Here is a 72089-nt window from a genome sequence, read left to right as displayed (position 1 = left end):
GTTATCAAGCCTGCTACCTTAACCGAACGAAAAGGAAATCCACCTGCTTTACAATTTCGCCACAAACCAGCGGCGTGTTAGGTTAGGGTTTGTTCAGTGCAGACATGGGCCGGGGCTTTGCCGTTATCACCTTCTCTGTCCGGCGCTCCTGGTTATTGCCCAGTCGGAAACAAGTGTCCAGATTTTATTACACTCCTTTCACGCCCGCTTCCAATAACCCTGAGCCACTCGGTCCGAAACAATGGGACCCCCGAAGCGCCTGTTTCTTGCTAGAAAAGAGGAAGGCTTGCGCCAAATAAAAAAACATTACAAAGAAATGTTCGCGGTTGCAAGAAGGGGGGCGGGGGGGGGGGGGGCAAGTTCGGGGAAAACTGCAAGCGCTGAGCGAAGGCTGCTGACTTTGATTTATGGTCGTCGTCACAGTTGGGAGCGCGGTTATCACGCTCTCATTATTCTCTTTCACTTTCTCTCCCCGTCCCCCTCTTCCTCCTCCGCTTCGCCGCCAGTGCCTCAGGCGGCTCTGCTTTTCGAGCTTTCTTTCCGGAAGGACGAGAAAAGAGATCGAATTATTCTGCTCGCAAAAGAAACGCGCAGACTCCGACAGTGTCGCACTCGAAGTGTCGCTACAGTGGTGTTGGGAACAGGATCCGAAGGCGCTCTGCACGCAAGAAGTTAAGGTTGGTACGTGGTTTTCACAAAGAAACTGTAGGAATGAACGATTGAATTATTTTGTACTATGATTAATAATGTGGAAATAAGTGCACCAGGAAAAACTATAAAACGACAAAATGAAAACAAAATAATGCTGCCAAGACTCTCGGTGAGACGGATGATGAATTCAGCATCTTCCAGCACATCTCCATCTTCAACTAGGCGTCGCTACTCTCTTCCTCTGTCTTCCGTGTTCGTTGTGTGGCGTTATTTGCCCGATCATTTCCTATTTCATTACTGCCAATCCTTATTCCTTTCCTTGTATGCGTTTTACCTTCTATCATCAATTTTTGTTTGTTGTGATGCCGGGAACACCGGACATAACATTATGGCGTTATTCTGCAGAATTGTTTGTTTTCTTCTTGCGCTGAAACTACACTGGCCCTGGTGTCTTTGTATTGTAAAGCCACGCCATCCACCGACATCGAGGAGCTGCCAGAATACTTTGACCTGATTGTCGTGGCTTACCGCAGTCCAACAAGAGGTCGAAGCCGTTTTTCGCCACATATACTCAATGAGGAAGTCGTAGTAGCCGCTTGGCAAGGCATGCTCATGTCTCGAAGTATACACGTTTCCGTTAGAGTTTGTATAGTTCTGTAAGGTTGGAGCGGAACAATTCTAGCACATTTCTGTTACAATTTAATTAAGTTAAACCCCAAGGCGCTCATGAGCTGTACGATATCAGCGCAGGGTGAAGAACCCGAGGTGATTGATTTGAATCTACTCCGAAACCCCTCCGTTACTGATTGTCGATAGCCTGGGTAACTTTGGGGCATCAACCGCTGTATACAATAATTCTGTGATAAAGGAACCGCATACTGGTTACATATTTAGTTGTACGCCACCTACTAAAGAAAGAAAAAAAGCCTGTATGGCGTCCAAAGCATCTAGAAATTTAAAGTTGCCATCATCGGGGACGTTCCACTTTATCATTTCTTGTCAGACGAGCTTCTCTGGAACACCGAGCTATACTCACGGAATACAAAGTAACCAGCAAGCAGTCCCCATTACTCGTTCTCAATATTTAGCGCATGACCCCGCCGGGGTGGCGCAGTGGTTACGGCGCTCGACTACTGTTCCCAAGGACGCGGGATCGAATCCCGGCCTCGGCGGCCGCTTTTCGGTGGAGGCGAAAAGCAAGGCGCCCGTGTGCTGTGCGATGTCAGTGCACGTTAAAGAACCCCAGGTGGTCGAAATTTCCGGAGTCCTCCACTACGGCGTCTCTCATAGCCTGAGTCGCTTTGGGACGTTAAACCCCACAAAACCAACCAAATATTTAGCGCATGATCTTTTAGCCCCTAATAAAAACATCTTCAGGTATGGTCCATACAGCTGTTTCTGTATAAGAGAGAAATCAGATTCATCACACAATCATAATCATGAAATGTGACATGCGCATTTCATCACTATGCTTCCATCAATTATACTTACTTTGCCAACGTGCTAAGTTTCAGGATGGTTGTTCTCAGCGCTTTCCTAATTATTTCACATTTTTGAACATCTTGTTGACATATGGCAATCCTAAAAAGAACTTTCGTTCAATCTTGCACTCACTGCTTTGTAATTTCGGCTTTTTGTCTGCTGCGAGCTGAACATATCGGGGGTAACTAGCAATAGACAAACGCATAGACTGAACAATTAATATATACAATATTATTCGGACATCGTATTCCAAGAGTGAAGAAATCACGGTAGAACGACCATTCTTGTGAGGTTGACTCCGTCTTCATGCTGCAAAAGCGCCCACCTTGAAATAAATACTTATTAGTCATCGACCTATATATGACATGCACTTGACCAAATTATTTAGGTCATGCGCACAGCACTCGAAGGCGGAATGTCTTTTTTTAGGTAAACTGCGCCCAATTTCATTAGCAAAATAGCAGGTGATTTTGTAATCACGAGCTAGTCCTTTCCAAGTTTGTTCTTTCGTCTCTAGCCTCGTACTCTTCGTAATTTGGAGGCTTTCAATTGCCACTTTTCGTTTCATTCCGGCTTCACAGATCAGGCAGAACCTGAACCAGGTTCTCTTACTATAAAAAAGAAAAATGGCCAGGTATGTGACATTCATCCTAGGAGATGGCGGCTTCTTGCGAACGCAATAAGGACAAGGAAAATAAAGATAAGAGTTATATTTAAGTACCTTTTTCAGAGCGTGGCAGGACACCTTTAATGACCCTGTGGACACACTTGGCATGAGCATAAAAAAACGCCGGTCTCAAGATGCAAAGTGTGGGAGAGGTCTGCCGCTTGCCAGGACATGTTTTCCCAAACTTTCTTCGACACAGCTCTAAGGTAGTATCCTTTTCCTGCTCAAGACGGAACACCAAACATTACAAACCGAGCACATTGTGGGCGAGACCTTTACGGCCCTCCGAAACACTCGCCACTTCAGTAGGGGAAGGAATATCGACTAATCCTACCGTGCCAGGGGTAGTCGCCTGCTCCTTAGGAGCTGGCGAATCAAATAAAGAAGCCTTTGCCATAGGAATATTCCCAATTATGACATCGTAAAGGGGAGTGGGTAGGCATCGTGCAAGGGCCTTGCCCCAGGAGTATGGTGGTGAGGTCATCACCTCCGCCGCTGGAACTTCAATGTTAGTTCTATCCTCCAAGAAACAACATTGCGTTTTTCCCTGTAAGCGCCATCCTCAGTTACGAGAGCCTGACGCGCAACAATGCTATTGCTGCCTATGTCCCGCAGCAAGGAAGCTGGCCGTCCGAGCACCTCACTGTGCATCACTGGCCTTTCGGCATCCACAGGAGTTGAAATCTGGACCGCCTTTTCCAGCTGGCTTTCTGGGTACGTCAATCGTATTGGGCAAAAAACACCGAGGAGTCAGACAACAGGCAGATGCCTCACGGTCCTCTGAACTGTTACGCCTGCATGACTGTGCATCATGGCCTGACCTACGGCAAATTGTGTAGTGAGGTTGCTCACTGCCCAAAGTACACGTTAAAGAACCCCAGGTGGTCGAAATTTGCGGAGTCCTCCACTACGGCGTCTATAATAGCCTCAGTCGTTTCGGGACGTTAAACCCAACAAACCAAACCAAACAAAACCATCCTCTAGTGTCTTCGAGACGAATGCACGCCTCGGCGAAAGAGCAATATGACGCTCGAGCGCAGGGAACACAGAACATACTTTTTTAGGACGAATTCACCGCCAGATTGCACCAAGACCCGTTTACGTTTGGGTCGAGATAACATTTGGCAAACAGCGGGTCCGTCCAGCACAAAACTCGAGATGGGCTAGGATGTAGAAAGCACTAAAACTGGACCGATGCCCCGAAAGGTTCGACAAAGCTGGGAACGATTTTAAAATGGGGAAGAGAGCAATAGGTTTAGCCACACGGACAGAAGGAAAAAACAAAAATACCTTTGGCTACTACTACGGGAAAAGAATAACAGATGGTGTAGGAATACGAAAAGGAGAAGAGAAGAGCTGCCACACCATAAACGCAGATATTTTTTTCTCTATGTATGAGTTTATATATTCCCTTTCTTCTATTTTGCAACAGACTGCTTATGGGTTCTTGATGTCAGTATTAGTCACTTTGGGTTTTACTGGTTACTGACAACGGTGACTGCAACTTGTTTATTTGCATTTCACAGCATGACTTGTATTATTTTATCATTATTATCCGTTATTGCATATTGCCTCTGTTCTGTTCCGATCTTTGATGTGGGGATTAGGCCTCGTCAGGAAACATCAAGGTCTGCTTTAGCCTCTCCCCATGGGCACCATGTAATGTTGTCCGAAATGAACATGATGATGATGATGATGAAATTGAGCTCACTAGGCAAGGAAACCGTGAAGTGATAGCTTAGAGTATATTCCCGTTTTGGTGCATATTAGAAGCTGCGTTACAAAGATAGTGTATTGTCGCCTGAAGACAAAAAACATTTTTCAACGTATTCTACGAGTTTCCCTAGTGTTGCTTCATTTCATACTTTGATAGGGTAAACTACAGACGAAGATCCTTAGAAGAATATAATCAGCGAAGTTTAAATTATACGTTGAGTTAGAAATTAAGAAGTGAGAATGACACGCTATTAGGATGTTTCTAGCAGCGTAATATTACGTACGCGAAAAGTTTCGCCTTTTTTAGGCTGTAAAAATAACCAACTCTCCGCGGTGCACTTCGTGGCTGTCACACATGAATATTTTTTTATCCTCCATCTCTTTCCTCCAAGGTGCCGTCGCATGAAGCGGATGCTTTCGAAGAAGGGTCACTTTATGCTTGAAGATTTATTAACCGTGGAGTTTCTCAGCACGTTCTGAAACGCCGCCTTTGAAAAGAGGAAAGATTTATATGTTCCTTTACTATCTAATGATCTGTTTGCTCAAGGTCAGAAACGTACTCGTGCGGACTCACTTCATCTAAACTTCGCTTCTTCATAGTGTTGATGCTGGGAATTACGGTGAGGTACATTTTTTGGTAATGTTTCTCCATCTCCAATTTATCCATTGATATTATTAGGTTATAATAAGACTGAATTTAATGGAGTCAGATTCGAAGATATAGATGAGGGCAGTTAGAATTTAAAGACGCAAGTATTATATGGTGGTTGCTGTTCATATTACATTTGACAAAACATCGTGCAGTGCACAAAGGTAAGAATGCATGGCATAAAATAGTACGGTCTAGAGTTATAATATATATTTTCTGTTCACTCAGAGGCATAACGAATTACAGGGTGTCATAAAGTCAGAAAAATCATAAAGGCAGAAAAATATTTTACTCACACAGTGATAAACCTTTTCTATAGACTAACAAACGCTTTTTTATACTTGGTGCATGCTGCGTGCCACATCCTAATAATGAAGGCTTAGGACCAAGCATAAATTGGAAATTCATCGTATAGTGGACTGTAGTAAGACGCTCTTAAAGGCTAGTTGGTTCATTCGAAGCGAATGAGTAAAAATTCGCGAAAGACACGGGACAGAAGGAACATCCAGGCATGTTCAGCGCCTTGCTTTTGCCTGTACGTTCCTTCAGACCCATGTCTTTCGCGCAGTTATACTCGTTCGCAAGTGCATTATGATAAAATGATTTTTTCTTAAACAGACAGAGCCGTGCGAGCTTACAATACGATGCAGATGATAAGTGGTTTTGACTGTAGTTCTTAGTAGATATGTAGTCGATGCGGTGATAAATAGAGATGAACAAAGCTGCATTGTTTTGAATCATTCCAAACTTGTAATGAATGTTTAAAGTCTGGACTCAAGTTTGTCATGAAGTCTGAAGCTTTTAAAGGATGATTGTAATATCGAAAAAAGGTTGTGCAAGGAAGGGCTGTGTGAAAGGTGTGTTTTAATTGTACTATCACGTGACACGTGGTAAATTTTGTTAACGATAAATTCGACGTGACCTTTGCAGCCGAGGTTAGGTGATATGTATACTCAGGTTCTTCTTGGACGTGACACTTTCTGATGCGATATTGATCAGATGATAAGTATAGTTAGAAAGCTAGTTGCTGGGGATATACCGATAAATTTACGTTGGTACGTTAAAAGTTAGTAGCCATGTTAGCGCCAAAAGAAAATAAAGTTAATATTAGTTTGAACTTCATGTACTTCAGCTTGAATGTCATTTCGCAGAGCAAAAACAATCATTCTGAAATAAAGGAATGGATGAGGTTACTGTATTTGTGCGGTGATTAACGTATAGGAAGAAAAGAAAATGGCTAAGAACGGAGCTTTTTGGATCGCCAGAAAGAACGGAGTGCGAACAAGAGTACATGCTGTTATCTTCCATATATTGCGGACCTCTTGTAGGACGGCACACAGTCCATTTTATGAGTTTATTATCAAGCCCTATCAAGCGAACTACTAGTAACAAAATCAAATGACAGACCTAATAGAGAGCCTTGAAGAAGTCCAGAAAAGTTGAAACTGCGATTAAATATTGTAATTACTTACAATTAATTACAATTAATTAATTAATTGTAATGTATCTACCTTATGAGTGCAAAAAGAAGTGTACGACATAGGTAACTCGCGAAAATTATATCATATTAGACAGTAAGTACAATCTAAAAACATTCAATACGTGTGAAAAACAGAAGATGGTCGATAATTTTGCAAGGGGTTCTGGTGATGGATCATAGTCATCAACAGCCGGGTGGTACCCACTGCAGGGCAAAGACCTCTTTCATATTCCTCCACTTATCCCGGTGCTGTGCTAGCTGAATCGACTTCACCCCTGAAACTTCTTAACCTCATCCGCTCACCTAACTTTCTGCCGCCCCCTGCTCCGCTTTTCTTCCCTTAGAATCCATTTTGTTACCCATAGCGATCATCGGGTATATTTCCTTCGCAATACATGCCCTGCCCATTCCCGTTTCTTTTTCTTGATCTCCACTAGAATGTCGCTGCCTCGAGATATTTCTCTCACCCACTCTGCACGTTTCAGCTCTTAAAAGTACACCAACCATTTTCCGTTCCTTTGCTCTCTGCGTTGCTCTAAACTTAAGTAGAACTCCTTTCGTTATATTCTACGTTTCAGTCCCATAGATGAGTCCAGATAGGAGTCAACTGTTATTTACTTTCTTCTTGGGCGACACCGGTAGACAGCTAGTCATAATCAGCGAGTACTTGCCAAATATGCTCTATTCTAATCTTATTCTCCTAGTTATTTTTCTTTCATGGGAATGATCTGCGGTTGCTACCAGTCCAAATTAGTAATATCGTTGATATCGTTCCAGTGTTTCGCTATATATTGTAAACGGCTGTTCTTTCCCGATTATGTGGAACGTTGCCTTAGTCTTCTTCATGTTAATTTATGGGCTTACATTTATTTTACAAAAGAAGATAGGAAATAGTTATACGGTTATTATCAATGTTTGAATATATGGGCTGTAATCACTTTCGACTTCCTATTGCAGTCTTTTGAAAGCATACGGATATCAAGAGATTGTTCTTATAACTTGGAGAAAATAAAGCAGAAATACATTTTATGACTTTTTCTTAAATTGCGGCTTGATGAAGACAATGCCAGCGGTTCATCAAGGTTTGAAGTTGTGTCTATATTTATCCACTAGAGGATACATTGTACAGTAATTAGAGGCGCAAAACGTGCGTATGTTGGCTGACAAGGGTATTTAAATTGATTGAATATTAAAATATTTAGTACGGTTGCTCATTCATGAAAACCAATTGCTTCAACTTTCGAAGGCGTTAAAATCTCCCAGACGTATCAGATATGCTTATTATTTTCTTAGTTTTCTGGGATTTTTTATTATATATAGGGTAATGCCTTAGTATTAAACATGCCTTTAGCAGTTTTAACAGCTAAAATCTGCACTTCGCTTTAAGAGTAATGCAACCACAAGCGAAAATGACATTTACTGTTTTGGCTAGTCAGGAAAGTTAATTTTTTGGCTTGGAGAAAGTGGTGTAACTCCCAGTTGAATTTGCTGTAATATGAATGTTAATAATTTCGCAATTACTGACTCGGGTCCTTCGGCCAATAGCGGAAATTTAGTCCTATTTGCGGCATCAATCGCACAAACAAAAGGGCACAGCGAGAGAAGCAGGAAAAACATGTGAAACCGTTTCCGAGCCACTTGAGTGTTCTCTAGTCCTTGAAGCGCCTAAGAGAAGCCAGAAGGAGTGTCTATTCGACACGCAGATAAGCAACACGGAAGTGCATTTTGCTGTCCACGGGTATGAACTCCACAGGTTGCTCACTATCGGAGAAAAATAGTGGCACCATCTGTAAAAAAGGGCAGAAAGGAATCTTCATTGATTCAGGGCAACGCTGCCGGCAATGATACATGCGTGGCAAACCAACAAAAAAAGATTTGGACAACCTGGGCTCACGCCATAGCCTCCAAGATCAGAGAGTTGTAGCATCGCGTTATCCGCGATACGTCCTCGCGACCCGCGTCCGTGCGCCCCACTCAGTGCGTGCGCGCTGATTTTTCCCGACGTGACAGGTATATGTGCAGACTTCAAGCATGTGGCGTCATCTAGGGCCAACAAGGCGATCTGATCATGCACAATTTGATCGCGGTAACGGATCGCGCTGCGCTAAAATTGTCTAATGCGCGCAGACAGACGGAGACGGTAAGCGTCTGCTTTGCCACTTCACTTGAAACGCGTCTTCTCCGCTCATCATTATTACCTTCACGTTCTACAGATACTTAGATTGTGCCTTTCGAGAGAACATTTGGCCAGCAAATGCTCGCATATGTTCTGCCTTCTCTGTTAAATTTTCTTCGCCAAAATAAACTTGTTATTGAAAATGTTAATAAGTAAACAATACATTTATTTTTTGTTACAGATGTAAATATGCTGTGCTGTTTTCTTTCGTTCTTTTATATTTTCTTAATTTCTTGTTGTATTCACTTTGATGGTATTTCACTGATGCTTTAGATTTTTCATGTTGTGCAGATAAATTGAGTTTTTCCGCAGACTGAATTATGTAGGTTAAGAAAGACGATATTTGTAACTCTTGTTTGAAATCACGGTCTGAATATTAGATGCACCGAGTTTGTTATCACTAACACCTCGCTGTTGCCATGTTGTGGGGCCCGAGCGCCGTCAAGGGAACTAACGTTCACTTTTTGACTCGGGTCCCTCTTTTCTTCTTGAAATGAAACTAAACTCAAACTTCAAATCTTTCACGAGAAGAAATGGGCGAGGTAGGCGTTAAAGTTTACTAAGCATCCCCGTTTAGAGCGATGAATCGGCCCAGTTTCTACAAACTGTCGCAACGTGTGGCGACTCTTCTACGCCTATCTTTTTTATCTAATTTCCTTGTGTCCATATCTTTCTTAGAAGTTAGCATAATATTGAAATATTATTTTCCTTTCGGCTGATAATCTTTGTCCCGTCATTGGTTTTTTCCGTTCTTGAAAATATTTAACTTGTTTCAAAAGTACCTACCACTAGCTCGCAGGTTGTTATGACTTCCGCTCTTTTTCGGCATTTGCGGCCTCCTTCCAATTTCTGACCTTGATCACTCATTCTTTTTAGTTCAAGGCTCTAAGCAAGCTATCCAGCCAATATAAATGGCTAGCAGCGTCCGTTGCTTTGATAGTAGCGGGTGTTGACTACACACGCTTTTTTTAGAAGGCGTTCGCTTCGCTACCACTTCCTTGCTAGGAGTTATCGGGCTCACGTGGAGAGCTCATGAAGCATCGGTACCCTGAAAAGCCATGGCCTAATCTTTATTGTCGGCGTAAGTTTGCACATCCCTAGTACGTCCTCCCACTTCTCTTTCTGGCTCCGTGGAAGACCTGCTTCAGTCCATTGTGGTGTAATTACGGCTATTTCTATATGCTTAGCTGCTCTGGATCACCATCTACGTCCTTTAAGCATTTCAGTATATTTCATGTTCGTTTTTTTCAATGCCCATTTTCTTCCTGCTCTTCCGAAGCTGTGGCATGGCGACAATTGCAGACTCACACGTATACAAATTTGTACCACAAACATTTGTTCTTCCCCACCCGCTACCCAGATAAATGCCCCACCTGCCAACAACACCGACCTACACTATACCATTCTGTTTGGGCCTGCCCAAAGCCACCCGGCGGCATTCCACCTGTACCTCACCCCACCCTCTCATCTTGGGAAGATGCCTTGTCCCGCACGGAGCTGGCCGAACAACGCCGGCTAATCGAGCGGGCCGAGAGGATTGCCGTGGCCCATGGGCTTATGGACTGACGTGTATTTATTTCTTCTGAGACCGCTTCATCAGCACCAACCCGCAAGACCAGCGACAGCTGTTCTGGCGGGCCTGCAGGATTGAGGCGGCACATGGAGCCCTGGACTGAGGGCTCCACTCAGGAAGAAAAGGAAGTTTACATAATAAATGTTCTTCCTCCTCCTCCTCATGTGATCTGTGTTATTTGGAGCGTTAATGTTTAGCAAAATCACAGTATAAACAATAAGGGGGGAAAGGGTTGAGTGATCACTTTCCACTCTTAGACGAGAGGAAAGAAACACTTTGTGTCATGCCGTTTAGACGTTCCCACCCTAATTTATACTCTTTAAAGGTTAGGTCCCCTTAGTGAATGTTCCACGTATCCCTTTCTTTTTCTTCTTTGCATTATTACGCCTCAGCAGGAGATTTTCATGTGACCGTTCTCTCAGATTTCGCAGCATCTGGGCAGCTTGACTTAATTATACATTTTTCGTCGAATCACCAGCCTTTTTTATTCTGCTGTTAAAGTCTCGGATTACCTTGCGAGCAGGCGCAATATGTTCGTATTCCACGAGTCTCAACAACTTTTTTTATTCATTTTTTCCCTTCTTCCCTTTCTCGCTTTTATGGAGGCGCACTTCTGTTACAAATGTTGCTGTCGGAAAAACAAACCCGTTTAAGCCGTTGATTGCAAAGTGCGCAGCTGTATTCATCTGCCCCCATTTACGGGAGATGAAGACCTATCATTAGAAGCAATTATAATGCATCTCCCTAACGATCTGTAACGCCCCAGCTGGAACCCCAACTCGCGCGCAAGAGGTGATCATAGCTGTTTATCTGCTTCCTGTTTTGGGCAGAGCATGTTGCTTCTTAACGCGTATGCACGCTTTGCGTGAGATGTTCCTCTTTTTGAGAGATAGAAGGAAGGAGTTTTCTTGTGAGCCAAAGCGAAGTGCTTTCTCGCCGAGACTGTTACATCTTTGCCGACGCTAACGTTTTGGAGCCATCACACGGATTATACCGTAAAGTACCCTGTTCATGTGTCATTAGCCGCTATTTGCGAATGGTTGGGTGGACAGGCGAATGGATGAACGCATGAATTTGGAAGAGTGCGTTCAGAACTGATGGATCATGAAACTATTCCAGCGAAAGGACGCGTCGTTGTGTCTCAGCGGTTAGTGCTCGCAAAAATTGAACTCAGATTCGCGGATGGTAAACGTGTGTTCAACCTCGGCCATGGATGCCACGTTTCGATGGCGAAGAAATGCTAAGGTGCCATTGCAGTTTGCAATCTCAGAGAACATTTAACTGACCACAGCTCGTTTGATTTCTATCGAAGTCCTCTACTACGGTGCCCATGTTGTGCTTGATCATTTCACATCCTTTATTCGTCCCTTCCCCTATGGAGCAGTTCTGATCCCAACTGAGAAGTCAGGTCCTGAAAGTTTCACTTATCCTTAAGACAGCGATGTTCGCGTTTATATTGTAACGTAGATACACGGATGTATATCGCAAGGTTTCACTTACTCGAATTGCCAGGTATCACATTAGGCACAGGGAAGTGCGGATTGCTACTTCACCACTCATATCCCTCTCTGCAATATTCCACTTGTCCTGCAAGTGGCCGTACTATTTTGTTAGCTTAAAAAGGAGCATTTCTGGTCTCCAAATACCGATTCGTGCTTTTGCAATGAAATTGTAGTTCTGAATACGACGTAGATTAACCCGCAGTTGTCCTCTACAGCGCTTTAATGTGTGTTGCTCTCGGCAGTCAGATCCGACATACAATGCCGGGCATAGCGCAATGATTCAAATAAGTTGGAGCCGGCATATTGATGCGAGTGGTTTTCACTCCTTGCTTTCTGCTTAGTGGCCTATTCTGGAAAAAGCAGCTTGGGTGCAGCCATTATCACAACGGCACAGTGACTACTTCAAGCCTATCATTTTAAACTATCTCTGTGGAAACACGCAGCTGCCCTTTTAAGCGCAACATGTCTGAGCCGTTCGTTGCTCAAATAAAAAGGTAAAACACTCAATTTCTAGGTGACTGATGCTGCCACTTCTCGGCGAAGCCCAAACACAACAACGATGCAAGTATATAGTATTCGTGCCCCCGACCCTCGTACGTGCTTCTAATGGTTGGGAGCGCCAGAACGGATCACTGAAGAAAGGGTGAGGGTTGTGTGGCGCAGTTTTTCAGAGCTATTTCATGCGGATGGAAGTAAAAGTAAGCAAAAAAATGACTGTCATGAGGGTCAACCGGCGCTTGTTTTCGACATGCTATTTTCTCCTCTGGAGGACATATACTTCTGGAGAACATGCAGCTGAAATGAAAACGATGTAGTCGCTCTACTGTAGGAGTGTAGCTAGAGAGGGTCACTTGCATTATGTGTACAGCACGAATTCCAAAGTAAATGAGTGGGACCGTAACAAACTTGTGAAAGCGGATGAGATTGCAAAGAGGTTGCACTTTTGGTTTAACTTCTTTGAACCATGACGCTACGAATGCTGGTAAGGCCCACAGCCTTCTTAAAAGGGTACTGAAATGGTAAGAGCGGTAATATTCTAAGATACGAAATCCATATAAGCGGTATTGGTGAGTATTCGAGTCAAACTTAAATGCTCTGCGTGGAGCCTATAATATACGAATAATATTTAAAACGTTCTCTCGACGAGCACTCGCAACCGATTAGGGCGACACCTTCCCACGTGCCCCCTTCTCGTTAACGTCAACGGGGCTTTCTGGGTGCGCCCACTCATCAGACATTGCCAAGGGGGGCGAGCGGCGCGGTTCGCCGAAGGACGCCGTCGCAATTTCTTTTGTGCTTTCTTTATTACGCGCAGGCATACACTGTGTTGAAAGTAGTTAAGGGGGAATTGAAGAGTCTCATTTTCTGTCGCCGGTGTGTTCGCTGTTAGTAAAGCCAGTTGAAAATTTTTTTCAGTCGCAAAGATAACTGATGAAATACCAGTGTTGTGCACGTTTTCAAGTTATAGTAAATATTCTTCGGTGGCCCCTTCAACATCACATCTAGTGCTTACGCTTGGAGGTAGCACCCTGTCTGTGTACGCCTTTACTCCCCCGTGTCCCTTACTTTGTTGCGAAGCATTTTATGAATTGTTCACACTGCAGGAAGTTGCATGGAAATCATTACAAGTGCTAATACAAACCGCTCACTTGGGGCCACAGGCCCAGGCACAGCTGAACAAAGCCGAGGGTCATTTGCATTTCCAGCTCCAGCCTCGCTCAAATTGTCGTCTTTCACCAGGAATGAGCTGGATTATTATTTGCATGTGGTATCACGCTTTACGGCGCCATTAAAAACCTTCAAAAGAAAACCAGAAAAGGGAGGAATAATAAAATAAATCATAACAAGCTTACAGGTCGTAAGATGGGGATTTTGTTTCACGCTGAAACCTATTACACACCTGCGGGAAGCCAACACAGCTGCGCACATGATAAGTTATGAAACAACAGCTGGATCACACTTGAAGAGCCAGGAGACCTACTAAAAGGAAGGAACCAAAGCAGAAATTTCATGTAAAGTCTGGTTTTCTACTATCGAAAACACTGATGGTATTTATTCACTAGAAGAACGCTCACGTGCTAGAGCCATATCCAATGCACAAGTAAAGGGAATGACATATCGGGGACAGAAACAGTGATTTAAATGAACTACGACTTCCGCTTTTGAACGGGAATTGGAAGAAAGAACTGGAAACTAAAAAGCCATTCGTCGCGTGAAAAAATTTATCGAGCAGTTTTGAGCAGGGCGAATGAGAAGAGCCACCATCCTAGTATGTGTGTTTCAGGTTCGGTTCACTGCACTAGGTCGGATATATTTCTTCCTGTCGTTATGGTGTTTACTTCTGGAACGGTCACGCTCAAATATGGCACTGTCGTTTTAAACGCTCAGGCGATAAAAAATAATAAATGTCGCTATGAGAAAGCACACCATGCACGAAAAAGTATTCGGCTATCATGAAGAATTATGCATTTCACTTGAAAAGAAAAAGTAGATGGCTAGTGAATTAGGCTACACAGGTAGCGCACGTATCCAGCCTCCTTTGTAATAAAATTCGCCATGAGAAAGCACACCATGCACGAAAAAGTATCCATCAAGAAGAATTATGCATTTCACTTGAAAAGAAAAAGTAAATGGCTGGTGAATTAGGCTACGCAGGTAGCACACGTGTCCAGCCTCCTTTGTAATCACTTACGGAGTGTGACTAGTCGTAATAAATAAATAATAAGTAAATAAATAAATAAATAAATTGATAAATAAATAAAAAGAAGGAAATAAATTATTAATACATAGAACGCAGGAAGAGGGTCTGGAAACAAAGCACTTGTATACTTACTGTCTGTCACCACCATTTGAGCTGGTAACTTGTAAATAAGAATTCAACTAGTCCAATGCTCTATACCTTTCGGTAGCAATGCTATTATTAAAGGTACTAATGACATTTCATGAAGTTAGCTGGTGGTCGTCACTATGAAGACTTTTAAATAACAACGCCTTTGGAATCGCAAAATAACAGCTCCTTTGATAGCAAAAAATCCCGCAGTCTCAGCTAGACATCATCACTGGGTCATGACCCACAAGGAGACCTCCTCTTTGTTAACGCCTCATTTTATTTCTTTGTTGTTCGCGATCTATTTGGTTCATCAAAGTAATTTTAATATCTACAGGCATCCTGCGGGCTGAAAGAGCGCATCGTTCACTTTACCACCTATTTTTTTTTTTTGACACTGATTTGAAATGCCAAAGTGACCTCGACTGTAGCGTACGCTTTACATTCCCCTTAAAGAAGAATTGAATACATAGCGTTTGTTGATACAATTATTTTTCTTTTTTTTTTTTTTACTCCAGCAACTTCGCTTTTCCAAAGCCACTGCATTTAAAAGGCTTCGTTCTTTGATCGAAACCTCTGCTGGCGAAGAATGCAAAGCTTTTGGTTTTCTGCTTTTCTCTCAGCTGTACATCAGGAGCACTGCATGAATCCAAGGCATGTGATCTCGATAAAACTCTAAAACGTTTTAATTAACACTGTTTAGCTCGTGAATATGCGAGAGCTATATGCTTTCTAGGCGATCAGCAGTATCTCCTTTCCCGTTGTGTCGCTGCTGCCATTATTTTAAAGCGGACGTTTATGGACGTAAAGGCTAAACAAGTAAACCACGATAAAAAGTGCGCTGGGAAAGAAAGAATGCTCTGAAACTAAGACATTGTGTTTCACTGTCATGAAGGATTCTATCCTGAATGTCTTCGATTCTATTCGCGAAGGGGGAAGTAAAAAAATGAAGTCAGGTGCCCAGAGGCTCCAAAAAGAAATGAACAGTTGGGACACCTGATTCCCAATAACTCTCACAATAGAAGAGGGCAGGATTTTCGTTGTGAACTGGAATGCCTTACTCAACGTACAGCTGGAAATAAAAGTAAATGGACCGCTTACGACCCGGTATCTAAAATAATATGGCACAGCCTGACTCTGGAAATCTCTGGCGGCGCGCAGTGCTGACAAGGTTGCTCACCATATATATTATAACCCAAAAGCATTAAAGTTCCCCATCCGAGGAAAAAGGTGGCTCCCTTGTGTCACGAAATTTCGGGCTAGTCCCAAGACGTCGTACAGAATGCAGACCATTTCAAGTTCGGCCAGTTCACTTGAGTTTGTGACCTCCTCTACCTCTCATCCAATCAGGTAATTTCGCAGCCAAATTGTCAGATGCTTATGATGATGACACATGGCATCCACCGTTGTGGATAATGAATTCATGTCTTTCCAGTTTGCGGGAAGTCGCGCAAAGCTAAAGAATTGCAGTCTAATAAATTAAGTGTTGCGCGTTGTCGAAGGCTCGTTTTAAGACAGACCGTAGATTAATTTACTGGCTTATTGAATTTTGTTTGTTGCAAATATAACTACTTAACAATCATACCTCCTGCATATTTTCATAACACATTTGGCTTTTAACACTGACTTGAAATACACCAACAACTCATATATAGTTTTCTTAAACTTTTATCGCTGCCGCGTTACTGGCAATATATTGAATCTCACTGCCATGTACTGTCTTTGACAAATGGTTCCTTCAATCATTAAATATTTTTAAAGAATATAGGGTATCTGAAAATGGACAATAAATGCAGTGCAGCTAATCAACTAGCCTAAATGTTGCACATTTGCCTTCAATGCTTCAAGTCTGCAAATTATTTGGAGCATTCCGTACGTTGAGCGAGCGCTCTTTCACACTTTGAGTAATGGGCGTAGATCTACGTAAGGCTAAAACTTAGATTGTGTTTCACAACTGCTTCCTTAATGAAGTTCGAACTTTCAGGGGGTTGCCGGCGGGGATATCCAGGCCGAGGTAAGAATACGGTTCATTCAATTCATCTAAGATCGTATTTCGGCTGTGCACACACATTAATCTTTCAAGACGTACACAACTGCCCTCCCTTTGGGCTGGATTTAAAGTTTCTCTTGACTTCTGCAGCTACGGGTTTCTCCCGGCAAAATAAATTATGTGTGAAAGAAGAGAGAAGGAGGAAAAGGTGACAGAAGGAAAGGAAGATAACATGCGCAGGAAGAAAGAAATGAAAAATATACATAATATTCTTTAAGCTGTCGCTTAGCACGAATAATTCAGCATGCAGCAGCCTCTGGAAAACGGTGAAGAGCAGAGGCGAGGGCACAGCTACAGGAAGAAAGGCAGAATGTTGATATGTGCGTGTGTATAGGTGTAGGAGTCCGAATGGGGCAGATGCTGCGCCAACAAATGGCGACGCTGTAGTTGGGAGTAGCCGGCGAGCTGGTGACCTGGCGTCGAAGAGGCAGTCAGCAGCACAGAAGGAAAAAAAGCTTCTGAAGAGAGCGCCGTTACAATAATAGATGACACTTGAACTGGCACCGGCCTGTCGGAAGAAGCAATGGCCAATTGCACAATGACCGAGGCTTCTAAGACTCAGCCGAGACTCGCTGACTTCTTCGCGCAGAAGCAGGGATTCGAAAAGGAGTTTTGAATTTTGTGTGTTAGGTTGGAATAACGATCTAGAAAACAAGTATCTATTATATCGACAGAAATCGACTGCAACAATAAAGTCTGCCCAGTCGGAAAAAACTACAGAAAATATTCTGATGTTACGACAGAATTTCTGTGCGGTTTCTAACGGGAAAGCTGTTGTGACAACAGAACATTCTGTCTAAATTTATTCTGATAAATGTTTGAAGCTAGTCTTTGTTAAAACTAAAATGGTCATACACATCAACCTATTTACTTATTGACATAATACTTCATTTGTATTCAGCATTTTAGAATCGTTTCTACAGGTATTTGTAAAGCACAATCTATGCTGCGCACAAGAATTACAGGGTCGCACTGTCTGGTTTTGTTGCCTGTGAAGCACGCTACTTACATTTTTATTGAGCCTATCTGAACTGACTGCATCGGCATTACAAGTTCTTGATCTACGACGTTATTTCTACGCATTCTCAACTCTAGTATTAGTACAGTATTTTGCATGGACAGCTTCATGTTTTATAATTTTTGGCTGTAAAGTATACAGTGATCTCGGCTGCTTTCAGATCAGTAAATATCTTTATTACGTTGTGAGTTCCCGCGTGAATGTGCGCGCTTTTGGAGTAGACAGCTTAGAAGTGGCTGTTACTTATCGAGATGCAAATGACTTTTTCGGGACCATTGTTTTTGCTGATATTTTTCTTCTCAAGGTACTAGTTGACGCATCAAACTGGTTTACTCAAGAGTTTGAGACAATTACTGAGGACCCGTCGCAGCTCCCTATGGGAATATACGCTAAGTAGGGACACCGATTTCTAAACTCGTCTGCTTCTCTCACCTTGTCACCTCTGCTCCCTTCCAGACACTCGATATGTCTAGGTTTCTCAACAACCCCTGACAAATATCCTGCTGGAAAGTTGAGTAACCCTCGCTTTTTCTTCTTAATGTCTCGAGCTCTAGGACGTGAATGCTGTTACCATGAATGATTAACAACGTAGCCCTCGATCATAGTAGCCCAAAATAGACAGCCTTCTTCTTCACCAGCATTGTTGCATTCGCATCAGTTTTTTATCCCTGGCGTGACTCCAGTGAGCATATAAGGACTAGCGAAGGCGAGTCATCAGCGGCAAGGCAGGTCTCTGAATCCCCACACCCTACACAGGATAGAACGTGACTTGTCCGAGACGAGCGAGCCTTGCCGCGGGTAGTGACAGAACGAGCAAATGGGTGGCCTCATCAGTGACCCGAAGCGAACCTCAGGGCGTTTCGTTCCCTCAGTGCGGGCCGAGAACCCCTTCTTTGGTTTCTTCCTTGCACCTCTCTATTGCATGCCTTTCTGCTCAGGTAACACGAGAACGGCAGTCTCGCTATCCCAGACTCCTTCATCAGGCTCTTGCCCGACAACCTCGTTTGAGACGCCGGACGTGACATTCGGACGGTGTTTCTCCCCGGGCGCTTTTCCACTCTCGTTCCCAACAAAGAACACGGCTTCCTGAGCACTTGCTCTTGCTGAGTGTCTCTTTCTGAAGGTCCTGCAAATTTTTTGTCTCTGCTTTGGGGCTTGGTTTCGCACACTGTTCGCGAAACGTACATCTTGTTGGCATCTTTCGATTTTTTGTACTGTCAGAAGTTTAGCGGTGCTCATTTTCACGTCGTTTTCCAAACGTATGTTCATGATAATATTCACCCTGTTGTTTACCTTTTTCTTGAAATAAAGACGATGGCTGCATAGAATCTGCATCAAACTGATGCATTGGAATTCAGTTGCCCTTAGCTATCACTGTCGTATAGTAACAGCTGTAAGGAATAGTGGAGTCTATCACTTGGAGTGGGGAGTTGCAGTCAATCGTCCATCAGCGTTGCTTAAACATATGCTTCATTCGTAAAACGGGTATTTTGGGGAAAATCAGCGGCATTAAATATTGAAACAATCTCATTGACTTTTTGAACATTGAGGCGTTTTATTACACAAGATTTTGATAGCTTGAAATACATTTACTAGACCACACTGTCTTTGGCTCCGTACGATTTTAAAACCTACTTTTGAAAATGTAGATTGTGGCAAATCATTGGGGCGAAAAGAGGAAGCATCAGTCATATGTTGTTTAGGAGCGTGTTCGTGGTGTGTGGTGCTATGGCTGCCACTAGGGGCTGGTCCGCCTTGAGGCATCTTCTGGAACTGACCTCCTGACCGGCATCAAAGCGCTCCTCGAAGTCTGTACGAATAGTCACCTCAAGATTATATAATAATGCAATAGTGCTGAGCACCGCCAAAACGCACGCACCGCATGACCTCCGCACACAAAATAAAACATAGAGAGAGATACTGGCCTGGAGTACAAACATTCCAAGGGGAGAACGTTTCACAAATTTGTTCTCTACATACAGTGTTCTGCAACTTTATCGAACCCCCGTTTGAAAAATTTTCCCGCCTCGAGCGGAGGCTCATTTGCACTGAAACTGCGCAGAAAGCTTGCGCGTTGTTGTCCCCTTTTTACGAGGTAAGTTTGACCATAGTGCTTACTTGAATTGGCCGCGCATGATGAGAAACCAGAACAGCCTGCGACGATACTGAGGAGCAAATGAAACAAACAAATTTTCCGCCGAAGGGCAGCAGTGGCGCCATCTCGCACCATAACAAGAATGTGACATGCTTGCCTCGGCGCTTTTAAACCGCAGCGTTTTCTTCCAGCCATGCCAGATGACGCCACAGCTGCCTTTTGCTAAATAAAAATAAACTGCGCTACACACACACATACATCATGTGCGCGCGCGCGTGTGTGGTGTGTGTGTCTGTGTGTTTTCCTTAATAATGATTAACGCTTTGGGGCCTTTCTGCATAATCTTCCGTCTTGTCTTTCGTGCCGTTTGTTTTTTTAAATTAATTTTTTATACTTTCTCCTAGCCGGAAGTTTGCACATTGTCTTTTATTTTTAATTGTTTTTTCCTGCGATAATCCATGCATTTCAATACTTCTCCAAATAATGTCGAATACTGGTGGTGATTTTCATTTTTCGCTCCTAGCCTCCGTCTGCTAGTCGCCGCAGTAAACGTGCCGTCTTAGAAACATGGTTTCCCGAAAGATATAATAAAATGAACTGCTAGAAAAAAAAGGCACTCATCCCATCTCAAGAGCAATATATATTCATTACACTTACATTTCGAAACCTCATTTGCCAAATCAAAAATAAATATTTTATCTAACCTAACCTTCTATTAACGGTTCAGATCTACCCACTGCCTTCGCAATAAGATTGTTGCCTATTGTGATTATTTGTTGAACTAGCAACGCCAGTTTCCAGAAATGTCCGTGCTCGGTGCGGCAAGGCTGCAGCCCCGAAAACAGCGAGAGCAAGCTCCAGCTTCTCGACTGAGGCACTATTTCAGCTAGACCTTGTGCAGCATCTATTCTTAATAGTCTATTGTCTGTCGCATGCTTTTGCCGCGCCAAGGAAAGTGCAGCAGCTTCGGGAAGACGGCGCATCAAATTATTTCCGTGAACCACCTCCATTTTTCTGCATTAAGAACGCAGCGGTACACATCGTTTCTCCCGGTCCTTTCCACATGCGAGGGGAGAGGAGGCACAGAGATGGAGCAAGTAATAGTATTTTGCTCAGGTCAGGCATTCCGCACTTTGTTTTCATATGCTGCAGCTATGTGACTTGCCTGTTCTAACAAGTTTTTAAATTTACCTGAATATCTATTATATGTTCATGAGCAAACAAGACACAACAATATAGAAACCGCAGACGCTCAGTTATGGCTGCTGTCCGAGCAACTATGTAAGTTTTACTATATAATCTATACAGTGACTAACTGCTTGTTCAGGCCGTGGTCGGTAAACACCCGTGACGTTCATGTCTCACCATCTTAGCTTTAACAAACGTTGTACGGTACAGAATAAGAAAACATGTGTACAATTTACAAAAACGTAATCAAGGTGTCCGAAAAGAATGTTCGAATTGAATAATGTTGGTATGAAGCTGCACCACACCGTGTTTTCGCCAAGAATAAGTGGTAGTTTGAGAGCAACTTCTTGTGGGAAGATAATCATCGAAGGGGTGTAGTACTCAGGCAAACGAGTAGAGTTTTGTGTTCTTGAAGCAGGTGGTGATAAATGATGTACTTTTGAATCAGAGGTTTTAGCAGGTGGAGGAGGGGCTGAAAAGGCGAAATGTTGTTAAAAGGCGAAAAAAAAAGGCGAGTAGCTCACGGTTTATAGCAACATTTGAAATAAAAGTCATGCGCGTTAATTTCATTATTTCTCGTTGCACAGAACACCATGCTTAACATGCTATAAAGCGTAATTTTATCGAGGCAACTTCACCTTCAGTCGGAGTAGTTGTATTAGTGTTCGTTGGCACAGCCTGGCTTGCTTCCTACTCATTCCATTTCTAAATGTGTCGCTTCCAAAGAACTACGACGTATGAGGTTCAAAGGAAGGTAGTAATGTATTACTTGTTTATTTAAGCAATGGTAGCGCATTAACTCGAACGACAAATATTACTAACGGAACGATTAAAATATGGCAATGGTTTTGCCACAGCTCAGCGCATGTTTTATGTGCGAAAGCCAGAAATGCAGTCCCACTAATTAGGCTAAGTTAGGCCTGTTACGCTTTTGTAAGCCTAATCAAGTCTATTTAAGCTTAGTGAAGGTTAATTCCTGCCAGTGTGCGCTTCAACAGCAGCGCACTGCTGTAATGTGACCTTTACACTAGGCTAAGTCGTATAATGTGCCTGTGTGGCCTAGCGGTAACGTGAGTGCAAGGACCCTGTCGTGCTGATTTTGATATCACCTCCCCAAATTAAAGAAGGGGACCGAGTTGGCAGCTCTTGCCAAACGTAACGTCAGATAACCCTACGACCAATCAGTGCGCGACCATGTCAGACCGTTGGGGCCTTTAACGCTATTACATTAAAATTCATTACGATCGTGGGCGAGCGTCTGTTCACAGACTGGCGTTTCGACATGAGGAGCAGTCTTTGTGGGAAGTTTGTAGACTGCGGTTTACCTTTACTTCAATAGGTCCGTGCAGTACGCAACTCATGTTTTGAGGGGGCCTACTGTAGTGTATCGTATTTTGTTTTTCTAAAAGTGGGACGGCCGTGAACGGAACAGTTAACTACACCTCGCTAGGACCCTCAACAATGAGTGTAAAATACTATATGTGCGCACGTAATCCTCTTATTTTCCTGACTCCCCCGTCATCACGTATATACCTAGGGCTTGAACGCTAAGGCTGAATTCATGCGATACCTATTTATGACCAAAGGCTGTTAACTTTACGATCCCCGGCTGGAGAATCCTCGAGCCAATCTTCCACTCCAGGCACCTTCCCGTCGTCGGTCCCTGTCCGCACTCATAAAAACCGCTAACAGCTGAGACGCAGGATAACACAATCTCAGTGTTCCGAGAGCCTCACTTCGTCATCCTCGGCACTTTATTCTATCCATTCCTTCGTTCTTCCTGTTTCTTTCATTTCTTTGTTTCTTTGCGCCGAACGTCTCAATACTGGGCTCCAGGGAGCTCTCATGGGACGTTCTTTATAGGCTTGCCGCCCTTCGCATTCACCATGTTTGTCCCGATCGTATCTTGATGTACTTGGATTGGATAAACTGGGCTCCTCGTTGTCTGCGCCACTTTCACGCGTAGGCTCTCAGTTTGCGGCTCATAGACAGGCGACAAACCCCTGAGCAACAACCAGTCGGTATTAAAAAGTATGGTAGTTGTAATCTTTTTGGTAACCGAGTGGCGCTATGGCTGCCATGTCTCTGCAAGACACAAAACCTCCCTCCCTCCCCCTCCGTCTCCAGACTGTTTTCTTCTTCTCGTTAGCTTATTTTCGTGTCAGTAGAATTTTTTTTTTTGCTGCTAGCGCGTATGAGGGTGCTTTTTGTGATCACTTTTTTTCCTTACCATATTTGCAATACAGTTTCTAAAATGCTTGAGCCGACATGCAGCTTACAAAAAACTAGTGTAACGCGACTGAACGCAGTCTTGGAAATGTTTTTGGTTGCTTGTTATTATCAGGTATGTTTGGCGTCGATTGTAAATACGACGCAGAATTTACTATCTTTCACACGAGTTTCACGTTAAGCCTTCGTGCAGCAGCCTACAGTAGGCTTTCTTCCGGACGTTAAGACTTCTTTTTCCATCGCTTGAGGAGCGTTGGGCGTGACGTAATAACCGGTACCATAAAGATGTCAACTAAAAGCTTTTGTTATTCATGGTATATGTGGTATCGACGTATCCGGTAGATAGAGAAAATGGAAACATTAGGAAAAGAACGTCCTCGCAGGGGATTTATCTCTGACTATCTAGGACGCGTTTACTAAAGACATTTTATGGCACAGAATACGATAGAATTGATGCGGGCTCGAAGCGCAGCACTCCTCACCTATGGAGAGTCAGTGTTTTGTAAACATCGTAAAATGTACTGAATGGTGTGCTATTGGACTATGTTTTATCTGCTGTTTCCCGTACCTATCGGCCTATAGCTGCTTTCAACCATAGCCCCACGCATGTTTTAGAGTTACATAACAATAAATAACCAGCAAACAGTGAGGCATCGAGGCTTCATAGCCGAGAAGCACCTGATCTCTTGAGGAACTGCGCAAAACACTGCTGCACCTCGCCTGATGCTGACAGTGCGTCTTTCTTCCCGGTACTGCGGCTGCTTGCGCCATACGAGTTTATTGCCTCAAAAATAAAACACCATAAGCTTAAAGTAGAGGTTTCAAATTCACAGTTTTAGGAAAGGTATATTATGTTTTCGCCAATAGACATAACAATTTCATGGCTCGATCATTCACTCGCATTATATTGAATTCGGGATGGGAGCGACTCCCATAGGCGTGAGGGCAAGGGAGACGCAATTACCGCCACAAAGCCGTCATGCAGGCAGCATAATAAAGAAAGCAATATTAAACGGTCGTGGAGCAGACTCATAAAAAAAGTATTGGTAATATATCAAACATTATCATCGTCACCAACACCATCAACACCATCATCACAGAAACTTTATTTTCTCAATGGAGCTCAGGGCTTGCAGGCACCTGGGCCTCCTAACGGCACCGACGACACATGTCCTTGTGGGCCATGACGTCGGCAGCCCGATTAGTTGCGATGGCTGGTTTGGCCGGGAGCGCGGTCCGCAGCAGTGCCTCTCAAGCCTCCCAATTGGAAACAGTGAAGCACAATTAGCGAGGACGGCTGCGGTTAAAGCCTACTTCTTTTCAGCCTAGCGGCGAATACCAGTAGGCCAACGTTTGAGGCGGAATGAAGAATTGCGAGACAAAGAGAGATGTCGTGCCTGCAGGAATGGCTTAGACGTATTTGCGTGAGTTGCTGCCACGTGAGGAGCAATGTTTCTTGCAACGCCGTTAGCGCCTTGGCCCTGTCGCTCGCCCTATTCGCACCCAGTGTGTTTTTCTTTCCGCAATAAAGGCCTGACCCCCGTTCTGTTTTTTTCTTGGCGGTCCATTTTCGCGCACGTCGACAGCATGTTTCAAGCGCAGTGGCACTGGTTGTGGTTTCGTTTTATTGAATGCTTTTATTTTATTCGAAATAAACCGGTGCTTCTAGGAAAGGCTGGATTTCTCACTTATCGGGTGAGACCATGGCTCGCGGACCCCTTTTTTTGAGGGTGAGGAATTTAAAACTTAATGTCTGTCTACACCGAAAATTATTAAAAAAAAACTCAAGAACGTGTTTATCGCATGGGTGTACATGAGAAACGAACTTGACAAGGTAGTCAGAGCAGTTTGTGAGGCCTGGTACCATGCGATGTGCTTAGGCGGGCTACTTCGGAAATCTTTCAAGTTAATTTCTTCTGTCATGATCATGTTGGTCGTCTCTGGTATGCACAGTTTACGAACATCAATATATCGTGACCATCGTGGTCATAATCATCATAAGCCTAACCGCGTCTACTACAAGACAAATGCCTACACTCTTCACCTCCAACTAAGCCACCTATGCGGCAACTGCAGCCACCCCGCAGCCTTTGGGGTCTCCTGTGCCCGTTTGAGTCCCAGCTTTCTGATGCTGCTGCAGATTGTAATCCGCCCAGACATCCTAAGAGATATATTTTTATCTACTACCCTGATTGCATGAAGTGCCTATGTCGATATTCACTCCGGCTGCATTGTGGACTGATTTATCGATAGCAACGAGTCACACGCCCTGAGAAGCCCGCCCATTATTGTTGGTAGAACTATGCTGTGCGATGTTAGTGTACGTTAAAGAATCCCAGGTGGTCGAAATTTCCGGAGTCCTCCACTACGGCGTCTCCATAGCCTGAGTTGCTTTGGGACGTTAAACCCTACAAACCAAACCAAACCAAACCAGAACTGAACAGGCTTTGCTCATCCTCGGCGAGCGGCTAAAGCCCGGACATTGGCATCCATTAGTGTCATGTCTTATTTATCTGCCTACTATGAATTATATTTTCCTTCATTTGATGATCAAATTACATTTTATATTTAGGAGTTTTCGCGCAGCAAATGCGTAGAAGTCGTTTCGTCCTGTAAAGCGTGCCGAATGGTTAGCAGCCGGGCGCACGGCGAAGCCGACCTTACAACATATATTGTCGCGAGTTGCTGGACTATGTGCCAGGTGAAATTCCACTGATATTGATTCAGCGCTCGTAAAGAAAATGAGAAGCGAAAAGGAAGATGAAGTGAAGTTCTCGGAGCACATATATCTGCGTGGCAAAGGCTTGACTTCTGTTGACTGAGTGTGCGATATTTTGAATTTCCCGTGATTTGTATCATTTTACAGTCTCTGTTTTTTACATTTGTACTGGGTCGAGAGCTACACATTTACATGCAAATGAGAACAAAACGATTTTAAGGTTATCAATGCTCGCGCGATTTTGACCTGGTTGAGTAATGTTTATCCAAAGGAGCTTAGTTGCGAAAAAATTTAAATCAAAGAGGACATTTCTGCATTGGCTCATCCGCAAATACCATCCGACGACTTGTCAACATTCTACGCATAATAGCCGACCTTTTTTTTTATAGATCGCTCAGAGAGCGATGAAAGATCCGCAAAGAACAAACGATAAAAAAATTAACCCAGTATATTGGAAGCTGTGCCGTCGAAAACATTCTCCGTACACAGCAAAACGCAAAGCTGCATTAGTGGCGAGCATATATAATGCAGAGGAGTATATTGTGCCTACAAGAACGATTTAAATGCAGATATCTACCTAAATAGTGTGCCACGAGACAATTAAAGAAACACTACCCAAATTTTTGAATTCGTGGAGTTCTGAGGGGTCGGATTTTTAAGGCTTGTAGGCATGCGAAGTTGTTTTGCGCTAGTATTTGTAAGAGGGGCGCGATCAGCGGCTAAAGCCAAGGCAATTTTTAGATTTCTTCAGACTTCTCAGCGGCGGATTGGGGCGCATGATGACGTCATGGACGGTATCGGTAAATTTACCGCATAGAATCGTTTGAGTAGAAGACGTGAAAACAACGCTTCCAAAAGATAAGCCTTAAAATTTCTTTTTGGCGGTACGCTTTATCGCATCTTAGGAGGTGCGCGAAGCCAACGGAAATTGTTAATATTTCCTCCGTTATGCCGTAATTGAGCTTATCTCCAGTTTTTTTGTTGTTTGAGTAATAACTGTCGATTGCGTAGTCAGTTTTAATGCCAGCGCAAGAACACTTTACGTACGTTACCTGCAGTCCACATAAATTTAGGTCCTTGGATATTGAGGGATTGGGCTGAGGTACGACATCTACTCCAGAAACGACCAACACTGTCCAGGTACAACTTGTAAGAGCCGACGCAGAAAGGCGACTATCACTGCTTGCCCGAAACATGGATGTATAGTCATTATCTACCCTTGCAGGCTGGACATTCCATTCGCACCCTTTTGACCGCTTACTTCAACTGCAAGTAGCCTCCGGCCTCCCCCGCTGTGATGCTATCCTGTTGTGGTACCTGTGGCTAGAAGTGGCGTTTACTAACGCGTGTTTTCATCGCACTGCTTATGACCGACTCTCTAACGTCTGATCAGTGTGAGTGTGAGGAAACGACTAGGAGCATACTTTGTGACTGCCCTCCGTTTGAGCGAAAGCATGCCTTCCTAGCTGCTTTATACACATCGCCGTTTAAACGCTCTTCCTTTTACAGAAAACAAATTTTCGGGGGCCTTAGACAAACACTTCATCACAAAGAAAAACAATGAAGGCACTCCTGAATGTCCTAAAGTACTTTGGGTTCAGGTTCATACTATAAGCTTTAAGTGCAAGCTCTCTGTCCTCTTCCCAAAGTGTTGTCTATGGACACATAAAAACTAATATCTTGCAGCTCATTCTTTTCTTTCGAAGCTTCACTGTGCTAGCCGCGGTGCATTTTGCATACGCCGCGGTTTCACCATGAGCCAACCTTCAGCATCGTGCCTAGCGGCGCGGGACCTACTCGCCGCCCTGCCTTATCTTCTTTGCACGTTTGGTGCAGGCTGCTGCTTCGCTTTTTACATCGCACACCTGCTCATTCTTCTTCACACTCTGGCCAATTTGATTCATAAAGAAACATCAGGGCGGCGTGTGAGGTCAACACTTACCTTTGCGCGTCACTCCACATGCGCGATGCTCTTGAGCTGCTGCGCAGCAGCGGGGAATATAAGCCGAATCTACTCATTCTGTCGACATCACTCGCCGTGACGAAGCGGCACGTAGGAAGAACGAAGCCATGAGAGCTAAACGAGTGATAGAAACTCCCAAAGAGCGAGAAGAGAGACTTGCAAAGCCACGACACGAGGGAGCGGAAATGAAGGTGCGACTAGAGCAACCGAGAAACAATTCGATCTCATGCACGGCTCGTATTGCTTTTTCTTTTTATATCCTAGTTTAGCTGAGTTAAGCAACTGCCATTTTTTCTCCTTTTTACCCCTCCCCATGTGTAGGGTAGACTACCGGCCATTGCCAATTTAACCTCCCGGTCTTTCTGCTCCTCTGCTTCTCTCTCTCTCTTTCTCTCTGAAAAAGTGATGCAGTTGCTCTTTAGAGGCTCCCCTCTGCTCATCCCTTTTCGGATACTCATACGTGCGCATTCACTGCTAGTCGCTTAATCATTAAAACCTGAATTTCTGCCTTTATTATCTCCCCTCATAAATACTTTGGAATCCACTCGTAAACTACCATATTATGCGAACTACCACCCCAAATACGTGCAACACTCTATATTTATGGAGCATGAATGTGCCTTCATTACCTAAAGGTAGCGTTTGTGCCTCAAGACTCAAGTGTCCTGTTGCGGAGGTTCTTCCTATTCCACCCTCACGACTTAAAGCATATGTTCGAGTTTTCAGCTTGTGCCAACTAGCCCATGTCATGAGGTCGTGTGACGTCATATAATCCGACAACTAATCAGCGGCTGGCCTTGGCACTTGCAAACTACCCTCTGCTGGAAACCTGCCTGTGGGAAAATACAATACCGACCTCGATGACAGTAATTTAATTGTGCTCGTACTGAGAACGAAGTAATTATTTTGGAATAATTAATTAAATACAGGGCGTATAATAGAGCATGGCGTATAATAGGTCAAAATAAAAATGTAAATATAACTATTTATTTTCTCTTCGTCATCACCAATGTAAGTTCTTCTACTACGAGTACTATGCCATGGCTTTCGGCTGTGAGGGGCACTTTTTTTTTCAGGACGCTAATTAAATGCAGTTTTTCAGCAAAGGTGCACATCCAGCCGTACTTGGCGCTGCATATGAAGTGCCCACGTTACCTTTTCACATATTTCATGTGTTTGTTGCGTAGGTATTGAAACGTTGGTTTTTCGGTACTTTTGCCTGCTGGGCAACACCTTTGGTGCCTTAACCTTAATTGCGTCGTCATTAGTTCGTCCCGTGGACGTTCTTATTGCATCTATCGCCAAACGGAACTATAGGAATATTAAACCGCCCATCAGCAGACGCTTTGTTTCTGCGAAGTGCGAAAGCCAAATTCGATCACAGGACGCCAGAATGTTCGCGGAGATATCTACAGTGAAATCCAAATGGTTAATTTGTAAATAATGAAATTTAACGCGAATCCTGAACAGTGCTCGGCATAAAATATAGCAACGACGAACGCAAAACTTGCAGCAGAATCATCATGCACCATCCTACAGGGACAAACTTACGCTGTATTTTTTGTTGTTGCTCTTTCTTGCTTTTTTGTTTGCCTGATCAGATGATCTCATTATGCTGAGCATATTTTTGGACTCATAAACACGCAACTACTGTGAGGATATTACTAAGTAATATTATTTATTCTCTATCGAATTATAATTTTTTCCGTCTGTATACTTTTTCGTCCATTTTGCTTCATCGAGACAAAAAAAAAAAAAAACTCAATGTACTGTATTTTGCTTTGTATCCGGTAAGTAAGTGGTTTCATTGAAATGGACACAAACCAAAGTAAACTTATGTTTTTCAGCCGCAGTGTCTGCAAACTAATCATTAGAAGCACCTGAACTGGGGCTGTGGAAGTTAAGGAACAGTAAGAAAGATGGAAAATAAATTAAGAGTCGCACACGATCCAAGCACTACAGCTGGGTTCCCCAGCTGGTGGTTCGTTGGCGGCTGAGAGCGAGGTGAGAGTCGCACAGCATAGCAAACCTGGGTGGTGGTGGAGTGAGCTCGAGCAGGAGATCCAGACCTAGGCGAAAGCCCAGCAGCTCCTCCGGGGTGGAGGAACCAAGCTGTAGTTTATCATCTCACAAATGCTGCGCTGCTTAGGTGTACACGGACAAAGGAACTGGACAAACGCTGAGGTTATATTTTATACCCTGCAAGGAAAGTGTGATTTGGACCTAAGTTGTTCCGTTGAATTAAATTTTCAAGTTTTGTCTCGAAGTTTTTCGACCAAGACTTTGAAGCAGGCTCACAACTTCGCTGAGGAACCTGGAAGAATGTAACGTCTATGCTGTTCTATTTACTCATCATTAATACTTTAGAACCTCCCGTCACTTCTTTGCCTATGTTTTGCAATTTTTGTGTGTGTACTGTTTTCGCGTTTTCCTAATTGATATTTACGCACAGAGAATAGAAGAATAACTGTTCCGATGAAACGATTGTCGGTGCTGAGATATTCATTACACGCACTAATTTTCTGATCACTGAAGCTCCGCTATTTCGATTTCCGGGCTTTGTGGATCCCCGCCCCAGTTAAGGTGCTTCAGCTCATTTGGAAAGCAGATTCCGGGGCAGGCAAAACATCTTTTCATTCCTTTATTATTTTTATTTTATACTATAATAAAACCAGTGACTACTACTAGTACTTGTGGATCCCGTTTCTTGCTACTACTTCACTGAGCAGCAAAATAAAGCTTTTGCAACTTACGCTATACAGATTTCGCGTAATTGCTTCCGTCATTACCCAGCAAAATATATTTTGAAAGCAAGCTTTGTGCTGGTGGCGCAAAGAACGCGTTGCAACTGCAACAAATGGTCTTAGTTCTGTTAGATCAATTCTTGAAAGTTACTTCTTTCCGAATTTTTTCAATGCCAGATGTTGTCACATACGGAAAGGAAAAAAAATCCTATCTGACATTCAAACGTAATCGTGCCAATTTTTTAAAACAGGTAGGGCCTTATCGTTTGCTAAGCTCGGTGACTGTTAGTTTCACTTTTTGTTAATGATTGTCTTAGTTTTCTTCGGAGTGTGAATGATACACTTGCAAGTTTGCAAGTTAGCAGTGATTAAGCAACGCGTAGAATCTCTGCTAGAAAATTACGATACTAATAATGTGCTTTTGTCTCCCGAGTGGAAGGCTTCAGTAATGTATGCCCTACATCAAATGTACACCCTTTGACATCACTGGCTTTCCTAATTCATTTCTCGAACCAGAACAAAGGCATTAAGACAGTAATAAAAATTGCAGTGGTGAGTAAGCTTTGAAGATACAACAAACCTTTGTAGCCAAGCAGAGACCTATGCGTAGTGGAACACATACTTCCTGTTACAAAAATATATTGGTGAAACGCAGGTTAGAAAGAATTTAGAAAGATGTTGAAAAACACGGCTGGAAAATGATAACAAAACTTACTGAGATCTGCTTCTAGATGCGCACAGAAAAATCACTGATTTTTTCGTTTACTGAGCAAGTATTTTAAAGTTGTTAAAACAAGAATGTCATCTATTTGATTGAAAGGCGCAGAAATTCGTTGCAAACAAAGTAGTTTTCAAGAAGAACCATAAACATGGCCATCTATACATCTTCCAAACGTTTTGAAATTGGTACAAGGAGAAGAAAAGGAGGCAAGCAGTGATTATTTCGAGCGCCTTTATTCAGCGAAGCAGCATTCTTTTAGTTTTTAAGCCCGGTTGTTGATTCATACGTTAAACATATACGGCTTTTCGTGTTAATTCGTCAGCAATTTCTTTCCCTCAGTGCGCAACATAACATATACTGCTTTTCGTGTTAATTCGTCAGCAATTTTTTTTTCTCAGTGCGCATCATCCGATAGTTTAGAAACACAATCTAAACGACTCCAAAAGCTACAAATACGTGCGGCTGGAGGAAACTAACAGCATCAGAGCCATGTAAAAAGATGCAATAAAGTTTGCTACCGGGAATATATGCATCAACGTTAAAACTAATAGTAACTGCCCACCAAACAGCGGTACTTGAAATAGCCATACTGACCATGCTTATATTAAAAAGAGGTAGGCGCAGACTGTCCAAAAAATAGCCTTCAATGAGAGAGTAACACAGCAAGAAAAAAAATTAAAAAATCGAAGCCTGGAGGCCGGCAGAGTTTAAAAGAGCAGCATACTGTTCAACGTGACGTTGACAAATGACCATCGCTTAAGGGCAGCGAGGCGTAAGAGTGTGGCATGACGGGAGCCAGAAAGCCTAACCACGGATCTAGGACAGATTTGCATGCGCTGGCTCTCTGTGCCCAACACAGCGTGCAATAGAGGAAGCAAAACAAAATTGTGACAAAAATATAAAATATAACTGTGCTAATCACTACTCGTGCCGTGATAGTGAGAGAAGGGGTTGCACTCAGCCTAAAATGACTGCGGAAGTTAGAGGCCTTATAATTTGACAAGACGAGATCAGAGGCCTTACTATATACTGCGCTGAAGTAATTAAAAAAACAACCTCATAACGGTCACAATATCCCATTCCTATCGCTCGCCCTGTCCACCAGATAAGGCCGACCAATGGGCGCGCGGTTTTGTGAGGTCTTTGAAACTGCTTTTTTTTTTTTTTAAAGTGGTACATAATCTTGTCAAGAATGCAGGCGCCTCACATTCCTGCTTGCACATATAAATACATTTTAAAATGCCTTGTAAATAACTTTTATCCTCCCTGGTATTCCCAGTGTAAAATCCACAAGAAAATAATAGCATGGCTTAACAAATGCTGTTCAGAATTGAATACTATATTACAAAATAGTCACTTCCGAAAGAAAACGCGAGTATATTTATTAAACTTTAATTTATATGCAGAGAAAGAAAAAAAAAAGGAGAGTAAGACAAAATCATATATTCTCCCTTGGCGTCATATCTACATTATTCGGCACTCCCTGGTAATTTTGTAAGAGCCAAATGTTTATGTTACCTTCTCTCCTAAATCACACACTACCGTAATTATAAGATACCAAAACGAGAACACTGGCAAGGGAATCTTAGCCTAGAGCTCGCGATGTACACCTCGATTCAGATAGAAACGAGCTGTGATTGCAACATCGTGCTGGTAAAAACCGTCTCAAAGTTTGAAGCGAGTGACGCTTGCTGTTGATTTATTGAGCAGTCTGAGTAGTAGTCCATGCTAGCCTTCATAGGGAAATGTTTCGTGAGCACCTTTTAATCTGCTTCCTAGCGCCCCGAGAAGGGGGGTATGAACGAACGTCACTGTGCCTTTAGTTGACGAGACAAAGGGAGTACTTCTGCACCGGTTCTTGGCTCGTTTTCGACTCTGACATTTGTGACATCTGATAATTTAGCTCCGCAGGCACAACCTCATATAGTATTGCACTTCGTGGATGCTCACGACAGACGGACTTCTCTCTGTAGTGTATACACTGACGGTCTGAGACGCAATATATTCCTCATTTCTTACGTACTTGTCGATTCTTTAACTAGAGCATGATTGCTGCGCGTCGTTTCTGGTTTCCAGGCCTCACACCAGGTATTCTAGAGCCCACAGCTTTCCCGATGCAGAGAGCGATGATGCATTTTTAGGAAAAAAAAACGTTTTCTTAGCTACTGCATGTGCAAATCTCAAGGAATTTAATTACATTACTTGATAATTATCGCGATAAAAAATTTCATCCACATTAAAAATTTATTTCGAAGGTAATTAGGTTACTTTAATTTATGCTAGTAATGTATTTAGTCCCTAGTCTGTACGACATCATGCTTTGCTAGCGCGACTTTATTTTTCCGGTTGTTTAGGACAGGTGGTATTCTCCGGATAAGACTGGAGTCTTGTGTGCAGTTGAAAAGTAAAGCTGTACGGGACGTTGTGGATATTATTTCCTTGTCATGGTCGCCTTTTTGAGCATTCTGATCACAGAACTACTATCTCAGCTTTTGATTCATTGCATGAAATTGGGCTGAAATTATTTAACATATATTAAAGAACATCATATTTGCGACTTCACAATGATACCTGAAAATATTCTCTACATCACGGACGTCGCGCACACTCTTTCTTCGCCAGCAATACCGCTGAAATACAGACGTTCTCGAAGTCTCGTTACTAAGAGTTGTATACAAAACGCGCGCAGCTGTACGAGATGTTCGAAACCACATTGAAGTTCTTTAGTCGTTCATATAACGTTAACTTCCTTTAAGAAATTTTTGTTGCTAGAAAACTGCGCCTAGAGCGGACATGATAAAGGTTTCCTTATTTCTTCAGTATGCGTTCTCAGTGGTTATATATAATTTACAGCCAGTCCATGCGGAAGCAGATGCAGTAATCCCAGTCATTAAAAGAAAGGGTACGGCGATAACTAATTCACAGTAGCACTATCGTCACCACTGCCACGAGTGCTCTTTCCTCGTGGGGAAGAGGAAAAAATTGCTAGTGGCTTAGCTCGGCCAGGATATGCGTAGCTAGAGATAGTTTTTTCTGACTGAACTTATGGTGGTCGCTGTACAATTAGCAATAAGAGACATTTTATTAAGATCACTAGACAGAAATGAAGACTGCAAAATAATCTGTTCAGTAGCATGCAGCGATCTCAATTTTGTCTCTCCAGTATTTCGATTTGGTAGAGTCTCTAGTATACAAGATCTATAGTAAGTAGTTCTCCACTGTGTAGCCAAGTGCCATGTGATAACCTCAGGTATCGAGTTAATATCCTCTTCCGTATACCACCGTTTAGGAGCGGCTCTCTGCAGCCATGTCGCACGTTGTGATACAGCAGAATATTTCATCTCCGCCTTTTCTACGCAACGCTGTGCATGCGACGCGCGGTTCGGGTGATGGAGCGGCATGCGGCGAGGCCGCGACGAAGCGCGCGATGGGCCTGTAGTGTCCTCTGGTTACCATGGTACCGGCGCATACGCCCAACTACTCATCCGCCTCGGCGACAGTCAAGCGCACGCCGCACCTGCTGCTTCTTTGTGGTTGCCATGGTAACGGCGCATGCGCACAAATGGCCTCTCCCGGCTACCACGAAATGCTCAGCTAGAAGCCTAGTGCAGCTCTCACTATAAAAGAAAAGTTCCACTACATATCCTGTACAGAAGTGTTCTTCGGGCGTGCCTATTTCATCAAAAACTCAAGGTGGGAGACATCTACAGCTTACTACACGAGGACTGACGCTGTATGACCTAAAAGCAAGTACCCCTCCCTGTTTCCTCGGCGATACAGTACGTCCTTTGTGGTGAAAGCGGAACGATGACCATAATTATTATTACAGATACGATTTGGTTTTCCCGACAAGCCTCAGTTCAGAATAACTAATTCCTCTGTGGGCCGATACAGCAACTTTTACTAGAAATGTGGTCCCACCGGCGAAATTGCCATCGTTTCCTCTTCTTTATATTGCGGTAATATGGTTCTCCCGGAACTTCCGCGCCAGTGACAGAACATTCGCAAAGAATTCGCCTCTTTGTACAGTGTAAAAACCAGTGCAATTTGTGAATATAGAAAAAGCGATAGAAAGCGAACAAGTATAAGCTGTACAACTTCTTCCGGCACAAAAGTTTCCAGTCGCCAACTCTTGCTGCTTCGAGGATAAGAACAAAGAAAGGAAAAACATCCATCTAGCGGAGCGTAAAGAACACGGTCTCGAATGATTGATCTCCATCCTTCGCATGAGCGGGCACCGACTGCGAGCGATGGCCTGAGCAAACTATCAAGACGGATCGTGCGGTAGTTTCATGAGATCGAGGAAGTGGGGGTCTGCCTTTCACGTTCTTCCAGATATAACAGATGTATCTCGAGCAAATCTTTTGCCATTGATACATACTGTCAACTTGAAGCTCTGCCCCACCGAAGCTTTCCTTCACTGACACGGTACACACTTTCTGTCAGGCTGCACTTGATACAGAAAGTCGCTAAAAACTATGTGTGCTTTGTTAGTAATTTGTTTATTATCAGATTTCACTCCCTACAACAACGGCACTTGGGAGGTGGAGAATATGTTGAGATGGAAATTTTAAGAGTGGACGTCCGGCTTGCCCTACCATGCAAAAATCATTATTGTGTCTACACGAGAAATTGATTTATTTTTCTATCATAAACATGCAATTGTTTCTTTCTTTTGCTGTAAAAAATGCCGCGAATAGCTCAAATCTGAGCGATGAGAAGCAAGGACGAATAGAAACGTTCTCTGCGCAAAAAGGGAGTGGGATAGGAGGCTGAAAACAAAACTGCCCAAAAATGAAGAGAACTTGTGCTGGTAAAGAGCATTGGTTGCGACACCGAAGAGGCCACGTATCGGTGACATTTCGGGTCCTTGAGCCAGATATGTTACCAGAAAATGCTCGAAGTCGGCACCTGCAAGCGGAAACGACTGGGCGCTGATTTATTGGCACTGAAATCTGAATATATTTTTTCTTCGAAACCTTTCCCGATTTCGCACTAATTTAAACGAAACAGTTCTAACGAGGGCGAGAGTAGAAAATCAAGATGAAAACATTTTGAGAGCACTGCAGAATCTCCAGTAGAGAATGCGAAAGCCCTAATGTTGCTGCTGCACACTGTACATCGCGCTCCTCTTGTTCAACACAACCAGCATTTTGTTGAACGGATCAAAGTTTACAGGCGTTTTATAATTGGTTTACAGCAAAGGAAAGCCGCAATGTCTGTCACTCGTGGAAAACCGCTGCTATGATCTTCTCGGTAGACAAGGAGAATTATGATGTCGTTTCATAACCCCGGGTGTGGCACAGCCGGCTAAAGTTCTCGGCTGGGGATCATAGGGATGGAGGTTCGGTTCTAGGTGGAGGCAGTGAGTTTTTTCTTCTTTTTTGATAGCGTTGTCACAATGATTGACAAATAAAATTCCGCGGAATCTTGTGAAGAAGTGAGACACTTCTCGCTGACGCACGGGTGGACATGTCGGCGAGTCATGAGCCATAAAAAGCTTTCGCCTTAATATCCACAGCACAAGAGACCAAAGTGTGGAGCCACTGGAGTGTTATACATGCAGAACATGAACATGGAACGCCCCTATTATTTACTTGGTATAATTCTTCCAAGGAACACCCCGGAAGACTTTTCTTTTATTAAATAAAGTTGTTTCCCTCCATCCTTCCAAGGAACACATGCCTGCTGCTCACTGTACAGCCTGATTATGACGAGAGAGATCACGGACCCATTTGACCTCGCTACCGAAATGTTCTGACCATTTAAGCAGCTCGAGCTGTATTTTCGTTTGCTGTTTTTGGCGCTTTAAATTTTAATAGTTCATCTGATTTTCTGGAAGCTGTTACGGCTAATGCTTGTCTTTAGCTATTGCTACGTTCAGCCAGAAAAAATGCCGCAAGGGATGTTAGCGCACGGTAAAGATCCCCAGGTGGTCGAAATTACTCCGTAGCCCTCCACCACGGCTCCCGTTTCTCTCTTTCGACTTTCACTCCCACCTTCCTCTCTTCCCTTACGGCGCTGTTCAGGTGTCCACAGAGCAAGTGTAACAGATACTGCGTTTTTCCCTTCCTGTGAACCAATAGCAACAACAAGGTTTCTCCTAAGAAAAATCATTTGGTGTCCGTGTGCTGTGCGATGTCAGCGCACGTTAATGATCCCCAGGTGGTCGAAATTTCTCCGTAGCCCTCCACTACAGCTCCTCTTTTTCTCTTTCCACTTTCACTCCCACCTTCCTCCCTTTCCTTACGGCGCGGTTGAGATGTCCACAGAAAAGTGAGACATTTACCACGCCTTTCTCTTCTTATAAATCAATCAATCAATCTTGGAAACGCTATGCTTAGCCTTGATCTCCAACAGGACGGAAAAACTGACGAATGACTAGAATTTTACATACCCGGACCGGTTAACAAAAAATCCAGTTTCTCAGTGCTGCTTTTGAGTGCATTTCTTCAAGGCGCCCGTGTGCTGTGCGATGTCAGTGCTCGTTAAAGAACCCCAGGTGGTCGAAATTTCTGGAGTCCTCCACTACGGCGTCTTTCATAGCCTCAGTCGCTTTGGGACGTCCAACCCCAACCCTCATATTTTTCTTGTCGCTCAGATACGCCCATTTGAAGCGTACAAGTGAGTGAGGCAAATTGACAGGCTCGATCGCCGAGTTGGACGGAAAGACGGTCTGCGCCGGAACGTCCTATACTTGCCTTTAGTGTAAGTAGGTTTTTTGTCCTATTACTAGTTCCTATTTTCACGGACTGCATTCCACTGAATTTAGGTAACTGTATTTTTTTATAACTTCCGAATATATTTACTGAAATATTTATGGGTGGTGCCGCTTGGCGTTATGCTGATTTGTGTAGAGTTTCAGGGTCGGGCGATTTTATGGTTTGGTTTGGTTTGTGGGGTTTAGCGTCCCAAAGCGACTCAGGCTATGAGAGACGCCGTAGTGGAGCGCTCCGGAAAGTTCGACCACCTGAGGTTCTTTAACGTGCACTGACATCGCACAGCACATGGGCGCCTTGCTTTTCGCCTGCATCGAAAAGCGGCAGCCGAGGTCGGGATTCGATCCCACATCCTCGGGAACAGTAGTCGAGCGCCGTAACTACTGCGCCACCCCGGCGGGGTGGCGATTTTATGCTTCGTCAAGAAAGAATTTTAATTTCCTGCCTCTGGCGATTTCTGGTTTGGTTTGGTATTTGGGGTTCTGTCATCCAAACGCGACTCAGGCTATAGGAAGCACCGGAGGAAGGACTCCAGAAATTTTGGCAACTTGGGCTTTTTAACGTGCACTGACATCGCACAGCACACACAGACGCCTTAATTTTTGCGCCTCCACCGAAAACCGGTCGTCGCGGCCGCGATTCGATCCTGCGTCCTTAGGTTCGCCAGTCGGGCGCACCAACCACTAAGCCACCGCTGCGTGGCCAGGCCGATTTATGCATACTACAGACACTCCTGCGCTTGTGGCTTTGCTCGCTGCATTTCCTTCGATATTTCCGCGAACCGTTGCAATCTTTATTTCTTGCTGGTATTGTCACCCCCGAGATGCGCGTTTTTTTTTTTTTTTCTTTTTGAGATTCTTGACCGTTTCCAACTCTGGCGGAATTAGCGTTGTAGTTGTTGTGGCTGTAGGAAGAAGGAAAAGAAAATGCACGGGCCTGCTACTGGCTCTGTAGCTGAGCCACTGGGTATGTGCCATATATCAAGGCAGAAGAAGAAAAAGAAGCTGAGCCACCTCCGCTGCCTTATGCGGCCAGAAGAGAAAACAAAAAGAAAAAGAAGAGGGAGAGAAAGACGCGCGCAGCAACCACAGCCACCGTCCACAACCGAAGCGGTGGCGGGTGTAATGACGGCCTACAACAGGTAAAAACTCGGTGGCTGACTAGCCGCCGTCACAAGCGGCGCTGACGGCCCCGGAGTTCACGGTCACGAACTGGCACAGTTTTTTGCTTTGTGTCAAACTATCATTCTGACACCAAGACGTCTATATAGTTGGCCGGGTTTTCAGGATGGCATTGATGTGGCTTATATAGGCCTTTGAGTTTCTACTGGTAATTTTTGCGGGCGCATTCGTTTCTTTTCTTAAAATGGCTGCGAGGATATCGCATGATGATGCTAGAACGTTCATTTTAAAGACGTGGGCAGCCTTGAGTAGACGAAAGGAATCAGATAAGAAGGAAATAAATGGAACAAAGAACAAACAAATGAAAAGAAGGCGAACAGAACATTTGAAGTCGAGGTAATAGTAAAGGCAAAACGAGAATATTCAAAGCAGCCATTATGAACAGAAACTTAGCTTGTATTTCGCGACAAGAAAGACTCCGAATTCTCAAAGCGCGCATTACAATGAATGTTCCCAAGGGCGTCTTTTCCAAGCTCAAGACGTTTGCTCGCACTCCTCTCCGGCTTTAATTCTTCCTTTTCTGATACTCTTACTCTCTCCAATTTACATCGATCCCTTGATCGCATCGTAAGAAATTCAAAGTCGTGTAGCACTCAGAGCAGTGCTTAATTGTGAAATATTTTTAGGCTCCAGAGTAAAACTGGTCGAAGCACGATGCCAAGGAAACTAAGTTATGAGGCCTACCGAAAGTACCAATGACAACAAATCGGCAAAGTGTGAAAAGAAAAAAACGTTTTATAATGCAATCCTTTTTCATTTTACCATAATTGCTCTCACTGTTTCTGTCTTTTTTTTCAGTTTGATGTTTTCATAAAGGTAAGTTTTGTTTTCTTCTCATACCGATCTTCCCAGAAGAAAAGAGTATGGCGCCGTACACTCGAGCAGCAATGAGTCGGCCTTGAACAAGTTTTCTTGTCTTCTTTGTGTAAAATAAGGTACGGTGTGCGCTGACAGCAACAGAAAATTATTACGGTAATTTTGGATTTGTGCTTACTTTTATATAGTTTTCACAGAGGATGCATGCAGGATTAGTTACATAAAAAAATTTGCCGACGATTAAGTTACTTCCTAATGCGAAATCTGAGCGCAGCTCATCAGCTGTTTTACCTTTTCGATATATTGAGGCAAAGATTTTGAAATTAGTGATTTTGATCGGAATATTGGTTTTGACATCCAAATTAATTTGTTGAGTCAGGATGCGCAGTCAAGTGAAGGTTGCGACTTCAACTGTGCAAAATGTGCCAGTTTTAAAGTTATGGACTACGGAAGCTTAATTTCAAAGAGAAGAACGTCTTGCCAAGCGTGGAAGCCAAGATGCAGGGCAGCCTAGACGCCCGAACAAAGAACGCCTTGCCAAGCTTAGACGCCAGATGCAGTGCGCAATAATAATAATAATAATAATAATAATAATAATAATAATAATAATAATAATAATAATAATAATAATAATAATAATAATAATAATAATAATAATAATAATAATAATAATAATAATAATAATAATAATAATAATAATAATAATTAGTTCACTGGAAAGGAAAGGCGATGTATCTGTAACACTTGCTCTGTGGACACCTGAACCGCTCCGTAAGGGAAGGAAGATGAGATTGAAAGCGGAAAGAGAGAAAGAGCACCCGGCCACCCCTTCTGACGCTCTGCGAAACGAGAAAAATGTTACGGACATTTCTATGGGTCACCCTCCGAACTCGCACCCCACTTGCGTTTCGCGGTGTTTAAAAATACCTCGCCTAGGTAATGAGATTTCGTAGAACACGGAATGGGCAATGAAACGTACGTAGGTAATGCATACTTGTAGCACAGTAAAAAATTTAAATGGTGAATTGAAAAAAAAAAAAACCTTCAAGAACAAACAAATCCAGCGACGTCATTTTGTCAAGACCAATTCGCAGAAGGCCGAAGCGTCCATTAATTATGCAACGGATGCGTCTCTAACACATTCAAGTGTGTGCGCTATCAAACACTTCATGTATCTAGTAAAAGCAATCCCAAGCGGTGGCCCCTTCACAAGGCTTCCGGAAAATGCTTGAGAAATTATATTGAAAAAAAAAAATACAAGCCGTCAGAAAACAAATTTTTGTCCGAATTAAAAGTAAACTTGGCTGGGAACGGTGAAAAAGTGTGTATTCTTTCAGTCAAGCTCCCTGTTATGCCTTCCACAGGAGCTTGTAACCAGATCAAAGTTTATTTGTTTCTCTGCGTCACCTTTCCGCTGTTTTGCAAGCCGCTATTTCTAATCGACTATCGGGATTAAAAACAATGAAAGGAGGGAAAATTATTGACAAGCCAAGATACCGCGGTCGTCGATGAAGATAAAAAAGTACATTTACTCAGTACTGGAAACAAAGGGTGGCGAAAGAGTGATTATATACGTATATCAGTCACCCTTAAAAGCGGTTCCGGCATAGTGATATAGCAGCGTCGTTCGGTCCAGTCACGCGGGGCAGGCTAATGAAGATTAATGATTGCAACGTTCGTGGGGCGCCGCACCGATTCTTGCGTTGCTGCTGAACAGTTGCCACTGCGTCTCTGTAGCAGCGAGACAGCTGTCTAGATCTGGTGAGGTTTGTAGCGAGAGCTACATTGGCCACAGTCTCGGCATTCCCGTGCTTGTCCGAAGAGCGTAGAAAGAAGAATAAAAAGAAGACAAAGCACAAAAGAAGAACAAGAAGAGAAGTAGTAGAAAAGAAGAAGAAAGAGAAGCAGAAGAAGAAGACGAAGCAGAAAAGAAGGAGGAAAAAAAGAGGAAGAGGAGAAAAAGAGAAGAAAAAGCAGACAGATAACCCGGTAGTTAGCAGAGGCGAACGAAAACAGCGAGTTGCTAGGACGGAAGGTTCGTTCGAACGTTGTCATGGCGGTGTGTCCCGGAGTTCGACGTAGCGACGATGTCATACCACTAAACGTCTTCTACACCCAAATGAGGATGGTAAACGACGACAGGCATGGGGTGCTTATACGTGATTCCCCAATGGCATAAATAAAGCTGAAACCATAAAGTAGACAACTATGCGCAAAAAACATGTCTTTACTTTCTAGCCGAATCTAAGCACAGCCAAGAAGATTGCTCTCGCGTAACTATAGGTTTAACAAAAAGCTAAACCACAGCTAATTGTTCCTCGGCGGACGTTCGTTTGAGCGAGAACTTTTTCATCTCATTTCGTGAGTATCAACTGCGACACTCATAGGCAGCTGCATTACGTACTGCGCTTATTGTTACATTGTACATTGAAGCGTTTTAAGCGAGTCCAATGGCTGTTAACGAGTTATAAAACATTCCTTTTCTCTGTTTATTCACTAAAGCTCACTGATGGCAGCAAATAATGTTTGCACGCGCCAAAGTGGCGCAGCACTTAAATGCAGAGCATTCTACCTAATAAGAATAAAGCTCGTCTTCGCATCTGGTTGACCAGATGAAGTGAGGCGCACCGTACCCCTGAGCGGAATATATATTTTCAGGACAAGGTTCAAAGGCCGTGCGTTTTAATAAAGAAGCATCGGAGAGCATCGCCTAGCCCGATTTCTGAGACTCCCAAGTCAGAGAACAGCAAAAAAAAAGAAGAGAAAAAAGTGCCGACGATTACGCGGCTTCTTAATGCGAAATTTGAGCGCAGCTCATCAGCTGTTTCACCTTTTCCATAGATTGAGGCAAATATTTCGAGCAAGACACGTATGTACAATTACAGACTTTTTTTTTTAACTTTTCACACGTATTCCTTCAAGAAACACTCCACTAACAGTTCTTGGCTGTCATGAAAGAAACTTTGGGGTAGGAGAAATGAAGAGAGCAATTAAGTTATCGGGAAATTGCGTGAGGCAGCGCGTGGGCCCATAGGAACGTTGCGTGACGAACAGATAGCAGCGACCAACTGATGCCGCTGACGCCGCTTGCGAGTGAAGCGAGTGAGAAATTACCCCGTAGCCCTCCACTACGGCTCCTCTTTCTCTCTATCCACCTTCACTCCCACCTTCCTCCCTTCCCTTACGGCGCGATTCAGGTGTCCACAGAAATAAAGTGTGACAGGTACTGCGCCTTTCCCTTCCTGTGAACCAGTTATTATTTTATTATTATTAACGGGATGCACGCACCGTGATCAGCTGGCGTTTCGGTAACCGGAGACTACCCTCGCCGCCAAGCAGAAAATGGGGGGGGGGGGAACCCCTCCTCCTCTTTCTGCATGGCGGCGATGGTGTTCTACGCAGTCGCAGTCGTGCCCCGCCGGGGTGGTGCAACTGCGTAGAACACCATCGCCGCCATCGTGCCTCGCCGGGGTGGTGCAGTGGTAAGACGCCCGACCACTGTGCCGGAGTACCCGGGTTCGAACCCGACCTCGGCGGCTGCGTTTCGATGGAGGCGAAACGAAGAGGCGTCGTGTGCTGTGCGATGTCAGCGCACGTTAAAGATCCCCAAGTGGTCGAAATTACTCCGTAGCCCTCCACTACGGCTCCTCTTTCTCTCTTTCCACTTTCACTCCCATCTTCCTCCCTTCCCCTACGGCGCGGTTGCGGTGTCCACACAAAAACAAGTGAGACAGTTACCGCGCCTTTCCCTTCCTATAAATAAATCAGTTTTTACGCAGTCGCGGTACCTTGACTCGCTAGCAGCGTCGGCGGCATCAGTCAGTTGCTGCTAGCGCTGCCTCCGCCACAGTAATTTCGCACAGTAATGACATTTAGATATTTCGAATTACCAAACTTGTTTGGGGTACTCACCTGATTCGATCGAAAGTAATGGAATGTTTGCATCGTCTGTGGCGGTAACTACGCAAAAGAAACCGCTGCCATAGCTATGGCACCGGTGGCGCTACCACGTTGCGTTTCGGGCTCGAAAGGATTTATTGCGATGCACAAACAAAACTACAACTTTAGTGCAGTTCTCGTCAAAGTAAGGTTCGCTGGTTATTATTGACAAATAAGTTTATAAAGCTCTTCAAACTTTCCGCAAAACAACTCTGCCCGCCTACGTTCCGTCGCTATTCTATACGCACTTGTTCCCGTAAGCAGCAAGAGATGGCGCCATAGGTGCCCTCTCAAGCTCAGAGCTCCTTTATATTCAGCAGAAGAGATGCGGTTTTGTAACAGCGCACATAGTGTCTTGTCAATGTCATAGCTGTCAGTGCCCTGTAAATCAGTGTCCTGCCATGACACCTGTTAACTGCCGCTTGTGAGAAGCATAAGGATGACCACACAGACATGCCACCTCATAGCCTGTAATGCATGTCATCGGCCAAACGCCACCTGAAAGAGTCATGCTGCGCCATTTTTCTGAAGGACGAGGGAGTTTCTCGTAATGGAGCTAGCGAGGATTTCACATTAAAATTGGTTTTCTGTCAACGCGATAGCGTTAGATGCCACGTCCTGCAAAAAATCCGGCTTCAGCTTTGTCACTTTCTGAGGAAATATCAGCAGCACGCCTCATGTAGGTGGTTGTAATAGGCGAATGAGCTGGACGACTAATTCCTATTGCCATTAATATATATATATCTCTCTCTGGTACTAATTGGTAGACAGGTTGCGTAACTTCACGAGATAGCTTGACATTACTGATCTGAAAGGAGCTGTCGTCTTGGGTAGCTTCTGTTTGGGATAGGTGAATAAAACGGGAATCGAACCTGCTACCTTTGGACACCTATATACATATAGTAAGAGAAGCTACCACTAATTTAGGATATCACGCTTGTGGAGCGTGCCTAAAACGGTTCTTTATATCTATTTCGGGAGGTAAGTCACATGAAACGGTATCATACGAATGTATGGTATCGAGTGTGCGTGAAATGGGGAAATAAAATATTGCTGATTTAAATAAAGGAGGGATGAAGTATATCAAATTGAACACGAATCAGCATAAGAAGGAGCATAAGGAATACACTTAACCCTGCTTCATTATACCGTAGAGGCGGCGCTCAAGTGTCACCCACCTTTTCAGAGCGAGATTCTTTGCACCGATCCTTCATTCTTCTTTTTTTTTTTTTTTTTTGTCGACCATGTGGAATTCACCCTATAACGCTAGCACAGAACGGGTTTTTTTAAGCTCGACTGCACTTGAATAAAAAGCAAACTTTGTTTTCTGGCCCGACGCTCTCGTGACGTCCATTCCGTGCACCTTTTAATTTGTAACAAAAGAGACAAACTTGGGTTTAGCTGTTTCCGTCTCTTTCTGTCCGCTTGGGCGGCGCAGGAGCAGAGGCCTGTAAGAATGAAAACACTGCCGCGGTACCTGGTGGACAGTCGCGCTTAGAGCCGCGCGCCTTAGCGAACAATGAGCGCTTAATTGCTGCGGGGGCTCTTCTTGTATTTGCCTGCCCGAAACTTGAGAGGCGCACCATCGCTAGACGCTAATGACTTTCCGCGCTCTTGTTTTTCTGCGAGCCTCTTTGACGTCACGGTCCAAAGATCTGTGCGTAAGGGACAAAGCTCGTAATTTCTTTTCTCCGCTTCAGTTGAGCGCAAGGCGCTATGCCGCCACATCGATTGATGTAGCTGCGCTGAAGCCGCCTGCAAAAACAACCCGTTATAGACCGTGTTAGAAAAGTCGCGTCTCTTGAGGCACAGAGACGCAAGTTCAGTTTTTCCCTTAAACTGGAACACTGTATCTGGTTCTTCGTGTTTTCTTGCAGCCTTGTATCTATATGGTTGTTCGTTGGAGTGAAGGAACGCGCTGCAAAAAGAATGGGTCGGTGGTCGCTAGTGCAGTGTGGCTGGGCAAGACCACCTTGTGTGACTGGCGGCGTTACTGTTAACGTAGTCTCTTTTAGAAGCTTTATCTTACTACTTGCTAATGGATACTTCCTTGCAGCTTGTAACCTTTGCAAAAACTGAATTTTGGCTTACATTAGAAAGCGAGGCTGTCAATCTGAAAATACTTGAAATGTACACATTGTACACATCAGTGTCTAATAATGTAATCGATGAGATTCAGAGCTAGTAAGTTTTGTTTGATTAAAGAAATTAGGCTTAGAGCTCCTTAACTAGACTAGCCGGTAAGCATTACCGAACTGGGGCTTCAGGGCAGAATACATGCCGCTGTCGCCTGTTCTTTTTTTTTTTTTTTTATATAGCGCGAATATGCAGCCTGGATCCTTGCAAAGCTAATGCGTGCCTCTGTCTATTCATATTGGCATAAATACACCGCAAGCGATATCATTACATTACTTCGACACATGTCACTTTGAAGGATCGGGCAGCTAATCAGCAAATGAATAAATTATCGTTAAGATCGTTTTCAGTGCCATTTTGTAACCAACTTTGCAATTCTCTATGGCACCGAGACAAAGGTATCGCACAGACCTTTCTTCTCCACCATTTCACAGTAGAAACGACACCGTGTTTCAACGGGTTTATGGTTGGTTATTGCTGGCAAATATAGGCACCATGCACCTACCAGGCGCCGCCACTATCGGTTGTCAAGACGTGCCACCATGTAGCCACTTCTTCGTTCTCAGAGGAAAGGGGGGGGGGGGGGGGGATTGCGTAGCAGACAATGCGTCACATGCTAGGCAGTGGGAATACAGCCCACCAAAACTATTTCATTCCTAGTCTGAAGTCCTGAAACCACGAAAAAATTCGATGGGGCACATTGTACCCCTAAGTGCAATGGATGGATGGATGGATGGATGGAATATAGGAGCATCCCCTTTGAAACGGGGTGGTAGCAGTAGCTATCATGGTCATTTTTCTCCCTATATCTTAATTATTGTTGTAGATTGGTTAACTATACCATCATTCTATTTATTGAATTTTTGTTTCTGCATTACTAACATTGTGTCACTTTTCGGCTTTTAAGCCACCAATCTTCCAGTCGCTTTTTGCTAGTTTCCACCGCCGGTTTATTCACCCGGCCACTGGTATCTCTAAACCCCAGAGCTCAGGAAGAGTGACTGCGCCTGCATTGACTTCCGGATGTATACCATTACATTCGAGTATAATATGGTCAATTGTTTCACTGGACTTACCCACATACAGCACATGCGTCTTCTTCATTGTTAAATTTCTTTCAGGCGCCTTTATAGCGCCGCCTGCTGCGCCCTAGTGGTACTACCCATTGAGGTCACGGGATTAACTTTGACGACGTCACGTGGTTAACGAACTGGTTGGGATTGGTAAATTATTTATTCATTTATTTAAACCATAAAAAAATTGAACTTGATTTGAAATAAACTTTCCCAAAGTTTTAATTATAAACTAATTTCTATAATTCATTTATCTGTATTGTTATTCGATTGGTTACGATAATTTTTTTGTTTATGATGACGTGACTTGTTGGGTGGTGCTGACGTCATTTAATTGACAGGTTGAGTGTGACACTTTCTTCTGAAGGATGGACACACGCACGGACGCACAGTGATGGCCCTATAAAGGCTTTCGCCGTAAAACTGAGCGCATGTGTCCTGGAGATGCTATTTGGCAGCTCACATGGCCTTGTACTGACTGGTCGATGGTGCGTTGCCGCTCCGTTCTCTTTCGGGTAAGGAAGACTCGCGCACCACAATAAATGATTCAAGAACGTGGATACTTGCTCTGTCATATATTACGTAGCATGGTGTAAAAATGTAACGCTCCGGCTACGAGAAGTGTTTCTGAGAAACTGGGCAATATTCTTTTTTTTAATTCTGAGGTATGAATGCGGATGCTGCAGAAGCATGGTACAATTCATGAAAAAGCACACCTGCATGAGGACGCAGGAAGAACAGTGTGCACACAGCCTTCCGCTAACCTCCGTCTTCGTCTAGGTAAGCGCTAACGTTTTCATATCATGTACTATCAACAAGCCCAAACTTCCACGTTAGTATGTATGACACAAGTGTTGCAAACATTATGACGATTTTAATGATAACTAGTAAGCTATTTAACTAAGTTCCATTACCACGTTTTAGCGAATTATCAATGTTTATTTTGTTATCAAAATGCTACCAACTACATAAAAAAACATCCAACATTTTTTCTAAGGTGAGAACACACTCGAACTTAGTTCTTGCAGAACCGTCGTTCTATAAATAAAAGCTCATAATTGTTCGGGCTTACATATGAGTTTAAGCCTTCAAATATAGGTGCAAATAGCGGACAGATGGAACAGAATAATACTAACAAGCATTTCTTTGAATGCGTTGCTGATTTACCCCTTCTGCAAAGATTTGATTTCATTCTTTATTGGATAGAAATATAGTTGAAAATAACCTCAGAAGCCGCAATATCAGAAAAAAAAAACGAAATACATTATAAGCATTAAAATGGGGAAGGTAAATACGACAGTATTCATACTCGATCGACGCGATTCTTTAAAGTGTAAAAAAATATTCTGTCAAGAAATGGAAGCTGTACACTCCAAAACGCACAGACGTATACAGACGAGTTTTGGCCTTTCCTTAGGAAGCATGATCGCCTAATTTTTTTTTATCACTTTGCGGACAAACCAAAGCCGTGCTCGCACACTAAGCTGCCAGGCTAACGACCCCCTAACTCAAGATCCTAGAGCGGCAATTGGAGCGTGAACGCGATTAACAAAGTACTCAGTAAAGAAACGCTTCAACGCTCAAGCGAGAGAACGGCCACATAAATAAAAATTGCTCAAGAAGCTGGAGCGCCGTAGGATGGTCCTAACTTAAAAGAACTTAAACGCAGAGAGGCACTTGATCCTGTTTTTCTGATTACACTGCTGACCTCGCAAGAAGGGTCACATGTTAGCACTGAAGACTTGTAAGTATCGAGCGAAATCCTCGATGCGTCATAAGACGTCACATCAATATTGGAGCATGATCGGCGTTTTTATTTGTAACACGGGCTCAGCTCGCAGCGATGAAGTACAGGGGATTTTAATGGTGCCCGACAAGAAAGAATAAAAAAAAAAGGTCTGTTGGCGTTAAAAATGTACGAAGTTGCTTTCGGCTATACTCTTCCCCTTCTCGCAACTGCTTTCTCCAACGTCCCGGGCAGCATCTACTAGAAAGCAATAGATCGGGGCTCGTAGGAACGGGCACTCTCTTTAAAGCTGTATATAGAAAAATAGGTGACACCTTGGGGCCCATGCGGTTAGCGATAAACTGAAGTAGGTCTTGGGCAACTAATAAAGGTCAAATGAAATTTCACCTCTTAAATGGTCCTGTGAGAAGGTATTAGAAACTAAAATACAATCGCAGAGCAATGTAAAAGCAGCCCTAGACCCTTGAATGCTTATAATTTATGACGAGCTCTCTTTAGCAACCGAAATACAAGTGACACAGTCTTAGACTAACTATTAAATGTCAGTATTTACACTGACCACCAGCTATAAAGAATATTTTTAAATTTTGGGGGTTGACTTCTAGAAGCGCCACATATATCGTGAAGACGTTTATGGGGGTGGGCATAGGGGAGGGCTCTTTGATAATTCTAGGAGGCACCTTGGGATTTATTTAGTGCCATCTCACAAGAGCATGCACGATGATGCGGATATCTAAAGGCACTAAGCCACCATGGGCGGGTCCTGGAGCGAAAGCAAACGCGATAGTAGCCTTTGTGCACTGCCCATTTAGTTGACAATGCAAATTTACGCTGTGTGATTTCCCTAATCAACTGCAAAACAATCCTTCAAGCAATGCGATCTTGTTATTTAGATGGGAGGCACACCCTTGATGTTCCTCAACCTATCATAGAGGTGCCATATATTTTACACAGGCTGCCAGCGCGATTCCTAGTACTTAAGAGTACGCTTTAACTGTATCCACGTAGATGTAGGGCACAGCTACAACTCATTTTTTTCCTGCACCATAGCTCAGGTTTTACGGTGATAAATTGAATTAGAAGAATTGTTCATGCGCTATCGAATTTATATAGTTCAATCGATCAGCTCACTTTTCCAAAGCTGAACATAAACTTTGTTGCGTGATTAGCTTCTATGTGCTCGAAACGTCGAGAAGGGGAAGGTTGACGCCGGGCAATAAATATCAACCTATGTCGTTTAGTTAGCGCATATGGGTGCTACTTTGCTTTAAGCAGATGCATCCCGGGTATTTCGCTATCACTAATCCTACAAGCGCCCTCGCGTTAGTTGGACACCAAGTTCGAAGTCCAAGAAGCGCTTCTGAATCCAAATGAATCGCAATAGTAATGCAGTACTAGGCAAGGGACTGTTACTCTAAACAGCAGCTGTTTAGAGTAATTGAACACACTGCCTATTTAGAATTCGTATACTCTGCTGAAAAATGTGGTACCAAGTGGCAGAGTTACAGCAGCCTCTCACTCGGAGATAGAGCGCGGTAAACGCCTGCATAGATTACCGCATTTTAATCTCGTTATTAGATAAAGATATGTCTGCTGAAATAACCTGTAACCACCAAAATATTTTGATGGTAATTGACCCAAATGATTGCGAATTGGCAGACCTGGCAGTTAGGTTCGAATGCTACCCATTTTTATGTATTGTGACGACTCAACTTGGTCCGTCTGCTGATCTGCAAAATGAAGGAGGCAAGATATTCGGATTAAAGTTAGCAACAAAGCAGCATGCAGCGTATAGGTGACAGCCGCCTAAACAGATATCCGAGGTTTTCACTACAGATGTGCTGAAGCTTTGGAGCAAGTTTGGACAAGTCGTAGGAAACAATGGAGAGTGTGTGTATTTCTGCTAATACAATTGAATAATCCCCTCATGAGGTCGCAACTTCCTAAGCAAAGCATACTTTACCCTACTCCTTATCGTATAGGGCGAAGCAATCTTTGCAGGACCAGCAAGGCATCACATTAAACGTTTCACTGGCTTCTCTTACGAGTAGCCTACCGGGCTCACCTTGCTTCGAGAGGAGTTTTGAAGGAGGAGTCAAATTCTTTCCAGAGCAAGCAATTCAGTGGCGCCGCCATGCGACGTGGTGGCCACCAGAAATAAAGACGTGATGCGCCGATAACAGGATATCGGGAAACATTATACCCATTAAAAGCGCTCGGTGGGTGCCCAACGGCAATGTGTACTGAATACAGCAACCCCCGAGTGCTAGATCGATCCTCTGTCACAATGTCACCACTCCTCAGCCGCGGCTTCCTTTCTTTCATTTCGTCGTCTATTTGAGTCTCATTTCTGAGGCATCTGCTTAACGAGCTCTAATGTCTCAAATGAGCACCAATAATTATTTAAGCTCTTTAGCACTGCGTACCTAATTCCGCTTTGCCTGTCAGCATCACAAGTGCAGGCTTATTTCATTCTGTGCTCACTGCCCTGATTGAACTGGAAGCATGCACTACGAAACGTGATGCGTCAGCTTACGAAGCATTGCGAGCATGATATGCCGGAAACTTCCGTCTACCTGTGATTACTGGCTCTTTGCCCCGCCTGCCGGCCGGAAATCGTTGCCAGGTTTTATGGAAGAAGAGGAGCAGTCCAGCTGGTATGAGAAAATTTCGTGACCTCAGTGTCCCTGTGCTTCATTCCGCCTCATCCCGCAAAGCAAACCTCAATCTTGTGCAACGGCCCGGAGGGATAGAGCAAGAAAAGTAAAAAAAATCTGAAAAAAAAAAAGAGAGAAAGCACAATTTTTCTTGCGAGGCTTCTGCTTGAACGACGAGGTCGATTTTTAGTGAGCGAAGTTATTCGTTCGCGTATGGAAGAGAAGAAGATTTGGAAGGATACGCAGGCTTAACTCAACGAAGGTAAGAAAAAAAGAAAACAAAGAGGAAATGCTCGAAAAAGAAGGAAGCCTAATGCAGCGTGCGTTCTCGAAGCCCTGGACTAAATTTTCTTGAAATACCCAAGTCCCATGGTAGCAAGAGCTGCCCCTCACTCGAAGCATTTAACGTTTGCGCTGTCTACTCACCAGAGACCGCTTCCATCGAGCAGGAGTGTGGCTAGGTCGTTGGGGCGTGGGACATCCGATCAATATTTTGAGTCTCTTATGTTCAGCGGTGTAGTGCTGAACATCGCTGCACCACTGAACACAAGAGACTGAAAAAAAATGGTGGAATTTCAGCGGTGGCGTAGAGGTAGCACATCCGTCTCGCATGCAAGAGGACCGTGGTTCTAATCCCGGTGTCATGCAATTCTCTTGATGACTATTCTATTTGCTATATTAATAATAATGCGTCTATGTCTGCAGATATGACGTTTACGCTTTAAGCCCAACCAGCCTTTTTTTAGCACGCAAGACCGCGGCACACAGAAAGATCCTCACTGGTGTAAAACATTTGTTGCGTATAGAGCATTACCTGGCAACGTTGTGGAGTTAAAGGCACCCGTTTTAACTTTCGTTGATCGTCATATTCCTTAGCGATGAAGATGCAGCGCGCTCTTTAGTTGCACACGAAGGTTTTGACTTCGGCGGTAACAGGAAGCGCCTTAGTGCCGACTGACATAAAATAGTAGTGTTGGGCCGCGCATGCTCCGTGCGCAAGCGAGGCTCGAGCACTTCGGTTCTAAAATCATGCCATGCTGGTTGCTTGTTCTGGGCTCTGCTGTGATTCAGGACAGTGGTGACGCCTGCCTATAGCAATGACCGACCTCAGCAACCAAATACCTTCTAGCCATTTTCTGCCTGACGCTACCGCAAGCACATAAGAGAGCTTGCAGCAATACAGCTCCGTATGCCGTAGTTCTGGTAGCTGCTGTTCGCCCAGGGGAAAGCCATCTTCCATCTTCAACGCATCAAGTTCTTTGTAGCCTCTCTTCCGACATTCCTCAAGACGCAGTAGACGTCATCACTGTTCCTTTGAACGACTCTCTGTACTAGCGTCTCAAGGTGAAAATTTTAGATTGCACTGCGCCGTCCGAGAGCACCCGCCTTCGGCAGCCACTCACCAGCGAAGAGCTTCACGATTGGCGTCCTTTCCAACCGCTGACCAGGGTAGATGCAACGTCGACCTCAATGGTTCGCTGTTGGGGGAACTCTTCATGTAGCGCTTGCCGCAGTCAACAGGCCTCAATTTGGCAGCTTCAAGAGAATTAACAGTCGATCCCCTCGGTGTGATCGCTGATCATGTTCACAAAGCAGTGTCGCCTGCACCTTATGGTGGCACGATGGCTGCCCTGTGTCCCAACTAAGAGTTTGGCTGGACCAGGTCACCGCCCCGGCTCAAGCCTTCTTTCAGGCCATGTAACGTGGCCATCGCGACCCCTCCCCACACATAAACAGCCGTTCATATGTCCCTATGTCCCCCCCTCCCCTTGCGATACCTCGGTTTCAGTTGTGAATAATGAAAGGTTATCAGCATTGTCTATCTCTCCGAATTTGAATCAAGCACACGCATTCACGCCTGTGTGCGCATGTTTGTGCGTGATTGAAGTAAAGACCGACAACAATTAGGCCACTTTCGTTACCCTGCGTCAATACAATCAGGTAAGTGATCGGTGAATCGTGTGTGATTCTACGGCTCGCACCAGGTTGCTGTCGCTCGACCTAGCATTGACTTCATAAAATGAGATAGGATCTGCTGCCTTTTCGCCCATAGAGGGGGAAAACTTGGCCCAGGACCATTGGCATTCGCGTTGTTGGGGAAGGCGAGCAGCAATCATCTCAATTATCTCGGGAAGTAGAAAGTGAGACAAGACAGTAGAAATGTGTGTCCTAACTGGTGTGGTCTATCCATTTCCGCCACGTGTGTGTTACCTGCGATAGTCACGTGCGCACAAGTTCGCTATTACTGTTCCCTGGGGCATTGTGCGGATACTTTAACAAGGAGAAACATGGACGATGAGCAATAAGCTTTATCGCATGAGGGGAGCGGGAGCAGAACCGGAGACCTTCTCCGGCTCTTTAAAAGGGGAAACAGAACGGTGGAAGGGTATTGAATGTAACCAGAATGGTGTACCAGTTTGGACTCTGCTTTGCAGAAGAGCGAAGGGACAGTATAAAAAAAAAAAAAAACCTGCCAAAAGCGCGAGTTACAAATGCCCCGCGAATAATTGATCCAAAAACGCTACACCGTCCTTTACGTATAACGAAGAATATAACGAATATATCAGAATTTATTCTCAAATTATAATTTTCACACATCGTCTGTAACAAAGTAATTTATTTATTTACGCTTTTCGCGTAGCGTTCCCATTTTCATGTTACAAATAATCAATATGTTCAAGCCACTGTTGAGTTCCGTGTCCTAACTCCGGCTGTTTGCGTTCCCTATTTCTCTTTCGTACTGATAGGAGGAGGTCTGAATATTATTTTTGTCCGAGGAATGTAGCGTGGATACTAACCGCGAGTCCGAACTGCACTTTCAGGAGTCTGTAATACCTGTTTTGGGCAAATGTTTGCACAAAATGTGGACATATGCCTTGGGCCGCACCATGCACTTACAGTTTTGTTTGCGATCCTTTTCTTCCAAAGTAGCCGTGACGTAGCAGACAAGAGTCGGAGGTGTTTGCTACAGAATCTGCAACTAAAACAATTACAACTGATTTGTTGGCAGCAAAAATAAATGCGCTCAACACTGGAAGGAAATGAAATACAAATTTGCATGATGCAAATTAGGAACCACAGAAAGAAATGCATGGTAAAGAGGGTAACGCAAATGAGCAGCGAAAGTTGCGAAACAGCTACGAAAATGAACAGAAAAAAAAAATCGAATATTCTCCAGTATATCGAAGGCTGCACGCAGGAGTGCTTGAAACCTGAGCTAAGAAGCCATCTTTAGGTATCAGCATGAGAAACAATTCAAGAGCAATAGAAACACATCTCAAGTAAAAAGGTAGACAGAGTACTACTTGTGCGCTTGAGTCCCTCAATCGTTACTTGTTGCCCTGAAAGACATCCGTTTGCCTGGCTTCTATAAATGTGAACCTAGAGCGACAAACTCAAAATAGAGGTTTATATCGGCGTCTAGATATATAAGGCTGGGCGGTATTCCATTTCAGTCTGCGGTTTACGTCTGCGCGAACCCCGGTACGCCTTGCATCGACTTTTATGTGGGTATCCCTCTGCCAGTTGTGTCCAGATCTGGGAGCACGCAAACTACAGGTTCTACATCAATAGACATAACAATGGGACAATGTCTGGTGCGCGAAATGGCTCAGATAAAGAAATGGCAATGCAGCTTGTTTTTATTACAGAAGAGGGGGGAAAACTGCTCTTTTCCAGGCGCCGGACCTGTACGGTCTGCAGCGGCCCACGCAACAGCTATAACAGGGTGTTGCTCTCTCTGGATGATGCAGCCTATATCGATGCAGAGGAGGGAAGCTATAAACGGAGAGCAAAATCTGTGAAGGATGCCAGGAAACCCCTCTTCCCGTCTCGTTCTTTTTTGTGTCGTTCTGTTTAATCCCTGTATGTCTTGCGCTGCACCATGCACTTTCGTCTAGTGTTTGATCCAGATAAACATGCTTCCCTTTTCATGTTATCAGCAGGTTTCTGGCGACATTTTTGTTCTCACTAGTTGGTATGTGCTCTGGCCAGGACGTGTTTTTATGCTCTTTATAGGTCGTGGTCCTACTTCTGCCGGGCAGGAGCGGATGGAACTGTTAGAGCATTTCATGCTGTACTCAACAGTAGCTGGGAAGTGGGCGTGTGGTTACCGTAGTAGACTACTATGAGCAAAGGGCGTCGGAGCAAGTGGAATGTACAATATTGCCGCGAAACCTTCAAAACAGTATTTGTTGTTTTTTTAACAGCCGCCGGTATACAGGCTTATCACTCTGATTCTGGACCGCGTATCAGTTCCGTAATCTTTGTTTGTTAATGCTCGATGTCGCGAGTCACACCTTTATCAGTTTTGTTGTAGCGCAAGATGCACCGAGATCTGTCTCGAAGGTTCCGGCCACTTGGGTGTCTTTCCACAATGTTCCAGCCCGTGCTGGTAGCTGTTTGCGACGTTATCTAGATTGTTCTGTGCAGCCTTTAAATTGAGCGTTGCCGAGTGTGACGGGCATTCTTTGCTCGACGACCGACGAGCACGTTTGTTGCTATCGCCACCGCCGAGTTGCTTAGTTATTTTGCGGGCGCAAGTCAGACCAAATAAACAGTTTCTTTAGTGCAATCATCGACCCTTCAATTGTGTCGTCGACCTCGTCACCACTGCGTGACAATATTGGAGAGGCCTTTCATCAGTTGAGTTTTGCATATATGATGAGCCCCGAAATTCTGTGTTTTCTACGGGGAATGTAAGCACAGCATTTGGAACATATATATTAAATAAGGGCTTCATGTACTGCGCTAACGAAAATACATAAACACATGATCACATGAAAATTAGATGGAAACTATATGGAAACCCTGTTGAAACAATGTGAAGATGTGGAAAACATGAATTTTCCATTTGTATTTTATATCATATGGGCTTCATATTTCCATACCACAAATACTCCATGCCAGATGCTGCATAGCGATGGCAGAAATATTCAAACACAGCTGTTGACGCTAAGAAAGACAGGCAGCCACACGCGAGGAAGTCACAAATGACGAGACAATGGTCAAAGCGGGTCGAATAGAGCTTCTGGTTGCTAATTTTGTAAAAAGCGAACATATGTACCTAAAACATTGATGTGTCTCATCTTAGGATGCAGCTACAAAGAGTTTTAAAGGGCATATAATCTTCCAAACTGAATCACCGTGACATCTTCTTCAGTGCTAAAATGCACAAGGTGGACGTTCCTTTCATGGCGATTGTCTATGAGAGTGACACGTGAAAAAAGTCTATTGCTCTTTTCCTTCAAATAAAGCTCAGCCTGTTGCAAGTCGAGGACGCTTCCTAGTCAAGGACTCAAACCAAGATACTTTGTTGGGCGAGTTGGTCAATATTCATTATTAATTTAAATAGCGCGAAAGCGAAGACAAAGGACAAGATAAAAGAAAGCCACAGTACAGCGCTTGTAATGTGGCTTTCTTTTATCTTGTCCTTTGTCCTCGTGTTCGTGCTGTTAAAATTAATAATGAAGAACTCAAAGGCTGTCATAACTTACGTAAAGTCTCCACCGCTGAAGGGTTAGGAGCGTTCTCTATTGATTAAATATTAAGGATTTGCTTTATTCACTGTCGCAAGCTAGTTTGCTTCCTTGTGTTAATCTGTACTGACAAATTTGGATTCATCCCCTTGCAGGACGCATCGGGTACGTCTAAAGTGGCTTTTAAGAACATTTATGTCTTTATCTCGCGTCCACTTATATTCACTGTGAGGGGTTGCCATTTCTGCTAAAAAGGGGACATGTATTGGGCCTTACACTTCCCCGTGCTTAACGTTTATACTTGGCTAAACTTAGCTGAGCTCTTTGTCGCCATTTGCTGACTTGAAAGTAACAAAAGTTCTTAGATGCGTTGACTATTTAATCTTCCTCGACTGTGATGGTGGTTCCTTCGAATCACTTGCCACTAACACACTTAATTTCGTACGCACAGGATTATCGCCTCTAGGCATTACTTTTGAGTTGCCATCGGAGGACAGTAACCGGTTCCTTGATATCAAACATTTATTTCAGGAAAACCAGATTTACTAGAAATATGAGCCACGCGCCAACAAACCACTGCACCCGTATGATTCTGCCCATTGCAAACGTTTCAAAAGGGGAGTTGTAAAGTTATCCCTCTCTAGTGCCTTAAAAAAGCCCTGCCTTCAGCTAATGGCGGCAAGTTTTGATGAAAAAGTACAGAGGCTAACTGACGCCCGGTTCTCTATCCATGTCCTTAGAAGCATTGCCGAAATACTTCTCAAGCAGATCTGTTCTCCTCAAGATGTCCCACCTCCTTTTTCTAAAATATACAAAAAAATGCTGTGATTCCATACACTCACGGCTAGTCCCATCGCTTGAAAAGGTTGGAAAACGAGCCAATGTAAGTCTTTCTTTAGCTCCCAAAAAGATGCAGAAACTCTGCAAGCTGACAATGCCTGGCACTTCAAAACGGGTGGGTGTTCCATGAAGCATGAAACCCAGATTATTGAATGTATGAATTGATTGAGTACAGTATACCATTGACGTGCGCAACAGAAATGTGTAGGACAGAGTAGAATGTGCAATAATGAACGCCTTCGCGAGCATCGATGCAATTTATAAGAAAAGAAACGTGGTTTTAATGATGTACAATGCAGAAATGTGAAGATTGTGTACCTATCGATGAAGCATGCAATGTCATAACTAAGAATAACCCTTACAATTTTATCCGAGAAATCATTGAAGCAGTAGCCAAAGACTGCTTAGGTGACATGTGCATCGCAAAACCGTCTGTTGGACTATTTCGAAATCAAGTAGATTATCTAAGAAGTGATTGACATTGTTTGCCTCCTGCGCCTGCGCAATGTATCGCCACATCGTACACTTACCGCCCATGGTTTCTAATAAGCTGTTGGAAGTTAGAGCTCGTGTGTGTCTTTTCCCATCCCTGTCTTGCAGTTGTGCCATTTTTGTTTGACATGTGTTACCAAGAAGCCCAAATTGCCACCTTAATAGCTCTGAGCGAAATATGTGCCACCAAAAAAGAAGGAATAACTACAATATTTGATTTGATTTTGTGGGTACGTATCATATTAGTGAAGTGATCAGGCTACATGTCTTGCTTCTTATTCGTGTAATGAAGGATTTATTTCAACCCGCCAAGCCCTAAACGTTGTTAAGCAAAGAAAACCATTTCCCCCACCTTTCAATACCTTTTTTGATATTAAGGGGTACTGAAAAGTGGGTACGCCAAAACTAAAATAAAATTGGCTGGGGCTTAGCTTTGGTTAAGCCTGATAGGTTGCGAAAGCAGCGAGGCGGCGCGTCTTCTCTTGCGGAGGCATGGCGACTGACTTGGCAGTCGGTGAATGCTAGTATACCCCCGGCTCCGCCACTTACCTCTCTATTGTGACGTCAAAGCGAGCGCAGCGCCTCCAACAGAAGAAACGAAATGCGCTGCGTCTTGACGCATGGCTACAGGCCGCCGCTACGCGACGACTCCACTTGGTAGCCCTACGTAGCCCGTCTCTCGTTCCTGGTATGACGTCATAGGTCTAGCACGCAGCGCTTCTAGCGGGAGGAGTGCGGCGCGCAGTGGCTACCGGCCGCCGCTACGCGACGACTCGACTTGATAGCCCGTCTCTCACTCTGGTATGACGTCAGAGGTCATTCTAAATGTCAAACGTGGCTACTGGCCGCCGCTACGCGAAAGGCCGTTCATAAGCGTAGTATTGCTTTCGCAATAAAAATATTTTAAGGGGCAAGCCTTACAAGAGGTATTCAAATGACATCATAGGCGCCATATTGTGGTGCACTTTCAGCTTCTTAGAACAGGTAACGATAAGACGATTAGATATGCCTACAGCCTTTCGCTGTGCTTCATTCACCACAAAATTAATTGGTAGATCGATTGAATGATTGATAGAAAACTTTAATATTCCACCAACGTAGGAGGCCGCTTACTCCTCGTCCCTGGCATGCAGGCTCGATATGGGTGCCGCCCACCACAAAATTGCCGCCCCCTTGGCGTAGGTGCATACTGCCAATAGACCAACACTGTGTTTACGAACAAAAGGGGCGCTTGCGACGCCTCAGAAGCCTGGGGGTGCAAAATAAGCTTAGCGATCATAGGAATGCATGGAAACGAACGTTTTCAAAGCTGCTACCACGAGACTTAATAATAATAATAATAATAATTGGTTCACTGGAAGGGAAAGGCGCGGTAACTGTCTCACTCGTTTTCTGTGGACACTTGAAATGCGCCGTGAAGGAAGGGAGGAAGGTGGGAGTTAAAGCGGAAAGAGAGAAAGAGGAGCCGTAGTGGAGGGCTACGGAGTAATTTCGACCACCTGGGGATCTTTAACGTGCGCTGACATCGAACAGCACACGGACGCCTCTTCGTTTCGCCTCCACGAGACTTCCATGATGTCGTTTTTCGGTACAGAGCGACCAAGAACACCCTAGAACAGACTGCGAAAATATGAAACGTCATTTCAAAGGCGCAGTGTTTTTAAAACACCACGAAATGTATGGGAGTGAAATGTGCGAGGGCAACCCATAGAAACAAATGTAAACACAACTAACGTTTCAAAGGTCTGGAATTTTGTTTTCAAACGCTTTAAGATTATTGAACAATAACTGAACTTGACTACGCAATAAATAAATAGCCTCACCTAGGTAATGCTAAATTATGACCAAAGACATTTCTTTCGTGAAGACAGAAGGCGGCAATGTTTGATGTTTCTTTTTTTTTGCAATTTTTTCTAACATTTTGTTCCTTTTTGTTTGATAAATCGATTTGGATGTATTAAATTTGAAATAATTTTAAATGTCATTAACATAGGGCGAAATGCTTATTAGCTATATGGAGTTTTATCTCACATAATAAACTATAGATGTCATGCGCCGAACACAAGATAATGCAAAATGTAGGGCGGCCTCAGATGGGGAGAGACGAGTCTGCCCTCGTATATAGGAAATTTCTCTGAATACTGAACTCCGTTCTTCTTTTTTTTTTTCATCTTAACTCTCAAGAACACGATAAATCATTGGACCGCCTCATTCCACTCTCTGCTTTGCTTTTTTTTTGGTAGTTCTTCTTGAAGCTTTCACCCAAATTGAGCATTATTACACCACCGCTCACCTTCATCAGTGTTTGGCTTCTAACAGAACAGACGCATTTTGTGTTTGTTTGATGAACGGTTTTGCCTCTCATCGAGACCCCTTTCAGCTGGTCTGGAACTTCGCTCCAAAGTTGCGATGTCGTTTGGGCAATGGGCTGATTAGCATAAACAAGCGAATAAAATCAACCCTGGGTGATGGATGAAAACAGACTTTATTACCTCGCCTTGTTTCTCAGTTCACTGTTGTGTCAGAATTGCGCGAGTAATTACAAAAAAAAAAAGATAAAATACCATTGCAAGTATGCTATCAGCGGCTGGCTCAAAGAAGGCTGCCTTGAACGGAAAATTATATTGTTGCCTATCCAACTTAGTTTCCAAGCCCGCGTTGCAGTGACACGCCTTTTTTTTTTCTCCGCCCCTAACTTTTTCTGCGTGGAGGGGGGCGCAGTTTTTGATGGATGACGCCAAGAACGAACCCGCCACCTCTGTTTGCTCGATGATTTGTCGCGCTCCGTCCTTGCATTGTCCGCCTCACCTGATTTGCCTTTCACATCCGTTTTCTTTCAGTTTTGGAAAAAAAAAAGTTTGTATGTTCCGTCTTTATGAACTAAAATATTGAGCCGGGCGGTAGAGGGTACCATAAAGGTTTGTGGTATTAGTTGATTTTAGGAGCCCTTGAATTCCCTTATAGGGAAGCTGAATTTTCCATTCTGTGTGCGCTTAAAAGCACCGGTGAAACAGTTTCTGCGTCATTACCTGCACTCTTGCTCAATGTCTGCGGTTAGCGATATGACCGACGCAGGACGAACAGATCTCGCTGATAACCGGTTTGCCTAGGATAGAACAGCTTATGCAACATTACTTTGTTGTGAGAGGGGATAGATTATTTCTATTTGCAAAATCGAAATGCTAAATAAGTACATGCTACATGCTAACTACGTACATAATAAGGGCGCTGTAGCACGCGAATCAGCAATGATTATTCGAGGTTCTTGTAAAACCTAGGAAACGGCGTCAAGAAATTGTGTGCACTTTTGAATACGACGCCTACGCAATATAAATATCCCTCTTGGCTCCTACGCTACGTCGGGCGGTTTTTGCGAGCTAGATGGACAAGTTGCTAAATGGTTGGCGAATTCTCCCACTGAGCGAATTCAATCTGATAGAAATTATCTGGCTAGCTATTCTTGGATGGCACTGAACAGTTGAGCAACCCAACCTCAATTCTATCTGCTTGCTTTCAGAAGATAAGAACCTTTGTTGATTTCGGGCTGCATGAGTTGGGCCAAAATGGTTGTAACAACGTATCTTTCGGTTCAGAATTCTTTTTTTCTCCCTGATTTATATTTCAAAGTTTTGTGATAATCCAGCTCAAAGCACTCAAGCAAAAAATAAAAACAAGAACAGCAAGTGCTGGACGAACCAATTTCACGGCTTTCACTTTATATTGAAAGTATTGAAAGGCGATGGTCATTTGAGAGATTCTCTCGTTTCGGCCTATGTGCCCCACTGTTAACGGTAGGAAATTTAATGTCTCGTCTGCAGTCGCTATATTGGCGCTCACGCAGTCACTAAAGCTGTCACCAAAAAAATTTTTTTTCCTTACGTACTTTGGCGTCCAGCCTAATCATGGTCATGGAGCCTCGGAGCTGTCATAGCTGTTCAGTGGAATTCAAGCCTCTTCATTTGGCACACCTGACACCACCCAGTCAAAAAAAAAGAACTTCATTTCTGTAAAAAAATATACTTATTGGCAATGACATTGTCTTGTATACCTTGCTTTTGTACCTGGCTCGATTGTTGTTACAGTAGACAAACTAATTCCAGCAGGTGTCCTCCTCGATTGAACTATATATATCATCTCCACTGGCAAGCAATTTAATTGAAGCTTAGCCGATGCCCATGGTAGGCTAGTCTAGCTTGCAGAAGTTACCGTCATAGGTATGGATGAACAACAGGTAAGCAAGAACGCCCCGTCACTACCCCCCCCCCCCCCTACTTCTGTGGCAATTTGTGTATGCTAATAAACTTTCATCGACTTGCTCCGCAGTCTTCTCCTCTCCGGCATTCCCCAAGGCACTGCACTTGCACCCTTGCTCTTCCTAATCTACATTAATGATCAACCTAGTAACATTATTGCTAACATTCACCTATTTGTAGACGACTGCGTCATCTATCATCCCATCCATAACCGTTCTGATTCTCGCATACTTCAAGATGACAATAAACGCGTTGAAGCCTGGTGCGACAAATGGTTAATGTCCTTAAACACTAATAAAACGTCATTACTCACTTTTAATCGACACCAGCACTATCAACCCTCTAGGTATGTCATCTTAAGCTCCGAAACTTCATCTGTACAATCATATAAATACCTTGGCATCACAATATTTACCACACCTAATTGGCTAATTGGTATGCACATGTAACGAACATTGCTTACGAAGCTAATCGCACTTTTGGTTACCTGCGTCGAAACTTGCGCCTCGTCCTTGCCTCCATTAAAGCACTAAAGTACCTCAGGTTCGTTCGATCTAGGCTAGAATACGCGTGCTCAATCTGGGACCCTCATCAAACTAACCTTTGTGTCATCCTCGAATCAATGCAAAATCGCACAGACAGATTTATGTTTTCAGACTACTCTGATCACTCCAGCCTAACTGCTTTTAAATCTCAGGCTCACCTTACTAATCTCGAATTGAGACATTGCATCTTTAGGCTTTGCCTCTTTCGTAAATTTTATCACAAACCACTTGATGTTTCAGTGATGCTACCAGCTCATCACTTCTCAAGCCGCACCAGCCATCTCAAAGCTGTCTACTCTAACAAAGCGTAGACTACAGCTCATCTTCGCTCATTCTTCGTGAAAACTGCTCGGGACAGGAACAATCTGCCAGTCTACTTCGTGCACCACTCCAATTCATTTCAATTCAAGGCAGCCACCGAATCTATTTTCAAATAAAATATCAGCCCATCCCTCATGTAATACCTCATTCCTTAGGCGTCTGAGGTATTTATAATAAATAAAATCAAAGGCTTCAGAGGCATTTGTTAAGCACAACCAACGTTGTAAGGTTGTCGAAGTGGCAGAGATGATAAGTTGAAGGTGCCATGATTAAATTGTATGCTGCGCTTGATGAGACGAGCGCAATTTCTAAGGCTTTCATTCCAGCGACAGGCTTAAGAAAATGGACGCGTATATCGAAGGTGCGTGCTGATGCAGGTACGCAGGATCCTCCTTTAGGGCTTTCGCCCTAAATGAGGAACCTGCATCTCGGCAATGCCCTGTCCTTCTTGCCACGAGAAGTGTCACGCTTCTTTGTGAGATTCACACATCATAAATCTCCCTTCTACCATAAGGATGATAGTAGCGGTGACAGTGACGCTGCCATTAGTGATAATGACAATGATGCGTTTAATAGATAATGATAATGAGAACAAACGTGGTGCCCCGCTTGCACCAGTTATTTTTGCAAGGATTATTTACCAGGATTATTTATTACAAAGACCACCACGAAATAAAATTGAAAAAGATACGAAAGCACTGTAAAATCTACTCTGTCGAAATGCGAAAGCCTATGCGTTACTGCTACAGTGCACCATGTCTGTTCTCATTATCATTATCAAATAAACGCACCGTCATTAGCATTGCTAATGTCGTCATTGTCATTATCACTAATGGCGCGTCCTTGTCATCGCTACTGTCATCCTCACGGTAGAAAAAGATAATTATGTTTTGCGTTTCACGATGTACATACGACATTGTTTCAATGTAATGAATACCTTGTTGAAAAAAAAAAGCGTGAGTGACTCAGTTGGTTAAAGCACTCGGCTGGGGATCCAAGGGATATGGACGTTCGATTACCGGTGGGGACATGATTTATTTATTTATTTAGTTTTAACTATCTTCCTTTAGGTAGACTAGGCGATGATGGCACCAGCTGATGATGTCACAATCTCGCCGTATGCCGCTGATCTCGCGAATAAGTGTGACAATTGTCGTGGCCGGACGGACAGGGTCATGGCCGCGAGTATGAGTCATTAAAGGCTTTCGCTTTAAAAGCCACGTGTGTCAGCGTCTGATCTGTAGCACTTCAGTAGAACTTTCGTTCCTGAATTCTTCGTATCGCGGCTTTTGCTGTAGGCAGCATTTAAATCGATAAACTATTTTGTGCTTTGCGTGGCACGACATCTCGCTTGCCTTTTTACTGATGAGACTTCGTGTGGTGCACGTTCATTCTTTTCGTCCAGTGTGGCACTTGAATCAAATCTCCACTTCCCACTTACGGTTCTTACTGACCTTCACACTCCTTGCCATCTGCTATTGCGCCACACCCGGTTATCAATACATACATGGAGTTTTAGTTTTTCTTTTTTTTTCTTTTTTCATGAGATGGTTGTTACTTGCCATCTGATTATGAGGCAGCGCTCTTGTCGAATTGTCTCACGGCTGCATTTTGCATGAGTCGAGCTATGAGGCACTTTCTGCACGCACGAGGCTGATTATCGTTTCTTTTGCCTACTTCCATGCGAAACAAGGCGCTACATGAATACCTGTAATCTGTTGTGACCATATCACATTCGGACATCTATTTATTCTGTTTTGTTTCTATCGCCCGTTTCCCTTATTGGATAGACACTACTTTATTCACTGTTAGCGGCGACAAGCGGAAGAAGCAAACGCAGGCTTAAGAATGAAATAATGCAGGTAATGGCAACTTTCTTGCGATCTTTCTATTGCCACCTAGCAAAGAATAAAAACACTGAAGCATGAGTTAACCATTATCAAGAGGCTCCACATGCATCAAGGGTAGAAAGAAATTATGCAACCTTATTCGACGCATCTTGAGCGTGGTTGAAACTATGGCCACCTTTTATTTTGTTTTTCATGGCAGCGGACATCTTTGATAGATGAGGGCTCCAACGGTTAGGTTGTGTTTAGCGTCGTTTTCTCTGCAACGAGCGGGGTATGTGGTCGTTTGTTTATATGTTTTAGATAATGTGGTACTTATAGTATTTATTTCTACGGTAAACTTCGTTCCTCCATTCTTCATTGTTAGTTTGTAATGCAATACGTGGGCGGCCTCCGAACTTCTTTCAAGATGCATGTACATTTTATGTGCTTATTGTTAAAGGCGGGTACCATACTTTACGACTTGGCAGGCCAGAAGGTATGAGCATCAACAGAGGCACTTTATAATCAGTCTTTGTCGGTTAGAGTGAACGGAAAACCGAGAAGTTTGGCATAGTTGGTCCAATTACCTTCGCCTTTAACCTTCAGCGATCAGTCAAGCTGTCTTGAATCGCCTGCTGCGACGTAATAGGAACGGACTTTTAAGGGAGGGGGGATGGGGCGAGGACGGAGGAGTCCTGCTGGTTAAATCCAGCAACTTTCGGTTGTAAAAAAAAGAGACAGTTTTGGTGGTAGGGGTAATGCAATTATGCCCCGGTCGACTCATATTTTACTCAGTTTGCACCACACTGGTAAAGAAGGGATCTTCTTGTGGAAGAGTAATATTGAGCCACATAGTAATCAGCACAGAGCAGCGACTTTTACAGCATCTCCATCAATAAAAAGTAGGTTATACCAACAATCGCAATGCAGGTAGTTTCACACTCCCTGGGCAAGGCTTGCGTTAACAAAAATGACTTTTTCTCTTGCTCCAAGTTACCTAGTAACGTGTTGGCCGCAATAACGTATTACATTTTGTTAATGCAGCCTTTTATTTGATTATCGCCTTTCCTTCATTTTCTAAAAGGTGATTCGTTCAGCGATGCAAAACAAATTTCCCCAATCATTCTCAATATATACGCATTTTTTGCTTCAAGAACATGAATAGCGAAACACCCCGACCATTCTGAACATATACGCATCTTTTGATTCGAGAACAATGAATAGCGAAACATTAATATTTTCGAGTACCGAGACCCAACGTGAATATAGTTTTTGAGTTTTTGAGTTCATGCGACAGCAAAAAAAAAAAAAAAAAAAGATGCTTCTCGCTGAACATAGTGTTTGCGGGGTGGTTTGGTTTGGTTTGTGGGGCGTAGCGTCCCAAAGCGACTCAAGCTATGAGATACGCCGTGTTAGTGGGTGTGTATGAGAGATAGGGGTTGAGGGTAGTGGGTTTTAATGAGTAAGCTTGATAAATTACCAGGCTGATATGAATAAATAATTGCATTTCGATTCTTCTCTATTCGTATTCTTTAAGAGAATAGTTATAACTTCGAACAGTACCTTGCTGGTCGTAATCAGCTCTACACACCACGTCAGTGGGTGCATATTTTTTGTGGAAATAAATGTGTCTTACATGACAGCTGCACGCAAGTGGCTTTGTTCCAAACTCTTCGCGCTCCTTGGTAGTCTTCATCGGTTCATCGTTCGCGCCACTGCGTGTCACACTTCAGCGTGAGTTAAGCGAGGAAGAAGAAAGGTGACGCTGGTTTAAGGTGGGCATATAAATTAGGGCGGAAAAGGCTGCTATGATTTACAGGACAGGGGAGAAGAGACAGATTTAGTATACTTTTTGATAGCCACACAAAAGCCTAAAGGGACAACTGGCATCAAGCAATCCATAGTTCATGGTAGTCATATGCCATGAGTGGTGAATTAACTGCTAATGCAGCCTCTCAACCAAACTGTTGGCTTGCGATGGATGATGCTCAGTAGGGGAGTGGTGTGTTTGTGTGACATTAAATGAGGGATCAAACGCTCGAAGTGCACTGACTCTTATATCACAGATGACCCCTTCTGGTACAGCAGAATGGGCGATCCATGCTTAAATGAGAGCGGAGATTGCAGGTTTTGTACTTATTCAAGTCGGCGCGTAAGATATTCAAGTACTCTGAAGGAATATCGTTAGCCGCATCAATGAAAATCGCGATTGGGCAAGATCTACGCGAATAACAGCAAGACTGGAACACGGTGATTCAAAGAGGCCAGCTGAAATCTTCGACAAGAAGCTGAGCACACATGTCAGAAAAAGGTGTGTGTGGTCGTGATTACTGAAGACTAGGGGCAGAAACGTGCTCGTACGCATTTGTGTCATCCTATGGCATCGATCTCATAGAAAATGTGAACATGGACTAATGTCAGTGGCTAGTGTTAAAAGGCTTTCTGCTACATTTAGGAAGGCAAAAGAAATCTGAATGGAATCAATTTTACCAGACTATTTAATTATGACCACTCTCTCGATTACTTCCGGAGCAACGAGACTCGGGCGCTGTGCGCTTGATTGTAAAGCTTTCGAAAATTTGACAAAACAACATTGGCTGCTGATTGCGCAGAATTGTCGGCACGAAGTAGCAAGGAATCGGAGTAGCCAAGTTTCAAAATACGTTTATCGTAGCAGCGCCTCCAGTCACATATCTTAGGTGTCACGTGCTGAGGTGCCAACAAATATGACTGGAGGATGGGCGAGCGATGACATATACACTTGAACACTTCCAGATCGATGCGGAGCTTCTACGAACGGGTTGGTGATCTATGGCGCGTCTTCCCTGACTACAGATGACTGCAAAGACAAATACCTAAGCTCCGCCTTCAAAGGCATGATATTAAAGAGTCAATTGGCTTCATTCTTCGGCTCCCCTTCGAGATCCTTGTTAGCCTACACGTCATTGCTTCTAAACCACTCACCTGTATGCCTCTATTATGTCACATATACTTATCAGCATATAACTGTCAACTACCGCATTATGGGAAAGATATAAAATCCAAGTTGTACAAATGTACCTACGAGAACAGTGTCTGAATCTGAAGTCAAGGTTCCAGGCTTCAATTCAAAAATTACGATTTAATCTTGCAAGAGATACCTGAGCTAAGAGCGCCTGCCAACCTGGCCATGTCATGTGATGTGACGTCACAGAATCTTCAAGGAGGAGGAAGAAGATGAGGAAGATGAGGAGGAAAGGCAGGGAGGTTAACCGCTAAAAAAACGGTTTGCTACCCTGCACTGGGGGAAGGGGGTGAGTGAATATACAAGTTGAGGGTATGAGAGGGGTGGGTGAAGTCAGTACAGCCACATCACACACAAGCCACAACACATCACGTCACAGTCATCTAACGTACCATAACAGCAAAATCATAGCCTTTCGATCAGGCCTGCTCCTGATATTTCGCTCACAACGCCGGCAACGCGGACTCCGAATATTAAACACAATTGGGTCTTATAATGCTGTGCACTACAGCTTACCTCTCAGGCTTCATAGAGTGGGACCTGGCAATCACAAAGAAAAACTCACGAAGCAGGTTCCCATCTGGCGACCGCATAGAATGTCTTCCCATGAAGGCGAAATATTAAAATTCGTTGGAGGCACTTATAGATACTACTTATGTGCGGAAATCTAAAGCAATTGTACAACTCTTCGTAGTTATTTGCCGCATTTGAATTCATTTTCCGCGCTTAACCTCATTTATTTTTTTTTTTTCATTCATTTGATCCCTTTCTGTTTCTGTTGTTTTCATTTGTGCCCGTTTTCTTTGCTCGTTTTACTCATGCTTGCGAGACGTCACACAGCTTTCCCGTCTTTTTGTACGATATGACGTCGCCATCCAAATTTCTACTAATTGACCCTAACTGTAGGTCCTTCGGTGATCTTAAGTGTTCATTACGCTTAAATAGATGTTTTTTTATCTAATTCAGACAAATCCAGTTTTTTATACATTTTTTGAGATCTCACATTGCATCGATGCCTCTCCACTGTATGTGACGTCATCATTTAAGTGTCTTCGTTTTTTAGTTAAACTATAGATCTTTTGGTGATCTTGAATAATAATGACTCTTAATTTCACGTTATTAACTTACTCGTCACAAATCCGCGTTTTTAACCGAATTTTGAAGTTCTGATACTATTTCGATGTTCGAGCTGTTCTCCCGTCCCCTGACTATATCGACGTCCGGCCCTATTTCTAAGCAAACTTGGCATTTGTAGCTCTAATTCATTAAATAATTCCTCTTCTCTGATAAAACTTGCCTTCTGCACTTTTTCCTTCTCTATCTCAGACAACATTGTTTTTCTCCTATATTTATTTGTTCAAGAGCTAGCGATGTAGCCACCTCGCGCGGGTGCACACTGTCTGCGCACACCTAGCCTTCGCCATAATAACACTGAAATGCTACCTGCTACAGAAAGTCTAGTAGTCGAAGCACACTATTTTTGCAGTGCAATGTTGGCCAGGAAATGGCAAAGGCAGTCCACACCTAGCAGGGTTTGGCTGTGAAACGACTGATGAAAGCTGAGCTCCACAAGCACCGACCTTTCCAATGAATATGGATCTGCGAACTGTTCGCGGTTTGTAAAAAAGCAGACGTCTTTACCTTGCGCTCAGGAAGGTGGTAAATGAATACCGCAGGTGTAAATGGCGGGTGTATGAGACTTCAAAGTTTGCAAAGTCGTTGGAAGCGTTGTGTTCTATGTTTCAGGTCCCCGATGAGGATGATGCATCTGCCCCGACAGTAACAAGCATGCGGCGTCACCAACTTCAGTGCTGCAGTGCGCAAGCTTTGTCTCCACGCAGCACTTTGTCCAGCAGTTCTGTTTATTTATTCATACTGCCATTACAGGCCAAGAACGCAACTAATAACAATGCACACATGGGCATGAAATAAAACAATTGCAGGTAGCAATTATATCTCAATAAAGTAAAAACCCGTCACAATGGTACCCCGTCAAATCACATGGAATTAATGTAAACACACACACTGAAGGCGAAGATTAGCCACAGCTCATAACCCTAGAAATAAGAATGTAACAACTTTTAAAGTGGCTGCAATACTTTATTCTTTTAGTTTTCTGCAATACCCCCCCCCCCCCTCCCCCTTGTCAATGACATTATTCAACAAAACTGCTGTTGCCTCTGTAAAAGAAGGCAGTTTCTATTTTATGACATTGGTTTTTAGCACAACCAGCGAAACTTTAATATGAGGCTTGCAGAACTCAACTTTCAATTCGAATAATATAATTATAACACACTTTTCGACGTCCCGTGCTTCTAGGAAACGAAAATTGAGACACTCGGTGTTGTCTGGAATAGGGTTTCTGACTCGCCCATAAAACTGCATTTTGATGAGTAGGTAAATTATTTATCTGACAAGTACCTCCAACCTTATGCAAGGTCTTTGGCAGGGGTGGGTGGACAAAGAATACCAAAGATACACAAAAATGTAAAAATATGCACAGAAAGATACTACACGTGTAAAAAAAAAAAAGAGTGCAGCATTAGGTTTGTCGCATTATAGGTCATATTTAATAAAACAACAAACAAAAAAGTGCGACTCTTATGTGGTAGTAGTAAACGCGATGCATAACGGTTCTCATATCTCATTGCCTCGGGATACACAACTTAAAGATATGAGTTATTTTTCTAGGAAGCAAATCCTAACGGTACCACATAAGAAATCACTTTTATTCAGCAATGAAAAAACATTCGCAAAAAAAAAAAAAAAAAAAAAGAGAGAAGACAAAAATATTACGCAGAGAAACACTAACCTACGGTGGAAGCCTGTGCAGCTGCCGACTCAATTTGAGTGAGGCTAATAAAGATTAATGAATGATTCGGTGACGCTGCCGGGGATTGTATAGAATGTGGCGCTCCCCCCTCTGGAGTCTTCCTTAATTCCACCAATCTACCCTCGACCAGTATATCCCCTCCTTCCCGGCTTCTCTTCGATGCAAGCCTTCGCCTTTCTGCAGGCAAGGCTCCATCTGGCTTACTCGCGCTCCCTAATGATCTTGGAAGAAAAAGAGAGAGAATCAGCCATTTATTATTTCTCGTTTTCTATTTATATCTTTTTAATTGAAGACCTTGAAAAATATCTCGAAAACCGATTCATGACCCCGTAAGCTTCGCATAGTGTGTAGGTCCAAAGAAAATGACAAGGGTAGGAAAAGGGAAAGGTCACGGGAATGTGTGGGGATGTTGTGCTACGGTGTATTCACTGCCCTTCGCTATTTAATGGCCTTGGGGCACGCGGCCTTGCTGCTCGCGTGAACGTTTTCGGTAAACACAAACGAAAGTACGGAAGCGGAGACGCGAGGCCGGGAAATAAAGTCCCTCGGCATTAATACCAGGGAGTGGAGGGTGTAGTTTAGAGTTTCAAGGTGACCGGGTTCATTTTTCATAGGAATAAAAGCCGTTTCAGAAGCCGGGAATTTCACGCTAGCCGCATTTTTTTACGATATTTTCGATTCTTCCTTCTAGAAAAAGTGGCAGCTGAATCCGGGTTATTGCAAGCGTGCATTCTCCGTTCAGATGGCATAACTTAAACCTAGCGCCAATACCTTAGC

The sequence above is a fragment of the Amblyomma maculatum genome, chromosome 10 (genome assembly GCF_055883805.1).
Source record: "Amblyomma maculatum isolate TAMU_Amacu chromosome 10, ASM5588380v1, whole genome shotgun sequence".
Classification (NCBI taxonomy): domain Eukaryota; kingdom Metazoa; phylum Arthropoda; class Arachnida; order Ixodida; family Ixodidae; genus Amblyomma; species Amblyomma maculatum.
The sequence above is the reverse complement of the archived record's forward strand: the minus strand, read 5'-3'. Positions refer to the sequence as shown.